This window comes from Spinacia oleracea, chromosome 2 (assembly GCF_020520425.1).
Source record: "Spinacia oleracea cultivar Varoflay chromosome 2, BTI_SOV_V1, whole genome shotgun sequence".
NCBI classification, from domain to species: Eukaryota; Viridiplantae; Streptophyta; class Magnoliopsida; order Caryophyllales; family Amaranthaceae; genus Spinacia; species Spinacia oleracea.
Genome location: NC_079488.1, coordinates 104,516,423 through 104,578,037, shown reverse-complemented (window position 1 = coordinate 104,578,037; position 61,615 = coordinate 104,516,423). Strand labels below are relative to the sequence as shown.

The 61,615-nt window shown below is 38.3% G+C and overlaps 4 protein-coding genes and 1 long non-coding RNA gene across 6 annotated transcripts; 3 read left to right on the top strand and 2 right to left on the bottom strand.

Annotated features, from left to right (window-relative positions):
• The first annotated feature begins 5,146 nt into the window (after positions 1 to 5,146).
• On the top strand, positions 5,147 to 11,867 carry LOC130467149 (uncharacterized). 2 transcript variants are annotated; one of them, XR_008927307.1, is made up of 2 exons: positions 5,147 to 6,437; positions 11,621 to 11,867. It is a non-coding gene; the product is annotated as an uncharacterized lncRNA (long non-coding RNA). The 2 variants fall into 2 exon arrangements; XR_008927308.1 differs by having other exon boundaries at positions 5,147 to 6,442.
• A 4,907-nt stretch (positions 11,868 to 16,774) lies between these two features.
• LOC110788979 (phosphatidylinositol 4-phosphate 5-kinase 10) lies at positions 16,775 to 22,184 on the bottom strand. Its single transcript, XM_021993622.2, has 8 exons — positions 21,826 to 22,184; positions 19,846 to 19,998; positions 19,575 to 19,737; positions 19,383 to 19,496; positions 18,898 to 19,085; positions 18,690 to 18,781; positions 18,525 to 18,594; positions 16,775 to 17,296 (listed from the first exon to the last, which is right to left on the bottom strand). The coding sequence occupies exons 2-8, from the start codon at positions 19,992 to 19,994 to the stop codon at positions 16,990 to 16,992; spliced, it is 1,083 nt and encodes a 360-aa protein (XP_021849314.1). The 5' UTR covers positions 19,995 to 19,998; positions 21,826 to 22,184; the 3' UTR covers positions 16,775 to 16,989.
• Positions 22,185 to 27,740: 5,556 nt separating this feature from the next.
• LOC110790226 (F-box/kelch-repeat protein At3g61590) lies at positions 27,741 to 30,698 on the bottom strand. Its single transcript, XM_021995016.2, has 2 exons — positions 30,348 to 30,698; positions 27,741 to 29,427 (listed from the first exon to the last, which is right to left on the bottom strand). The coding sequence occupies exon 2, from the start codon at positions 29,407 to 29,409 to the stop codon at positions 28,189 to 28,191; it is 1,221 nt and encodes a 406-aa protein (XP_021850708.1). The 5' UTR covers positions 29,410 to 29,427; positions 30,348 to 30,698; the 3' UTR covers positions 27,741 to 28,188.
• A 2,598-nt stretch (positions 30,699 to 33,296) lies between these two features.
• Positions 33,297 to 38,324, top strand: LOC130468068 (uncharacterized). Its single transcript, XM_056837610.1, has 5 exons — positions 33,297 to 35,197; positions 35,294 to 35,547; positions 35,794 to 35,877; positions 35,955 to 36,629; positions 36,716 to 38,324. The coding sequence occupies exons 1-5, from the start codon at positions 34,123 to 34,125 to the stop codon at positions 37,514 to 37,516; spliced, it is 2,889 nt and encodes a 962-aa protein (XP_056693588.1). The 5' UTR covers positions 33,297 to 34,122; the 3' UTR covers positions 37,517 to 38,324.
• A 10,588-nt stretch (positions 38,325 to 48,912) lies between these two features.
• Positions 48,913 to 50,994, top strand: LOC110788972 (uncharacterized). Its single transcript, XM_021993615.2, has one exon. It carries the CDS (start codon positions 48,913 to 48,915, stop codon positions 50,992 to 50,994), a length of 2,082 nt encoding a protein of 693 aa, XP_021849307.2.
• Positions 50,995 to 61,615: the final 10,621 nt, after the last annotated feature.

The following is a 61,615-nucleotide window of genomic DNA, read 5'->3' as shown; positions in this document are numbered from 1 at the left end:
CAATTGATTTCCGATTGATATGGATTCAAGTCTAGGTCATAAAAATTTAAAATTTATCGTAAATTTACAATTTTTATGGTGGTTTTTAATCATAGGTTTCTAATTAAATTACAATTAATTATGAAAATCAAATTAATTCTAAATTATTCTAATTTTCAACAAATTAATCATAATTACAAATTAGATTGCATAATTAACAAGACTAGGCATTCAAACTTGTTAAACATATGCAGTAGGTCAATCAAAAATTCAAGATTTATCAACAAGAATCGCAAATATTTAATTTAACATCTTAAATTTACGAAATTTTGCATTCGAAAAACTAAAACCTTCGAAAAGTCATAGTTAGGCTTCGAATTTGAGAATTCTGGGTTCGGCAGAAAAATATTATTTTTGTCAAAATTTTAGAATGCCTTTTACATGCGGAATTGACACAAAAATCACTCAATTCGGATGAGTAATGAAGAAACTGCCGAAAAACTGCGTACGTATAATTAAATAAACGCAATTTGCAATTAATTAACAATTACGAAAATTAATCACCCCTTTTAATTCTTGCAAATTTGTAATATTTAACCATGTTCATGCAATTTAGATTATGAAAATAATAAGGGGCTCGTGATACCACTGTAAGGTTATGATACATATGACACTACATAGATCATGCGGAAACAACCATTAACCCAGGACAACATATTATTTACACATAATCATATAGCATAATTTAGATGCATACTCTTTGTTGCGTGCCCTCCCTAGCTGCGCCCGAACCGAACAAGAACAAGTCTTTTAGGACTCCAAGTGTCGTCCCTCCGTAGATAGTCCACAGCACGTCCGGATCCGCCTTAAGATTGACCAACTAGAATCGCCCTTAAGGTACTAGAAAATTTCGGCACTTTTGAGCAAGATGTGTGTTTTAATTTTCTCTCAAAAAACTCACTTTTGAATACTTTGAAACTTGTGTATAAATTATGACCCCTAGGCCTTTATTTATAGAGTTATGGAAAAGGAATCGTAATCCTAGTAGGATGCGAATTAATTGGAATTAGAATCCTACATGAATTCTATTTAATTAATTTATCCAATTAGGAATAGAAACTTAATCATACACTGACTCTTGCATATTCAGGAATCACGCATGAGCACAAACTCACACACACACGGCAGCCACAAGGGCTGCCCATGCGCGTGCGAGCAGCAGCCCACGCAGCACGGCCCACGCATCCTTGGCGCGCGCTGGGCTTGTGGCGTGCGTGCTTGCTGGGCGATGGCCCGGCTTCGTGCTGGGCCTTCGTCCGGCAGGCCTCGTCCGATGCTAATTCGTACGATACGCTTCCGATTAAATTTCCATTTCCGGAATCTATTTCCGACACGAACAATATTTAACATTTCCGATTCCGGAATTAATTTCCGTTTCGAACAAATATTTAATATTTCCGTTTCCGGAATTATTTTCCGATTCCGGTAATATTTCCGATTCTGACAATATTTCCGTTTCCGGCAATATTTCCGATTCTGGTAATATTTCCATTTCCAATAATATTTTCCGATACGTACCATGTTTCCGTTTCCGGCAACATCTACGACTTGGATAATATTCATATTTCCGATACGATCCATATTTCCGTTTCCGGCAATATCATCGTTTCCGGAGTATTCATTTCTTGCCTGTGACGATCTTAGCTCCCACTGAAACCAAGATCCGTCGGTTCCGAATATTCATAGATGGAGTATTTAATGCCATTAAATACTTGATCCGTTTACGTACTATTTGTGTGACCCTACGGGTTCAGTCAAGAGTAAGCTGTGGATTAATATCATTAATTCCACTTGAACTGAAGCGGCCTCTAGCTAGGCATTCAGCTCACTTGATCTCACTGAATTATTAACTTGTTAATTAATACTGAACCGCATTTATTAGACTTAACATAGAATGCATACTTGGACCAAGGGCATTATTTCCTTCATAATGTTCATAATTAAACTCTTCATTAATCTTTTATTCTTTCTTTTTGTATTGTTTGTTCTTTCTTGTTGTACTGTTTGTTCTTTCTTGTATTCATCAAACTTATTGTTGTATTGTTTGTTCTTTCATGTTGGCTTTAAAATTCATCATAAAATTGTTCATAATTGTTGTATTGTTTGTTCTTTTTTCTGGAATTTTATGTTCTTTTTTATATTGTTTGTTCTTTTTTGTTGAATTATTTGTTCTTTCTTGTTTATTTGTTTGTTCATAATAATTATCTGCTTTATTGTTTGTTCTTTCTTGTTGTATTGTTTGTTCTTTCATGTTGGCTTTAAAATTCATAATGAAATTGTTCACTTCATTGGTCTTTTATGTTTTTACAAGCGCCTATATTGTTTATTTCCAAATAAATAAATAAATGTTCATTTCCAAAATAGTAAATGTTCATTCCAAATAAATAAATAAATGTTCATTTCCAAAATAGTAAATGTTAATTCCAAATAAATAAATAAATGTTCATTTCCGAAATAGTAAATGTTCATTTTTGTAGTTTATTTCCAAATAAATAAATAAATGTTCATTTCCAAAATAGTAAATGTTCATTCCAAATAAATAAATAAATGTTCATTTCCGTAATAGTAAATGTTCATTTTTGTACCAGTATTTGTTATTTCTTGTTGTATTGTTTGTTCTTTCATGTTGGCTTTAAAATTCATCATAAAATTGTTCATAATTGTTGTATTGGTTGTTCTTTTTTCTGGAATTTTATGTTCTTTTTTATATTGTTTGTTCTTTTTTGTTGAATTATTTGTTCTTTCTTGTTTATTTGTTTGTTCACAATAAATATATGGTTAATGTTCATAATGAAATTGTTCACTTCATTGGTCTTTTATGTTTTTACAAGAGCCTATATTGTTTATTTCCAAATAAATAAAAAAATGTTCATTTTCGAAATAGTAAATGTTCATTTTTGTAGTTTATTTCCAAATAAATAAATAAATGTTCATTTCCAAAATAGTAAATGTTCATTCCAAATAAATAAATAAATGTTCATTTCCGAAATAGTAAATGTTCATTTTTGTACCAGTATATTAATGTTCATTTTAACAACACAAACGACATCATTTTGGATGGGGGTACAGCCAGCTTTGGCTGTACCCGGGTATAGCCAAAAATTTGCGGGTCCATCCCATTTAACGCCACGACCTATGGGCTTGCCTCGAAGCCAGACCCGGCCCGACCCACAACCATCTTTAGAAGGGAGTTGTATCTTATATTTTTTGGGATAGGGCATGAATTTTGTTCTTAAAGCATGTATTTTAGGTAGCCGAAACCTGCATATTTGTAGGGAGGGTAGAATCAAACTCATTTTGTAGACTCACGAACGATGAGCTCTAATTGTGACATACAAGTTGTTGGTGAATGATTTTGATCTCAGTCGTCTACATCATGATGAGAGAATTTAGTTATCAACTAATAATATGAATGATAATTACAATCATGATGGTATAGATTAAACCTCCGAGTGATAGGTATAATTACAAATATGAATGATAATTACAATTATGACGGTATAGTCCTAATCCTTGGTGATAGAGTTATAGATAATGGTGTCAATTGAGGGATTTTATTGGATTTCCCTATAAGTTTGAGGGACACTAGCTATCAAGTTGGCGGATTTAGAAATTGTAGTAAGTGGGGTCACTATTACAAAATTACTGAGAAATTAACTAAATTAGGTACTTTTTAATACAAATTAGTCGAAAATTAACTAAAAATATGCAAAAAAATTTGGCCAAGTGGGGTCAAGTGACTCCACTCCCTATACACTAGATCCGCCAATGTCAAGTTCGAATTTGGAAAATTGTTTGGTAATTAAATGATTAATGTGCTAGATTATTGTAGTAGTGCGTACTTTGTTTTCCATGGAATAGGGATTAACATGCATATTGTCGTGAAATGCATCTAGCCATGATCATATTCAAAATTTCAAATGGTGGTGGGACAAACTTACAAACAATTTAACTCGTATTATTATACAAGTCACATGTCAATTCTTGCCCTTTCTTTGAAAAGGAAGGGGAGTAAAGATAGAAATATGCAAAGAAATGTGACAAGTCATGGAATGATAGTAACAAAACTTTCCCAATTAATTATTGCGTAGTAATAAGAATTATCTTCAACCTTTTATTCGATTATTTAATATTCAAGATCTGATATTTCTCCAGAACACTAGATATTTACCATTAATTGATACTCCGTAATACTTTTATTAAACGTTGAATGTTCAAACAAAGTTTTAGACGACGGACAGTCGCATATAAGATTCAATACTAAAACAAAATGATATCGTCGTTACGATGATACGAAAAGAAGTTCCAATGAACTCTCTGCCTTTTCTTTCCCTTAGAGAAAAATAATTCTACATAAGTTTGTTACTCCCTTCGTCCCTTAATACTCGCACCGTTTTGACTGGACATGCATATCGATGCACAACTTTGACCACCAATATGTTTAACTACATATTATAAAAACTTATGAAAAAATTAATATTTTGAAAATATATATTAAGATGAAGGCAACACTATATTATATACTAACATTTTTTTTACACTAGTAGAAAAAACCCCTGTTGCAGCCCCCTTGTTGCAGCGTACAAGTATAAATACGCTTCAACAACCAGTCGGTCAACGCGGGTCAAACCCTTTAAAGGGTTATCGCAGCGTACATTTTAGTTGTTCGCAACAAATGCGTTTGTTGCAGCGTACAAAATAAAAGCCCGCAGCAACAACCCGTAGTTATTGCAGCGTACATGTTAATGCCCGCTGCAACAAGTCCGCGTTTCAAATTAAAATTTTTACTTTCCTAGTTGCAACGTACAAACCGCGCTCAATCTCTGTTCCTTCTCTGCTATAGCTCCAAGCCTTTTCCCTTAAACAAATATCCAAGGTCGCCGTCGAACTCAGCTCGCGTCGCCGTCGAACCCAAGAGTTGCTCAGCCCTGCGTCGCTGTCTTGGTTCCGTTGGTTGCTCATCTCCCCGTCGCGTCGTGGTTCAGCCCTGCGTCGCTGTCTTGGTTCCGTGGTTCCGTGGTTCAGCCCTGCGTCGCTGTCTTGGTTCCGTGGTTCAGCATCTCCCCGTCGCGTCGTGGTTCCGGTGGTTGCTCGGCGTCGTGGTTCCGGTGGTATGGTGTGTTCAATTTTTATTTTCGTTTTTTATTTTCGTTTTCAGATTAGGGTTCAATTTTAGTTTTTGATTTTCGTTTTGATTATTGTTTTTGATTTTCGTTTTTGATTTTCGTTTTGATTTTCGTTTTGATTTTCGTTTTTGATTTTCGTTTGTTCAACTTTTATTTTTATTTTGATTTTGTTGATTTTGTTGGCTGTTGGCTGTTCCGGTGTGTTCCTGTAGTTACTGGAAAAGACAATGGTTTGCTATCCAGGCAATTAGAAACTAAGCTAAAGTTCATGATATAGTTTCAACTAGCCCTTGTTGGGAAATTATGTATTGTACTTTGGTGTTTATCGCTGCGGTGGTGGGGATTCAGGGACAAGCGATATGGCGAGGAACCTTAAAACTGTTTCGTGTTGTCTTTTCTGTGACATTTATACGTAATGGTGCATATTGTAATGAACGAACATCCCTTTATCCCCAACTGGTATTTAGAAACTGATGCTTGAAGGTTTACTTTGATGGAAGAGTTGCTACTAGTGTGCACTGTGCAGGATGATTTTGCTAGAAACAAAGCACAAGCCAGTATGTCCTTTATTCATAGAGTATACATAATGTAGAAATTGTGTTAATAGTGTCTTTTGTCTTATGATAGCTGTTATGAGATTTACGCTTCCCGTTTTCCTTATTTTTGCTTGTCCTATGAATTGTGATTGTCACCTTGGTATCTAGCATCTGTCTGTAAGCTGCTTTAAGCATGGGTCTGTTTTTTCATTAGTGAATCATATGTTTCGATTGTTTATTGTTTCTTGCTGAGTGTATACTGTAGGTCTGTAGCAGAAGCAGCATTATACTGCTTGCACTTGCAACACTATATTCTCTTTAACTTCTTGGTTTGTATTTTTTTTCCTATAATCTTTTTGTTAATTGCTGGTAGCCTGGTACCATGAAATTCACTTTTTCTCAAGTTCTTGCATCTTTTCTCAACAACCTCTTTTAATTCTGTGTATTTTATTCTCAATTGTCAACTGTAATTGAAGCTTATGCTGCATACAACAGTGTTTAATGGTCAGCATCTTGATACTTTCCTTTTTCTATCTTGCCCGTTTTAAGCTGGCTATATTCTTTTGAAACCAACTTGATCTTCTGATCGCTTTCTAACCATTTCAGGTATCTGTCATCCAACCTGTTTCTGGATGTGGACTTGCTATACTTTCCATTTTCTCCCATTTTTACTTGAAGGAGCTTATGAATGTTGTAGATTGGCTGGGAATCGCATTGGCTGGCATTGGTACAATAGGTAATGTAAGTCTTTAGAAGCTGTCTTTTCTGAACATTATTTATTTCCTAATTGGAATTTTCATTAAAAAACGAACAGGTTATGTGGAGTTGCGACTGTCTTTTTGGAGGAGTAATGATCCTATATGAAGGTTTTAAGTAGTACACAATGCATATTGATCTCTGTTAAGTATAATGATGTACTCTTATTGTACAAAATAAAGAACCTCTTACTTAGTTGAAAGTTGTAGCTAGGGGAAGGTGAAATAATTAAACCTTTTGCCTAGGCATATCAATCTGCTATCAGCTTCCAATTAAGATTGGACACATTTAGATTGCATCGAATAGTTGACATAAGAATGCTAAGGCCCCATTTGGTATCACTGTATTGGTTTAATTAATTGGTAGTTGTTTGATAGGTTTTAATTAATTGGTAGTTGTTTGATAGGTTTCTAAAATCTTAGAGACAAAAGAAAAAAACAAACTGCTCATTTCCTGCCAGAACTTTCATTCGTGCTTCAATCATTGCAAAAATACACATATTTGTTTTGCTTGATACTTTGATGTAATACACAAATTCGTTATAGGTCATATTAAGGCTAAAATGAAGCATTTTCCCTCCAAACTTTAAACTTATTACATGTTTAATATGCTTAGTTTTAAGTTTCTAAGACTTATTCTAACTACTTATACACATTTAAGGCTTGTTTGGTCGTTATAGGATATATTTAGGCTAAAATGACATTTTCGCTCCAAACTATGAACTAAAGAACCTAAGGACTCATTTTAAACTTACTAATTGTTTTATATGCTTAGTTTTGACTTTCTAGAACTCATTCCAATCCATTTATGCATATTTAAGGCTCATTGTGTCGTTATAGGTCATATTTAGGCTAAAGTGCCATTTTCGCTCCCAACTTTGAACTTAAGAACCTAAGGACTCATTTTTAAATTATTATATGATAAATATGCTTAGTTTTAAGTTTCTAAGACTTATTCCAATCTATTTATGCACATTTAATGCTTGTTTTATCGTTATAGGTCATATTTAGGATAAAATAAGGCATTTTCGATCCCAACTTTAAAATAAAGAACCTAAGGACTTATTTTAAACTTATTACATGTTTAATATGCTTAGTTTTAAGTTTCTAAGACTTATTCTAACTACTTATACACATTTAAGGCTTGTTTGGTCGTTATAGGACATATTTAGGCTAAAATGACATTTTCGCTCCCAACTATGAACCAAAGAACCTAAGGATTCATTTTAAACTTACTAAATGTTTTATATGCTTATTTTTAACTTTCTAGGACTCATTCCAATCCATTTATGCACATTTAAGGCTCATTGTGTCGTTTTAGGTCATATTTAGGCTAAAATGACATTTTCGCTCCCAACTTTGAACTTAAGAACCTAAGGACTCATTTTTAAATTATTATATGATAAATATGCTTAGTTTTAAGTTTCTAAGACTTATTCCAATCTATTTATGCACATTTAATGCTTGTTTTATCGTTATAGGTCATATTTAGGATAAAATAAGGCATTTTCGATCCCAACTTTAAAATAAAGAACTTAAGGACTTATTTTAAACTTATTACATGTTTAATATGCTTAGTTTTAAGTTTCTAAGACTTATTCTAACTACTTATACACATTTAAGGCTTGTTTGGTCGTTATAGGACATATTTAGGCTAAAATGACATTTTCGCTCCCAACTATGAACCAAAGAACCTAAGGATTCATTTTAAACTTACTAAATGTTTTATATGCTTATTTTTAACTTTCTAGGACTCATTCCAATCCATTTATGCACATTTAAGGCTCATTGTGTCGTTTTAGGTCATATTTAGGCTAAAATGACATTTTCGCTCCCAACTTTGAACTTAAGAACCTAAGGACTCATTTTTAAATTATTATATGATAAATATGCTTAGTTTTAAGTTTCTAAGACTTATTCCAATCTATTTATGCACATTTAATGCTTGTTTTATCGTTATAGGTCATATTTAGGATAAAATAAGGCATTTTCGATCCCAACTTTAAAATAAAGAACCTAAGGACTTATTTTAAACTTATTACATGTTTAATATGCTTAGTTTTAAGTTTCTAAGACTTATTCTAACTACTTATACACATTTAAGGCTTGTTTGGTCGTTATAGGACATATTTAGGCTAAAATGACATTTTCGCTCCCAACTATGAACCAAAGAACCTAAGGATTCATTTTAAACTTACTAAATGTTTTATATGCTTATTTTTAACTTTCTAGGACTCATTCCAATCCATTTATGCACATTTAAGGCTCATTGTGTCGTTTTAGGTCATATTTAGGCTAAAATGACATTTTCGCTCCCAACTTTGAACTTAAGAACCTAAGGACTCATTTTTAAATTATTATATGATAAATATGCTTAGTTTTAAGTTTCTAAGACTTATTCCAATCTATTTATGCACATTTAATGCTTGTTTTATCGTTATAGGTCATATTTAGGATAAAATAAGGCATTTTCGATCCCAACTTTAAAATAAAGAACTTAAGGACTTATTTTAAACTTATTACATGTTTAATATGCTTAGTTTTAAGTTTCTAAGACTTATTCTAACTACTTATACACATTTAAGGCTTGTTTGGTCGTTATAGGACATATTTAGGCTAAAATGACATTTTCGCTCCCAACTATGAACCAAAGAACCTAAGGATTCATTTTAAACTTACTAAATGTTTTATATGCTTATTTTTAACTTTCTAGGACTCATTCCAATCCATTTATGCACATTTAAGGCTCATTGTGTCGTTTTAGGTCATATTTAGGCTAAAATGACATTTTCGCTCCCAACTTTGAACTTAAGAACCTAAGGACTCATTTTTAAATTATTATATGATAAATATGCTTAGTTTTAAGTTTCTAAGACTTATTCCAATCTATTTATGCACATTTAATGCTTGTTTTATCGTTATAGGTCATATTTAGGATAAAATAAGGCATTTTCGATCCCAACTTTAAAATAAAGAACCTAAGGACTTATTTTAAACTTATTACATGTTTAATATGCTTAGTTTTAAGTTTCTAAGACTTATTCTAACTACTTATACACATTTAAGGCTTGTTTGGTCGTTATAGGACATATTTAGGCTAAAATGACATTTTCGCTCCCAACTATGAACCAAAGAACCTAAGGATTCATTTTAAACTTACTAAATGTTTTATATGCTTATTTTTAACTTTCTAGGACTCATTCCAATCCATTTATGCACATTTAAGGCTCATTGTGTCGTTTTAGGTCATATTTAGGCTAAAATGACATTTTCGCTCCCAACTTTGAACTTAAGAACCTAAGGACTCATTTTTAAATTATTATATGATAAATATGCTTAGTTTTAAGTTTCTAAGACTTATTCCAATCTATTTATGCACATTTAATGCTTGTTTTATCGTTATAGGTCATATTTAGGATAAAATAAGGCATTTTCGATCCCAACTTTAAAATAAAGAACTTAAGGACTTATTTTAAACTTATTACATGTTTAATATGCTTAGTTTTAAGTTTCTAAGACTTATTCTAACTACTTATACACATTTAAGGCTTGTTTGGTCGTTATAGGACATATTTAGGCTAAAATGACATTTTCGCTCCCAACTATGAACCAAAGAACCTAAGGATTCATTTTAAACTTACTAAATGTTTTATATGCTTATTTTTAACTTTCTAGGACTCATTCCAATCCATTTATGCACATTTAAGGCTCATTGTGTCGTTTTAGGTCATATTTAGGCTAAAATGACATTTTCGCTCCCAACTTTGAACTTAAGAACCTAAGGACTCATTTTTAAATTATTATATGATAAATATGCTTAGTTTTAAGTTTCTAAGACTTATTCCAATCTATTTATGCACATTTAATGCTTGTTTTATCGTTATAGGTCATATTTAGGATAAAATAAGGCATTTTCGATCCCAACTTTAAAATAAAGAACCTAAGGACTTATTTTAAACTTATTACATGTTTAATATGCTTAGTTTTAAGTTTCTAAGACTTATTCTAACTACTTATACACATTTAAGGCTTGTTTGGTCGTTATAGGACATATTTAGGCTAAAATGACATTTTCGCTCCCAACTATGAACCAAAGAACCTAAGGATTCATTTTAAACTTACTAAATGTTTTATATGCTTATTTTTAACTTTCTAGGACTCATTCCAATCCATTTATGCACATTTAAGGCTCATTGTGTCGTTTTAGGTCATATTTAGGCTAAAATGACATTTTCGCTCCCAACTTTGAACTTAAGAACCTAAGGACTCATTTTTAAATTATTATATGATAAATATGCTTAGTTTTAAGTTTCTAAGACTTATTCCAATCTATTTATGCACATTTAATGCTTGTTTTATCGTTATAGGTCATATTTAGGATAAAATAAGACATTTTCGATCCCAACTTTAAAATAAAGAACCTAAGGACTTATTTTAAACTTATTACATGTTTAATATGCTTAGTTTTAAGTTTCTAAGACTTATTCTAACTACTTATACACATTTGGTCGTTATAGGACATATTTAGGCTAAAATGACATTTTCGCTCCCAACTATGAACCAAAGAACCTAAGGATTCATTTTAAACTTACTAAATGTTTTATATGCTTATTTTTAACTTTCTAGGACTCATTCCAATCCATTTATGCACATTTAAGGCTCATTGTGTCGTTTTAGGTCATATTTAGGCTAAAATGACATTTTCGCTCCCAACTTTGAACTTAAGAACCTAAGGACTCATTTTTAAATTATTATATGATAAATATGCTTAGTTTTAAGTTTCTAAGACTTATTCCAATCTATTTATGCACATTTAATGCTTGTTTTATCGTTATAGGTCATATTTAGGATAAAATAAGGCATTTTCGATCCCAACTTTAAAATAAAGAACCTAAGGACTTATTTTAAACTTATTACATGTTTAATATGCTTAGTTTTAAGTTTCTAAGACTTATTCTAACTACTTATACACATTTAAGGCTTGTTTGGTCGTTATAGGACATATTTAGGCTAAAATGACATTTTCGCTCCCAACTTTGAACTAAAGAACCTAAGGACTCATTTTAGACTATTAGGACATTGTCATTAGTTTCTTGAATGTTAAAATGTGATATTTAATTTGTATTTAATCTAATGTTTAATTTAAATTTCTGTTTTTGTAAAGGTCTACACTCCGAGGATTGCGCCTTATGCGAGGAATTTGATGTGGTTCGTGAGCAATGGGCTAAGTTTTTTACCAACAAGTATTTATTATTGGCTTTAGCGCGCTTGATCGAGTTGGTTTAGTTGTTATAGAATAAATTTTATATTAAAATGTATGTTTATGTTGAAATTGGAACATATATTTAAATGTAATATGTGCACTTTGGTTTTGGGATATATAGTATACAAAACTCCAGTTGTTGTTTTTATATTTGTTATACAGGTTGCGTTATTCTATTATTGTTTTGACAGGTTTCTATATTTGGTGCAAGGCACTCTAGGTATCCCTAAACAAAATTAGAATTTTCCCGCCAAAAGTGCTTTTTTGCAGCGTACATATATGTTGTACGCTGCAACAAGGGAAAATTTTTTCGCAAAAATTCAGACTTGTTGCAGCGTACAAATAAATGTACGCTGCAAAAAGTTGAGTCTGTTGCAGCGGGCTTTTATATGTACGCTGCAACAAGTCCAAAATTTTGCCAATTTTTTGGCACTTGTTGCAGCGTACATCTAAAAGCCCGCTGCAACAAATCACTTTTTGCAGCGAACTTGTACGCTGCAACAAGTTCAGACTTGTTGCAGCCCCCCCAGTTGCAGCATACGATGTACGCTGCAACAGGGGTCTAAAAGCCCGCTGCAATAAGGGTTTTTTCTACTAGTGTTATATACTAGAAATAAAATAAGGTCAAAGTGAATTATGTGAATAGTGCAAAAAGTCAAAACAGTGCAAATATTAAGGGACATAGGGAGTATTATATGCGCCTTTTCCACTTTAGGGTCCTTGATTATACAACACCGTTGAAAATTTTGTGCGGACGCTGGATCTTGTATATTACTCCTCTGTATTTATTTAAGGGATACATTTGTCTTTTTCGACCGTATTTATTTAAGAGATACACTTGACATTTTTAGTAACTTATCAACCCCACCATCTAATTAAATAATCTATCTACACCCACTTTCACCCCCCACCCCCTAAAATCACATGGTCCCCACTTGTTTTACTTATAAAAATATCTACCCAACCTCACTTGTTTTATTACTTAATTTCATTCAATTCTTCTTCTTAATACACGTGCCCAGCCAAGTGTATCTCTTAAATAAATACGGAGGGAGTATTTCGTAGTCCGTGTTCTCTTAGTTGAAGATGCGGATAACTCACATATAAGAGCAATTTCATCTTAGAGGGCTGAGTGATGACTGATGAGTGAAGGATGGTGATTGTACATATGTGGGCGCAGTGATGAGCTAGCTGGTATGGGGATTGGGCAGGTGCAGGGGAAGTTATTTTTTATGTTAGGTATAGACAACACGTTAATACTTACGTAGTAATAGAGACTACCACTTAGATACTCTTAGATTTTTGTGGTCCAATTTATATTTTTCATCTTTTGCACTTTCCTATAAACAAGTACTTATTGTCTAACACAAGCATGGAAATTGACATGGTATTACGAATTTTACGGTCACTTAATAAATACATACTCCCAAGTGACCCAGCTCTACTATACTACTAGTAGCTTCCTCAAGAATCTAATTGTGCTCATTACTCATTAGTCATTACTAGACCTGGTTATCGGGCGGGGTGGGTCAGGGTCGGTGCGGGTCAAAAGAGGGTCGGGTATTGAAAGGGTCATTTTTAGAGGGTCGATAATAGGCGGGTCAAAAGCGGGTTGCGGGTCAATAGCGGGTCATTAGTGGGCGGGTCAATAAACGAGCAATGAAAAATGAAAAACAAAAGAGCCATGTGCAAGTACAATTAAATACGAAGTTATGCACGTAATTTTTTGTATCATTACTATTTTTATTTTCAAAATAATTGTAGTATAAGTTTGACCCTATAATGACCCTGTCCAATAAAGGTCTTGTCCAATAAGAGCCCTACCCAATAAAAGCCCTATTAACTTGACCCTAACCCTATATCCATTGGACTACCCTGTCCAATAACCAGGTCTAGTCATTACTTATACACGTGCACTTCATTCTTCATGCATGCTTAAGATCATTAGTGTTATATTTACATTTATTTTTTAATTTATGTTAACCATGCATGTCTTTAATCTTTATGTATTGTGTTCGCAATAGTGTACGGAGTATTATTTTACAATTTCTTGCATTCTTATATTTTTTTTGGTTTTTATAAAAAGGAAAAGGAAGGAGATAGTATCATCCATATAATAGTTAAAGAGATCGGTTGAACAAGGCAATACATATCAAATCCGTCTAAGAGTGGCTAAGTAGTCTGCATAGACCACTCAATAAGTAACCACAAAAACAGAGGGGATATGTATCTGGAAAATTTAAACAAAATGTTCAACATACTCACATGAGAGTTTTTGTAGCCTCATGAAGTATTGTTTATAGGCTCTAACATAGACCAAGTTTTTTGAAACCTTTTTGATTCGTTAAGTTCGATTATATGATACGAGTAGTCACAGTTTATTGGAAAGCTAACAATGCAATTTATTGGATTGTTCAAAATTTATCTATCAATCATAAGAAATTTAAATTACAATTTTTTATGATTCTCCACTCGTAACAAGGAAAATACGTACCAACATAACTAGACACATACATGCATAATGCTAAGTATAATATATTTGGTTCTTCTACCTAAAAATATAAATCAAATAAGTTGAATAGAATGAAATTAAGTTATACTATGGGTCCACGAAATGAAAACCCATGAGTTTGGATATTGCTGAAGAGTTACAGTTAGGGTGGCATGATAGCATGAACCGTTGGTATCATTAACCAACTGACAGACTGACGGCACATACCGTTGAGAGAGAAGTATGGCCCACGAGGCCACGATAAAATTATGGCCCATATTCCAATGCTTATTGCATTATACTTCCTCCGTTCCTAAATAGTTGCACCGTTTTGACTTTTAGGTTTCCCAACGCATAACTTTGATCATTAATACTTATAATTATGTATTAGTAAAAATTATAAAAAGTTGATATATTTAAAATATATATGAAGACTTTTCAATGGCTACCGTAAAATGATAACCACCATAATAAAATGAATCTCAGCCTTTCATCTTTGTTGACTTTTTATAACCGTTGATTTTATTGAATTTTTATTAATAAATAAATATTTTTTAAAACAGAAAAATAGGATTCCTCCCCCATTATCTTAACACGTTCTTATTTTAATTTTTTGTATTTTCTTTTTCCTGGATAAAATCCTTCTTGATAATCGTCTACTTTCTCTGCTCATCCTTCACATATCTTTCTTCTCTTGGATTTCAGAATCTTTATAAAAGATGTATACGGAGTACTTCGTATTATTTTTGATCGATTAATCAGGTACCCAATTGATAACCGTTTTTTTTCTTTCTAAACGTTCAATTCCAATATGTAAGTTCTTCCTTGTTAATAAAAATGATACGGAGTACTGTACAAAAGGCAATAAAAATCATACCCACGTTCATTGTTAATAAGAAAGGAAATGATGGAATTAATTGAGTTTCTTAACCAAACTGTTACTACTTAGAGATCGATTGAATTAAAGTTTTAGAAATTTTACCAACCCCCAATTATGAATATTAACAAGAACATCAATTTTGAATTGAAGTTTTAGAAAAAAAATTCATTTTTTTTGTCATAGAGAGAAACTGTTTCTTCGGAAGACCGGGACGTGGATGATTGGAGTATGAAAGTGGGGTATTTTTAATACTTTTACTTTTATTGAAAAACTAATTTTAATTAAAAAATAAAAACTAAAATGTCAGCACAATCAACGGTTCTAAGGAGTCAACAAAAATAAAAGGTTGAGATTCATTTTATTATGGTGGCTACCATTTTATTGTAGTTATTGCAAAATCTTCCAAATATATATTAAGACAAACCTAATAATACTTTGTATAATAAATTTTAATTTTATTTATTAGTAGAAAAGTAACGTCAAAGCAAGACAAATGAATAGTGTCAAAAGTCAAAATGGTGTAACTACTTCGTACTCCCTCCGTCCCGGAATACTTGACCTGTTTTCCTTATCGGGTCGTCCCTTAATACTTGACCTGTTTCTAAAAATGGAAATATTCTAATAATATTATATTATTTCTCACTCCACCCCTATTAACCTACCTACCCCCTACTCCATACTAGGGATGGCAGTGGGTAATGGACCCGACCCGGATCCGTGGATCCAGATCCGTTTTCAACGGATCTGGATCCTCAATTTTTGGACCCGACGGATCCGGGTAGGATCTGGATCCTTGGTTTTAAAAACGGATCCGGATCGGGTCCTAAGTCATTACCCGGATCCGGATCCGTTTACCCGTTTTTATAAATAAAAAAATTAAGATATAAAAATAAAGACTTAAGAATTGTAGCATTATTGAACTTTGTTGAACTTTTAATATTATTTATGTTGGATTTGTAAAATTTAATTTTAGTGAATGCTTGTATGGACAAATAGCGTTGTTATTGAAGTTATTAAACTATGTTTTAAGGTTAAAATGAAAATTAGGGTCGTTTGATGAAAAAATAAGTTAGGATCCGTTTTGGATCCGTTTTGGACCCGGATCCGTAGGATCCATCGGATCTGGATCTGGATCCTCAATTTAATTACCCAGCGGATCCGGGTAGAATTTGGATCCTCGCCTAAAAAACGGATCTGGATCTGGATCCTAGAGGATCCGGTCCAGATCCTACCCGTTGCCATCCCTACTCCATACACAAAATAATTAAAAATTCAACCCCTACTCTCTCCCAACCCCACCTCTTAACCCAACTCCCACTAATTACATTAAAATAATATCCCACTATCAACTACTACCTATTAAATTAAATAAGTCAATTCAAGTCCCTTAAACTCTGTGCCGGTCAAACCGGGTCGAGTATTCCGGGACGGAGGGAGTATTTAGTAACTGAAAAAGTATATGCAGAAGAGCACAACGTACATATGAATATATGATGGTTGGTACATCCTCATTTTTTGTTACAAGCACGTGGTCAAAAAAATAACCTTCATCAAGTATAAATATACTTACATTCATGTCCAAACCTATCCCTATTCGTTAAACTAGGAAGAATATTCATTTGATCGTGAATCTCTTAACCAAAAGATTCATCATATGAATCAGTAATCTAGAAGAAAAAAAATAGATGCATGAATGGTTCTAGCATATAGTGGTACAATAATCTGGTGTTTGTTTAACGAAGTTTCTTAATTATCTAGGAATTACATGTCAAAAATCAAATGATTAATTTTATACATTATTATATCCATCCAGTAAGTAAAATACGTGTTTGTTGAGACTGCTAGGCCGTCCCTGGGTTTGTAGAGAACGAACTAGTGTCGTTGAGATTGAGGGCTAAGCTACCCGGCCGACTCATCGGCAATGAATACTTTACGAAGGAAATCCTGAAAGCGAGTTGCATAAAAATTAGGATTAACAGATGAGATAGTCTTGGAATCATACTGCAACGACTTGTAAGCATGTTCGAGTCTTTTGATGACGTTGTAGCTTTGTAAGAAATCAATAATTCCAAGAAATAAGTAGACATTTATGGGCTCTTGTATTCTCCTGGATTTGCTACCGTCAGATGGGCTTGCTTTCGGTTCACTTTGAGGTATTTTCATCGCCCGTGCTTCAACTTTTGCTCCAAATCTTGTGTTGTTACCCCTGTTTGTTTTAATCACCAAAAAGTTCAATTTAATTTAATGTATGTTGAGTTATCAAACACAATCAAGTGTGATAATAGTCTTCACTTTGCATATGTAAAAGTATTCTCCCACATTTAAGAAATACTTTTGCCTATCCTTAAATATGCCCATGTGTTTCCTATATTGAATATGTGGCAGTGGCGGACCTTGAACAATTTTACGAGGGGGCCGGTAGAAAAAAAAATCAAGCAATATACTATGTAATAATACAATTTTACACAATTTTTAGGGGGGACCGTTGTAGGAACTATGACTAATAAGAACAATAATTAGAACAAGCTTATCTGTAACAATGTCGTGGCGTGACACCAATCACTGCCCTAAAGTCGAATTTGCAGAGTGGGGTTAATGGAGCAGTTTCCAGAGTTAGTGGGTTGATTAAGTCTCCTGACTTAATCAAACCGCCCTTGACCAAAAAGAATAACCCGGTCCACAAAACCCACCCCACGCCCGCGAACCGCCAAGTACCAAGGCCCTCGCCCGAGCCCGCCCCGGCGCGCGCGTGTGTGTGTTGTGACCACCCATGCCACTCTCAAGCACTCTTAAACAAATGATTAAAGGGTAGTGCAATATATAAAGAAGGTAGTATGTGGGTTTTTTATCAATGTGGGACAATTGGTTTTTTCATTCTTTTGAAGCATTCCCTTTTGGAGGAACAAACTCCAACAACCGTAACTAAAAATACACTATAAAATTTTTCGGCCGAGGGTCCAGGCCCACCCCAGCACAAATAAAGATCTGCCCCTAATATGTGGTGACTTGAGTTATTGGGCCAAGAGGGGCATTGAGCTTTGTTTGCTAGTATTGGGTTGGTAATATGACTATATATTATTAATCTAGACGTTATTAACATCTTTTGCGGTTATTTATTTGATAACTGCCTATTATTTTCCTATTTAACCTAAGGCAGAAGATTAACGCTTAATTAGGATTTTCCATATTTCTCACAAAGTCAATTTTCTTCCAATAGACATGTTCATGGAAATAGTTGAGTTTGTTGTATTCCATTCGTGATTATGGAATCCTGGGGGTAGATTAGCTTTAAATCCATCAACAATATATTGAGGCTAATATTAGCCTAAGAACAGAGATTAACTCATCCTAATTAATCTAGTTTCAGTATTTACTTTTTTTTTTTTTTTCATACTTCAAAGTATATTTTATAACAAAGAGTAATTAAAATCAACCTGTTAGGGTCTCGGCTATAATAAGCTTCCGGATCCTCATTTTCCATTCCCTTCCGCCCTTTAGCTGAATCTACATGCATCAACATTCAACCGGCAAATTTTTTGGATAAATAATAATACTACAAAGTACTTCCTTTGTTTCAAAATAAGTAGATAAGCACGCACCTCGCTTTGGATTATCTATATGTAACCCAAGCAAAAGACTGTAATCCATGATTCCTTGCTCCTCCAAATATTTGCAGTCTAGTTTTATTTGTCTGTTCAAATTCAGCAGGAAAAGAAGAATGTTGTACTGTAGTGTAATAAAACTTAGATAATTAAGAGCTCAATCATCTTTGGTGTGTTATGTAAAGAATGTAATGAAGAAACTCACTCTAGGATCTGAGTCCGAATTAAAGGATTGAGATAGAAGCGGAGATCGAATTCTAAATCTTTTAATGTTAATCTTGGTTGAGTTCCATTTTTAGTAGCACTTCTTCCTTGTGAAGACCCTTTCAGATCATACCGTTTGTGCATTTGCAAATCTGTTCGTAACAAGTTCTCCATTACCACAAAATACACCTGCATTAACATACCATATATTCTGGTCATATATCATACCAAATGTGCACAACATATCGAATTAGCTAATCTGATTTAGGCTCCGTTCTATTGGACTTATTTTGATTAAACTTACTCCGTATATGATATGAATTTAACTGAACTTATTTTATCTGAAATAAACTTATTTGTGCGTAAAAATGTCTGGAAAAACTTATTTTTGTGAAACTTATATTAATTGAACTTATTTTGTCTGAAATAAGTCAAAATAAGTCGAACAGAACATATTCTTCGCGCATATAAATATATATAGTTTACCTTAGAACCTCCAGAACCAGGTCTTGCTGCATGAAGGCCATAGTACTTAGCTAAGAGGGAATTTTCATACATCTGAATATGACCATAGTAACTCGGAAGCATTTCCATCAGAACCTACAAGATAACCGATTTTCAAAATGAAAAAACATATATTGATACATGGTTTTACCATTGAATAATAATTATGATTACCTTAGCCTCAGATTTGCGCAAGGTTTTAATGACAAAGCGGTCATCATGAGGTACATAGAATGGCTTACCACAGCCACGTACTATCAATTCCATGAGAACTTCGTGGTTACACACTGATAACCTGTAATCATCGTTGCTGACATTTGCGAGCTCTTGTATATTTCTGTAACAAAAATATCCATGTCAGAGAATTAATTTGATACAGAGGAATCAGTAAAAGTGGGAAGAAGAAGAAGAAGAAGAAGAAGAAGAAGAAGAAGAAGAAAAGAACCTGAAAAGGGTGGGGCTGTAATCTTTCCAGACGAATTCAGTGATAGTACCAGGTGGTAGACTTGAATTTAAAGGGTAGTGTATGTTAGTAGTTCTTGAGGATTTAAAGCTCGTGGATGAAAACGAAAGCTGCTTCCTAAGCAAGGCCATGCATCTGCATTTTGTCCCTTTTTTGTGATTAATACAAAAACATACAAGTATTTGATATTGATTAAACAAACATGATTTTTTTTATTAATATTTAGCTTCTTACAAGTCCTGCCACCAGTTTGAGCCAATAAACAAAAACGTTTAGCCCATATATAATGTATAGATTTGTTTGATTCTCGTTTTGCTAGAGAAATAAGTCAAGAGCCTATACTAATCGCTTGAGTAGATCTGATAGCTTAATTAGGAAGTGTGTGTTCTTTTTATTATTAAATTAGGTAAGAAAAAGGGAACATACTGAACCATCATCTATCACACGTTAACCAACCTAGCTACGTTTGAACTATTCCCAAGTACTTTGCAGTTGATAGGACTCGACCCTGTAATCTTCAAGTCAGGCCTAGCCATAACCATGTCCAACATGGGACACAACACATGGACCAATATTTGAAAGGGCCTCAAAATGTGAAAAATTAGGCAATTGTGTATAAAAAAAAACCTTTGTGAATGGATTGCAATGCCCACATGAATTATATGGGCACTTCTAATCTCACATTTACTTCTTTTTTTTTTTTGGTAAGCAAGTAAGAATTTTATTGCAAACCAAACACCCATTCACTACCAAGAGTTAAACTGGCGGCACCACAAACCATTTAGGATGGACCATAGAAAAAGCCAAAGAACAAAAAAACCGCAAGGCTGAAAAGCCACATTTATTTTTCCATCTCTATTAGTCAATAGGAAAAAATAGATGAGGCCTTTAAAGGGAGGGCCTAACTTTGATATTTAACATAGGGCCTCATCTTACATTGGACCGGATCTGCTCCAAGTCATACGGTTTGTTCCCTACCAACTCCACTAACTTATGTTGATTTTAGGAAGAGTGTGTTCTTGTGGCGGAACCAGGACTAGGTTTTTATACTGTTCTCTTTTCTTAATTCGGTTTACCCGGAGCTTGTATACATGTTTTAGACTTCTCGTGTAGGCACTATCTAATACTTCCTCCGTTCCACAAAAGATGCATCATTTCTATTTCCACGTATGCCAATACGCTTCTTTGAACATTAATATCTCTAAATGTGTATAAGTAAAAATTATAAAAAGTTGATATTTGGATCCTTGCATTAATACGAATTTAACAAGATCTCATTGACAATGTTTTTTCTTACACAACAGTGAAAAAATGATTGTCAAAGTTAATTGATAAATAGTGCGCAAAATGAGAAACGATGTATCCATTGTGGAACGGAGGAAGTATATCGGAGATTCGGAGGTACATAAAATGGAAACTTTAAAGGCAGTATGATCAAGCCCCAATATAATTCAAAGTAATAATGTCAAATAATCAAACTAACCATAACTTGGGTATTACAGATTGGCATTGAACGGGCTTTTTTTACAAACTTCAGATAACATTTCATAAGACTATATACATTTGGGCCCCAAAAACCAAGCCTACTACTCCACCATATGTATCCCAATATGGGTAAAAATGGGTTAAAGCCAACTTATTACACGCACAATAAATTGGGATTATTGACTTGAGCATCGGCAGGGGCCAACTCATGGAGCTTAAGTCATATTTCATTTTTATCATAGAGCCAAGATCAAAATCCCAATTAGCATAAAACGAAAAAGAATGTGTAATGCTAATACAAAAACATAATACCAACAGAATTCATGAATATTAGTTGGATGAGAATGACATCAAAATATTAAAATCCAAAAGGAGCACAAAAATTAAATTGTTACATACCAAATTGTCAATCCAAGCATATCATTATAGATCTTGAACATTACCAAATACGTAATTAATAACAAAAAGATCTCTTACCTAATTTGGCCAGATACCCAATCAAAATTGCAAAGAAATCTACCAAATTTTCGACAAAATCCAACAACAGGGTTTTACACCCTCTATCAATTTTGATGATCTACCCAGAATCATTCTATCAAAATTTGATGATCACACATAATTCATTTTTCATTTTTCATCTTTCTCTCAAATCGAGGAAATTTTACTATTGAAGGAAATAAATAAAATTATACACAGAAAGAAAAAATAGAATTAATATTTTTCTGGTTCATAAGAATGTAATATGTTGTCTACAATTACATTGCATTGTTTGGTAGTGAACCTAACACCGAACGTTGTGTCTAGCAAATTTTTAGGGGATGTTGTGAAAAATAACTTTTTAGGGGAGAAACGAGGAAAGATACATTAATCTATTTGTCCGGAAGTATATAAGAGAAAAATCAGGAGATAGATATTGGAGGATTCTCGCTCTCGTATTTTTTGGCATTAAAGGATACTAACCTCGACTTAGCCGGTCACCTTTCTTAAACTTGATAACATAAAAAGTTGTCAACATTAAATGTTAGTTCTTTCACTTTTGAACTCTTACAAGAATATGTTACATGGGCTTACAAAGTTGTCAACTTTAAAAAGATTATGAAGTACGGAGTACTTTATACTCCCTCCGTTTCTTTTTGTTTGTTACGTTTGAACTTTTGCACGTTTATTAACGTATAATAAAAATTCTTTTTCTTTTTTATTAAAAAAATAAACTCAAGTAAAACCTTAATCCATTAATCATTGCAACAACCAATAAGATTGTTTTATTTATCAAAATGAACCAATAATGGAAAAGCACAAAGATTGCTAACTTAACATACTTGGAAAATTACAAAGATATTTAATGAGTTGAAAAATTTGACCAATTAAAACTAAAAGATGGCATAAAAAATAATAGTATAATAAGTTTATAAAAGGAAATATTCTCCCACGTAATAAACATTATGAAACACCTTAAAAAGAATCCGTAACAAACAAAAAGAAACGGAGGGAGTAGTTTATACTCCCTCTGTCCTAAAATTATAATCATGTTTGATTAAAAAGACAGATTTTAAGAAAAGTAGAATACAATGTGTGGAAAATTGAAATATATTACTCCATACATTGATTATTAATTTGTACATGTAAAAAAGAATAAAATGCATGGGGAAGGTGAATATAGTACTCCGTACATGAGGATGTTTTCAATGCATTTTTTTTTGGGTCACAAATGTGAATAATATGAGAAGTATTTTATGTTCAAATAAGGAAACAAGACTATAATTATAGGACGCCCAATTTGAAATACATGACTATAATTTTGGAACGGAGAGAGTAACTTCATATCCATGTTTTAAAATTTCTGAATCTGCCATTACTCCCGCTAACAGTACTGGAACCGGTACCGGTACAGCTGAGCAAGACATTGGCAATGGGTAAAAACGAACGATAGTTGCCAAAGCGAGCTAAGGTACAACAGTAGTTTAAACGGTTTTTTCATGAAATGCCCCCGAGGTTTCACGAAATTCACCAAATACCCCTGCGCGTTTCAAAATACATAATATACCCCTATGTAAACATAAAGTGCATCAAATACCCTTGGATTTAACGGCCGTTAGTGCTCCGTTAGTATTTATTTACGTTTATACCCTTATTTACCTATATTCTACATTTTAACTTTAAAAAAAAAAACTCTTTTCTTCTCTCTCCTCTCATCTCCTCTGTTCTTTCTTACCCATCTTCAATCTCACCCCCAATTCATCAATAGCCATTGATTCACCTCAAATTACCCAGAAATACAAGTCTCTTCTTCCGGTGATTTGGTAGTGCAGGTGGTAGGGAGTCCGAAGAATCCACCATTGCCGCCGACGAAGGTTGAAGGCTGGCGGCGAGAGGAGATCGAGGAAGGAAGGAGAAGACGGCGCGGCGGCAGCTAAGGAAGGAGAAGACGACGGCGCCTTCTCAATTCTCTCTCCTCGAACCACCTCCTTCTCCCTACCAAACTCCAGACGCTAAAACTTCTTCAATTATCACAAAAATGGCGGCTTCATCCAATTCTTCTCTAATGTGGTTCCGAAAGGGATTCTGAATCCACGGTAACCCGACTCTTGAACAAGCTGCTACAGAATCGAATTTTGTGTACCCAATTTTTGTGATTGACCCGTAATATATGGACCCTGACCCGAATGCTTTCAGCGAGGAAGCTTGTTTAATGGACGATTGGCAAGCTTGCGAAGATTGGGTTGACGATCACGGAAAACCTAATCTCGTGTTCAACTCTAATCAATTTGGAAAATCACAAGTCCAGGTTACCTACAACCCCCCTCCTGTTTATTATGTAAAATTTGTGGAATTTGTGAAATTTAATTTTTGGAATTTGATGGCATCTGGCATGATAGATTTTGATTGTGGTGCATTATGATTGTAGTCTTGGTTAATTTGGAAAAAAGTTTCACTTGAACAAAGCGGGCCTTTGTGAAATTAGAGAGATAATCATTGTTGTGAAACAGGTGAATGGTGTAAATGTGTATGATTGTATATGCTTCATGACTTCATGAGTATTGAAGGTCTTAAACTTTTGATAAACCTTTGATAAATGATGACTACGGTGAGCATTACCATTAAGGGTCCTACTTTAAAGTTAAACACACCTGAGAATGATGATAAGATATCATGGTTTGTGATAAAAACATTTAGTTATGGCCCAAACAGAATTCTGCTCAACCTCGAATTTTCACCTATTGTGTATTTTGCTTTCAAGTATATCTAAGGAGAATCTTGTCTGTTTGATTAAGTGTTGGGGTTGGTACCTCCAAAATCATGTCTCAAAAGCTTCTTGCCTATTCTCTTTAATAGTCATTGGTTTGCCATTGTATCTGAGTTCCAAGATATTGTTTGCAGTTGGCAGGGCAGCACCCAATCTGATGATCTCTGGTTTTGTCATTTTATTATGGCCATCTGATCTTGGTGCTGCTAATGAACTTCTTGGTGCCAACCAACTGCTGTCTCCACAAGCTCATGTCACACCAGTTCAATTTGCTGCTCTTTGTCTCTTGGGCCTAAGGCAAGCTAAGAAACTGACATTTTTCATGCATTTTTAGATTTTGATGTAAAGTGTAAACACAAAATTACTGATAGCATACACAGTTGGTTCAACGAGAACACTAAATTTGTAAGAATGATTATTTTTATTGTGATGAAGCCCACGAAGGTCATATCTTATGTAAGCAGGGCAATGCCTTGTAGACTTGTAGTACAAGAGTGATTGTAAATGTTCATTGCAAGGGTATTATTATTCAGAGTATTTGTAAAGCTACTATGCAAATTAATCAGCTTTTTATGGAATATAATCCCTGTTTATTGCTGGAAATTTGTTACAAACTGCTCTACTTCATTGCTAGGAAATTTAGAACTGCAAATTAGCCGTTAGATTTAAATTATGCAGTTTAAAAGCAGTTTGGGTATTTGGTGCAAACAAGTTTACAAATAGGTGTATATTGTGCAAAAAGTTTATAAACATGTGCATTTGGTGAATTATAAACATGACTTAACGGAGGACTAACGGAAAGTCAAAATAGGGGTATTTGGTGAACAATACGAAAAAAATAGGGGTATATTATGTATTTTGAAACGCGCAGGGGTATTTGGTGAATTTCGTGAAACCTCGGGGGCATTTCATGAAAAAACCGTAGTTTAAAAGACAGACATTCACAATTGACATGATTAAAAGGACCACAATGAATATGAAAAGTAAGGTTAGATGATTAACCCAAAATAGCAACTAAACATTGCATAAAATGGCAGAACATTAAAGGAAGGGAACATGCCTTATTGCCTTAAGCTGACATCAATTTGTTAATACAAACTGGAAAAAGAATGCATTCTCCCACTATCGTATAGAGCTGGCAATGGGTTGGGTTGGGTCGAAATCAGGTCGACCCATTTATAAACGGGTTGAGATTTTCCCAATCCAACCCGACCTGTTTAATTAAACGGGTTGAAATTTTCAACCCAACCCAACCCAATTATAAACGGGTTGACCTGAAGTTGAACCGTTTAATTTTTTTTTTTTCACTTTTAAGTGTAAATTGACTTAACTATAGAGTCGCGAGGTGATATTTTTGTGGCATATCTCATAGAAAAAAGTAATACTTAAATATGTATTTGACATGTATCAAAATGTCAAATAATTATTCATTTTTGAAGGAAAAATGAGAAATAAAATATTTTAAATAAAATTCTACAGATTTATATTACATACTTGCTTGAACTTAAACGGGTTAGGCGGGTTGTTTTCGGGTTGAACATTTCAACCTAACCCAACCCATTTAATTAAACGGGTTGGATTGGGTTGACCCATTTAATTAAACGGGTTGAAAATCTTGACCCAACCCTTTATTATTGGGTTGGGTTCGGGTTGGGTTGGTGGGTTGGGTCAATTTTTGCCAGCTCTACTACCGTAGCTTGTGCCTTGTGGTCCTAGTCCTAGTTACACTAATCAAACCCATTACTTGCAATTTTATAAAATTAAAATAAATAAATAAAATGTATTTCCAATTTCCAACAAAGTGAGGATTCGATTGCAAGTACACTTCTATTGAGGTGATGATACACTATTACACTGTAGTTTTATCCCTTTATAGGTTGAAGACTTAAAGTTGTAAGATCTCTGAAATGGCGAAAGACTTTATGTATTTTTTTATACGAGTATTCGGTGCACGCGATGTGTGTATATCTCGGAAATCAATTTTTTATATGTAACTAATGTCGTAAGTTATAACACCACTAATATATTAACATTTTAATTGATTTTTAAGTAAGGGTATTATTGATATTTTACATACATTATAATGTTCAAGAGTTTGCTTATATACGGAGTAAAAAGTTAGATCCTGCAATTTCATTAGTAATTTAGTGAGAGTGTTTTAGTCATTTTACTTGAACGTCAAGTTGACAAGTTCGATTCCCTTATGGAATAGAGATTTATCTTTATAAAATTAAAGAGAAAAGAGTTATCGGGTTGAAAATACTCTTACATAGATAAATTATATTTCAAAAAATAAATAATTATATATTCGAATTGGCCATCCAATAATTTTCTAGTAAACCTCGTAAAAAATAGCATATATTCACACCATCTACTAAATTCCCGACCTCTAATTTTGAGTTATTTGTGTCATCGATTGACATTAGGGTACAATATATTTACCCGACTTTCACTTATCCAAGACTTACTAAGCTTCGCCCATTTAAACTTATTAATCTGTATTCTATACTTTGTACTTCATTAATATCCGGGTTTAATAATCACATAATTATTATGGAGTACTACTTGAAAATAATTCAGGCAACAACTATGATAGTTGTAAAAGAACTTTATTCAAAGACATAATAATTGATGTTAAGAAATGGAAGTTAAAATAAGATAGGGCATTGCAATATTTGCATGGATGATGGATAGCCATCCCATTCATTTGACTTTAGAGTCCTTTTCCCCGTCCTAAGAAAGACAAATACAAAAACTAAAACATAAAAATAAAAGAACATAAAAAAATTAAAAAAAAAACATAAAAAATTATAATAATATAAAAAAAAATTAAAAAAAAAAAAAACATAAAAAAGATCCAAATCCCCAAAAAACCCATCTCAAGGCAACCTCTTTTCAAAATCTTGGCATGAGAATTCAAAAGTTCAAAACATTGCTGAAAACAGCTTAAAGCATTTTAGCTACTACTCCGTACAAATTTTACCCAAGCTTTTTCCTTGGAAACAAACAGTTATTTCACAGATTTCCGGCTTAAAAAATGCTAGAGTATGTCAAAATACACCTCTATTTATCAAAATTCATCTAGCGTGCACGGCAGATTACCACCAAATCAACAAAATTATTTACTCAGAACCTACCAAAACATAACTAGGACAACCAACATATAATTATAAAAATGTTTTAGTACAAATTTGTCTGCTGCACTGTATAAAAACAACCAATTTGTTGTTATACTTATGGCACAAACATAATGAGACACAATAAATAAAGGAAAAGGAGAATGATTTCAACAATAATGAAGTAATTTTTTTTTTGGTTTTGGTTTTGGTTTTGGAATTTTCAATCCCAAGGTGATCAGAACTTGTACTTGAGTTTCTGCTGTTGATTGCAAAAGATTTTAAAGTAAAAATTGGCTCTCTTTTTTCTGTTTTTGTTTTGTTTGTTGAGATGCAGCTATATTTCCAGCTGGTATGTTCTCTTCTGCACTGTTCTGAAAGGTGGTAGATGTTGTTATCATACCCAAATGACAAACCCAGTGAAAAACAGATAAATGTTTTTTTTTGGTGGGGTTGGGAGATTGTACTGTACTACAACTGTTAAGGAGAAACTTCAAGCCTAGGTTCAAAGCAAAAACCAGTGAAAAGATGAAGAGGGAACCTCTTTGTAACAGGACATTTCTGTGACCATCTCCATTGCTTTTGCTTCATATCAAACAAAAGCAATGCTGGTGCACCATAGCTTTGGATGTATATCAGATCTTCAGTTCCGCTACTTGCGAAAACATCATCAAACTCTCCGAACCCTTGAAAGTACTTATGAGGCATCCGAGCTACTTCTAGCCATTCGTTTCCGTTCAACACCCATATACCGATCCCTTTGATTATATCGGAGCGATCTTGCTTCCCGATCCCTCCAACCATTACCAACTTCTCCTTTAGGTTCATCAACCGACCACACGTTAATGAGCAAGGGGCTGGAATGAAATTTCTCATTAGTATACCAATGCCGTTGGATGAGCGGCTTGAGAGATTGTATTTGATCAGTCCATGGCGATTATCAGGCGTTCCACCTCCCGTAGAGTAAAGCAAGAAGTAGAGAACACCGTCACAAATCACACTCTCATCACCCGCTCTCCAGCCGTTTAAGATTTCCGTGAGTGGCGAAACCCACTTCTTCGTTTCCGAGCTGTAGATATGAATGGAGAGGTCCCATTCGTAGAAGTTGTCCGGTACTTGTTTTGATTTCACAATACAGACATTGTAGTTGTAAGAGGTCTTATCCACAGATATTGTGAGTGCACTATAATCAGAGAATTTAACCCCTGAAGGCTCAATGAGCTTCTTGCTGCATTTGGTGATGGGGTTGTAAACATGAAGCTCACTTCTGCTATCATTGTTCATGAAACAAACAAGGCCGAAAGACGAAGCAACGAACCAATTGGAAGTAACAAAGTAAGGAAGGTCAATTCCATACCACTTCTTATGGCCAGGATCATAGGAATACCCAAAAGATTCATCAGTGTTGGTAAACATGAAATACCAGGGTTTATGCGATATAACATGGACAGAGAAATTCCATAAAAAACGTTTGGATGTCACTATGTCGTTCCATCTCTTGCAAACACAACCTGCCCTGAAAATGCTCGCGACAGGGAGATAGGCCAGAATCCTCTCCAATACATCATCTGGAAGAATTGAGTCTACAGACACTACGTCTTTGTTAACTTCGTCGTTAACATCAGAAAACGGATCGAATTTGACAGGGTTAAATACAGAGCCATACTGATAATGGCTAACCCATGTATCTCTTCTATCCATTGTTGGAATAAAACAGACCTGCACAGAAAAAACCAGTCTTAACAATGAAACCATTTCACTAATATACCCCAAAAAAACACTAAAGTACACACACATCATCAACAAATTATAAACTTTGAACAGGAGGCACCTTAAAATGGCTAACCAAGAACACAAAATGCCTAAACACATGAATTTCAAAAGATCTCCCTACATTCCACATAAAATGCTTTAAAATGTAACCAAGTAGAAACCAACAACCCCAGAAGCCGAGCTTTCGCTTTTTTTTTATGAGCTACCTTAATGCTCAATTCTCAGCCAACATCAGCAACAACAAATCAACAATCACTGTGTGCTAACAAATTAAGCAAGTTATATAGCATTTACTTAAATAAATACATTTAGTGGGATAACAAATTAGGCCGAACTATTTGCCAAAAAAAAAAAAAAAAAAAAAAATAGAAATTAAACCATACCAAGTATATGTGGAAGAAATAGATTGTTAATCTCAGAATAAAACAAATCAACTCACCAGATTTAAATCTTCAATTAGCTCCCATTAAATTCAAAACCACAGTTAATACCTTGGGGGTGGGGGGAATTAACTTTGAACTATACTACAACAATGAAGCACAAAATTGAACCTCTACCAAAATAATAATTGCATAATACAGAATAACATTAAAATGTTAGGTATAACTAACAAATAATTAGATTATTCGGCTAATAACAACAACAATTTAACCAGATAATTATCCCAATGAAACAACTAATCAACATGTAGAATCAGACACATACGGAATTTAACAGACCAAATTCCAGAATAATAATTAAAAATTTAATAATTCAATACCACCCAAAAAATGGAAGAAGAAGAAAAATCAGAAATTACACTAACAAACAAATCCCAGAAGAACATACTGAATCAGAATTTAAATTGCAAGGGAAAAAGACAATACCTTGATGGGAAAATAGAACTATATTTTTATTTTTGAAAAAAAAATTCACGAACCCCAAGAACACAAACAACAATTATAATGTAATGGGTACAGGTAAATGGGTTTTGTTTACCAGAAATTTCCAGATTTAAGAGAGGAAACAGGTAAATGAGTGTTGTGTTAGAAAAAAAATTGGGGTTTTTGATGAAGAAAAATGAGAAAAGCGTAATACAGAATGCAGTGGAAAGGTTGTATTGTTTGGTCACAGACCAAAAACAAGAACAACACCCAACAAAAGAGAGAGAAAGGAGAAGAGAGAGAGAAAGGATGGGTGTTGTGGTGTTGGATGGGTGTGTTTCAAGTTACAAGTTTTATTCTTGAATTTTGAGCTTTATATGGGTTTTTATTGGGATAGCAACATTTCTCATCCCTTTTTGCCCTTTCTTTTTCTATTTTTTTTTCATTACCTTGCTTTCTTTGGAATTTTATTAGACTTGGTCACAAACTCATAACTTTAGACAAAAATAAGCATACTGAATACCCAAATTCGAATTAGCGTTAAGGATGATTCGGGTGGTAACACAAATAAAAAGTAAAAACGAAATAAAAAATTACCATGAATCACTTAACCCGACACATACACAATGTGAGTCTAAAACGGGTCGAATAATTTGTTATAATAAACATATTGACAACAAAAGTGAATATGACTCAAACTGAACGAAACCAATCTGACCCGAACACCTACTCACAAACTCAAGCATGTCTTGCGTGGTGTAGAGATAAGTACGAGTAAGCCTAGGCAAATCAAATATTCGGCCTGTTTTGAAAAATCGGATATTCAATATAATTCGAATCGATAAAGTTCGATCAGATGATAAGGTCAAATTAGTCTTATAGTTGACTTATCATGTTGACTTTCAATTTTGGAGGGAAATTTTGTTATAACTGATTTCTTTCTCGTTATTTCCTGTCATTGTTTAAGCTGTTTTGTAAGAGTAGTTTCTCTTTTTCTCATTAGCTTATAAATAGATTACAAGTTTTTGTAATCATTTCATTCAGAAAATTAATAAATATCTTCTTCCTTCTCTCATCTCTATCTCTTTCTCAGTTGCTATTTTAAGCTTCTGTTATGGTTCTCAGTTGCTATTTTAAGCTTCTGTTATGGTTTGAGTTCTTCAAACTCAAACTGATTGTTCTTTACAGTTTAAGGGTTGCCCTGACTGTAACATCCGAATATCATATATTTCGTACTTACACAAGCACCGAATTCAACCATACAGTCAAATCAATTAATAATGCAAACGTCTAACCGTTAACATCTAATCAAATCAGCTAGGGAGTAATAATTGCCAAATACGGTTGTGATATTTTTATTCATTTTTACAAGTTAAAATCTAACAAGGTGACGAGGACTTAAATGGAAATAGTTTATTGAAACAGCTAATGAAACCTCCAACCTTACTTTAAAAGCATAAACGTTACACGCCGTAACATATACGAAGCATGATAGAAATTTGAGGACACACGCGGAAGTTTTGATGGACCTCAATTATATAACAAAATTGTATTTTTATCATTGATTACATTGATAAGAATTGTACAACAATATTTGCGAGAGCTCATGTCTCTCACTTATCTCTTTGGTAGAACCTTTGTTTCTACCCCTCATATTTTGTGGGAGCTCTCTTGATTGGCTCACTCTCTCAACTTATGCATACAACTTATTTATAGTTGGTGTATCCTACTTTCTAGATTTTTCTACACTTATCTAATATTACATTATTCCACATCACATGTCCTATATGCTTCTAGTACTCCATCACTTGATTTTTCATTACTCATGTAGATTTTTCTAGAGTAACCTCTAACAAAGCAGTACTTTAATTTCTGTTGTTTGATTTAATTAGTGTTTTGCCTTTTCCTTTTGGTTTTGTGTGTTATAAGTTTATAACTATTTGGGGGCTGGAGAATGGAGATGTGTCCATATAAAGCGAAAGAGCCAAAGAGGGAAGGAATAGAACATATATATATGCGATTAGCATATACTAAAACTAACACTAATCCTTTGCCAAACCATTTATTCATTTTCTAACAATATTTCTACTAAAAGACACAAGTTGATCACAATTTGTGTTTATGTGGATCATCTAAAATCTGCCACTTCAAATGACTTATATATGTACGGATTTTAAAATACTTTGTACGTCAAACTATTCAAAAGTTTCATGCGGATAAAAAAGGGTTATATAAATAAAGATTATGATCTACAACAACAAATTAAGATCCCAAGATAAGCACGTTTTTCGATCACATAACTTTTGAGAACTAATAAATTTGGACTATATTATACCCTGTGATTCATTTTATTATTCTATATAATCAAGAATGGTTATGAATAATTCTACCGGCTTGCTAAACTTGATCAATTATCATCTGACCTGCCGAATTTCAATTTTACTATGCGCTGAACAAGCTAACTTGTGACTTGTGAGCACACCAAAGTCGTCATTATGAACCGTAACCCGTGCACGTCCACACAAACAAAATAGGGTGAGGCCGGTATAAGTGAGTACGTAACTAATGTCCGACGAGGCCGGGATCCAAAATCAAAAGGGTGGTAGAAGTGAGTTATATATTTTGGTGCACGCCACAACTCACAAGCAATAACCTAAACCATGTCATAAAGTAAACAACTAACACAATAACTAACAATAATATAAAGATATGACAATACTTAAACCACTCAATCAATAGTTTTGACATTTACATTTCACACTCTTAAAGTTGCAATTACAGATTTGAGATTTCCCTTTGCAATGGCTATCAATGATCAGCTACTTTTCAGTAACAAAACCTAATTTAATACTCACCGCACTTTTTGCTATACCATTCATTTTGTTTATTGACATTTTTTAAATATTACTCCTGTTCCGGTGTTGTAAAGATGGAAACAATGGGCTTCGAATGAAGGCCCTTTTGTATGTGTTGAAGATCTTGCTTGTTTGAATGAGTGGAGTCCGAATTCACCTGCACAAGAGCAAAGTCACTAGCCTCGGGGGTGTTTCCGAGGAAAGCCCCTCCGATGCCTAAGTAAGAATGATGCTCGGATTCTAGAGAGAAGTTCTCTAGAAGAGTAGTCTTAAGGCGATAAATTGGACGTACCTTGAGGTGTGAGCCTTGGCGGCCTATTTATAGTGTTTGCACAATAAATGCCCATAGGTCATTTATTGCTATTGGGCCTTGGGCCTTGATGGATGGCTGACTAACCATTGGTGGGTTTGATGCTGTTTGTTTAGAGCCATTGGGCTTTGGACTTAGTGGCCCAATAGAGAATCAATTGGGAGCCCAAACAACATGCCCCCCAGACCCGGTCCATTTAGAATTAAATGGGTGGGTTTCCAGCTGTCAGAAGTCCGAAAGTTCCCTCTCTTTTTCTGAAAAGGGATGATTTGCATTGATGACAAGTGTTGGGAGTTGTATTGCGCCGTGTAGATCGTGGGTTGAGGAAGTTGATGCGCCCCTTTTCTTTTCTATAAATACGGGGTGCATTGCTCTTTTCGAACTTTTTACTCCTTCTTTCAAACCCTTTCTCTCTCTAAATTCCGGCGATCGCAGTGCGATTTGTTTCTTCAGATCTACGAAATTCGGCCAACTTTGGACTTCGGGAACTTGTGCTGTTCGTTTTATCGGCGAATTCCGCTTCGGAAGAAGGTAATTTGTTTCTGAATTCTCCTTTTTTCTTCGTTTTTCCTTCTACCCCTCAATCTCAACCCTAGACCGAGAATTCGCGGCCATGGCAAAGAATAGGGGCAAGAGCAAGTTCGTCGTTGGTTCCTCTAGTGAGAGGGAGAACGTGCCTTCGGGAAGGTTACCGAAAACTTCGAGGGGTCGGCCTTCGGAGAGGCCAGTGGAGAGGCGTTCGACTGGTTGGGATGCTTCGAAAGATGATGTTGTTGGCGGGTCTAGCGTGTCTGAACGCGCAACTTCTGGTAAAAAGGCTGGCTCTTCGGGTGTGCGCCGCTCCTACCCTGAGTTTCCAGTTCATTGGACTGAAGCTGATCCGCAGGGTAAGTATGCCCCGATTCTGCATGAGACCACTAAGATCGATGGTCCCTTGGAAAAATCGGTCAGTGGTGACTGGTTGGTGGAGGCGAAGCTGGGGCATTACCATCGGAGGGCCGAAGAGTTATACGGAATCCAGCACGCCTTGGGGTACTGGTGCGAGCTTCCCGACCAGGAGCGTCCTCGGGTGACTCATCCGCCGAGGGGGTTCATCTCTGTGTATACTCATCATTTGGAGAACGGCCTCCGCTTTCCTTTGGATCCCTTCATATCCGAGCTCCTGGTGTCGTATAACATCAGTTTGGCCCAGCTTACCCCCAAATCTATGAGGCACATCATCGGATTTAGATGGGTGTGCGATTTTATTAACTTTCCATGCTCTGTTGCCGTGTTTCGGGATCTGCACGATCTGTCTTTCAACCACGCTTCCAAGGGGGATGGGTATGGTTGGTGGACCATTATCAACAAAAGATCCCGAAGAAAGGGGGAGCCGAACTATATTACGGCCTACCCTTACCTCAGCTCTGATCATAACTGGAAGACGGAGTGGTTGTTCGTTCGTGTGCCGACAGATCCGAAGCATCCACATTTTTACCGCCCTCCGAAGTGGTTTGTGACTCCTGATCCTGATATGCGAAGCGTGGCTGCTCCGGATCGGAACCATCACCACTACGTGGATCTCCTCCAGTGGTTTTTGGCTCGGGAGGACAACTACAAATTGCCGTCCAACTGGCTCCCGAACCTCAACTATATCTTGCGGGAGGACATTCTTGCTGTTGCCGGTCTCAGCAGGATTTTTGACAGGGGTAGGTGTCTTTCGGCTGGGACCGTGCTTTAGTAAGTTTGCCCTCTTCCTTTTTGGTCTCGTTTTACTGATTTCGTTTTGTGCTTTGTTTCTGCAGAGTACGGCTTCAGCTGCGTTGATCCTGTGGTCTTGGGTATTTCTTTGGATCTGAAGACCATTCACGACTCGGCCCCTGATTATAAGTTCGGGAAGGAGAATCCTCGTAATCCTCGCTTGAAGGATTACGTGCTGTCTCCGTCGGGTGTCGCTCGGATATCTGAAGTTCGAGCTGATCCGTGGGATTCTGCCTCTTCTCCCGAAGCTGTTCCAGTGAAAGTCGTGCTCCCTGATTTGAGGACAACCTCGGATCCGGTGAGTGTTTCTAATCTCAATATCTTTTGTTTGTCTTTCTTTTTGGTTGGCCGTCGGCTAACGTCTTGGTCCTGGACCATCTTTTTAGGGTCCTGGGACTGACGCCGTGCCGCGTGCCGTTCCTTCGGTTTCATCTCCGGCTCGGATAGATATCTCTTTATCTAGGAACCGGGTACTTCGCGATTTTTCTTTATTCCTTCCTTTGTCTTGTTTTACCTTTATTGACCCTTGGTTTCTTCTGTTTAGGATCAGCGCAAAAGGAAGAGCAGCACTCTTTTGAGGCCTTCTGCGCATCCGAAGAAGGCGAAAGCTGATCAGTCTTCGGAGAAGGTATTTGTTCTGACTTAGAGCTTTTGTGGTCTGTTCTCTCTTTTTCTGAAACTGACCTTTGAGCGTTTGCCCTGTAGGAAGTGGTTTCGGAAGTCATGCCTCCTCCCAAAAACCTCCTTCACTTCATGCCCTTGCCCGGGCAGAAGTTGAAGAGTGTGGTGGTTGTGGAACCGCCTCCCGTGGACCAACCGCTGGCTGAGGAAGATACCATCCCTTCTCCGCTGAAGCCGTCTGCTGCTTTAGGGATCGAGATCCAGGATATAACCAAGGTGATGGAGGCAATTGAAGCCGACCTTGTTCCTGGCTCGGATGTCCCTATTGTGGCCGAGCAGAAGGAAGAAGCTGCTGACGTTTCTCTCGAAAGGGAGAAAAGTCCGGATAAGGAGATGGTGGATCTCACCGAAGCTCACGTAGAGGTTCCCGAAGCTGAGAAGGAGGAACCCGAGCAGGGTCTGACGAGGAAGAGGCGTCATTCGACCTTGGGCTCCACTTCGACCTCGGCCCTGGATAGACTGATCCACGCTGACCCTTGCTCGGATGTTCCGCTGAAACGGATCCCCGAGGAGGTAAGGGAAGCGATGGCTCGCTATGCCAGAGCTCCGGTTTTGGGGGAGAACCCCATGGCTCACGTGGGATCTTTGGTGGGTCCCGAAGCTGCACGGGAGAATCTTCTTCGGGCCAACCCGCAGTGGAGGGTTCCTGGAGCTGAGGAGAGGAACCCAGCTATGATGGCCCAATATTATCTGAATGAGGTAAGTCTTGGAAATTTTGTTTTGAGTTCCGTTTTTGGTTTGTTGTCTTCTTTCCTCATCTTTTCTTGTCTTTTCTTCTTTCCCAGGCTGTTTTCTGGTCCTCGTTCGCTTCCGAGTGTAGCTCGGTTGAGGAAAGGCAGCTGAGGAGGTATCAGGAGGCTTATGCTCGTGATATCCCTGTCTTGGACCAGAAGGCTGGGCAGCTCATGGCCGAGATGGTGGACCTCAAGCAACTGTACCTTCAGTACAGTCGTGAGGCTAGGGAAGCGGCGGAACAGATCGGGGCCGAAGTTGGGAGGCTCACTTTCCAAGTTGAAGAGGATGCTGAAAAGATAGCTTCCTTCGACAGGGAGAGGAAAGAAATGGCCGCCAAGTTTGCGAGCGAACTTGAAGAAAAAGACAGTCTTCTCAAGGAGATGACGTCTAAATTTGAGGCGGCCATTAAGCAGAGCCAGGAAGCGGAGGCGAGGCTTCAGCAGTTTATCAAGCACCGGGAGATTGTTCAGAATCAAGCTGACAAGGTGCCCGTTCTCCAGCTGAAGATCCGAGAGAAAGATGCTGCCATTCGGAAGTTGGAGCAAGAGAGAGTTGACCTCTACACTGCTGATCAGTGTAGAGAGCAATACTGGAATGGCATCCTGGGTGCTCGGCGGATGTTCGCGAAGCACATGCCTCATTTCCCTTGGAATGAGAAGGTTCCGCTCTGGATGAGGGCCCAGGATCACTTGGTGGAGTGCCAGGCCGATCGAGACGAAGCTGAAGCTGAACGCCAAGCTGCTCTTGCAGAGGCTCGGGCCCAGAAGGCGGCTTCCGAAGGTGATACTACTGCTGGGGGTTCTTCGAAGGATGCTCCTCTGGGGGATGCTCCTGAGACTCCCAAGAGCTAGGGATTCGGGCAGTCGTCTTCTTCAGAGTCGGTCGGTTCCAGTTGAGGACTTCCGAACATGTGCTTGCCTTTCCCCCCTTTTGCCTCGGCGCTGCGTTGTACTTATTTCTTTTTTGTTTTCTTTAGTACTTCGGTAGGCCGGTATTGTCTGTTGATGGCTGCCGATTTTAACTTGTTTCATTTTGTTTTCAATTTTTGAGGTTTTTCGATGTATTTGTACTTCCCCCAAATATTGAATAAAAAATGAATGTTTGTTACTTGGCTGCTTCTTTTCAACTTGTTCTTTCGCAATTTTTAGGTCTTTAAATCCGTAGATTTCTCGAGCTCCTCTTTCTGTAGACTTGCTAAAAACCTTTTGACCTTGCGAGCTCTTTAGATCCGTAGATCTGTTAAGAGACTTTTTAACCTTTGCGAGTTCTTCAAATCCGTAGATCTGCTAAGAGGCTCTTTGACTTTGCGAGTTCTTCAAATCCGTAGATCTGCTAAGAGACTCTTTAGTTTTGCGAGTTCTTCAAATCCGTAGATCTGCTAAGAGACTCTTTAGTTTTGCGAGTTCTTCAAATCCGAAGATCTGCTAAGAGACTCTTTAGTTTTGCGAGTTCTTCAAATCCGTAGATCTGCTAAGAGACTCTTTAGTTTCCAGACTCTTCAAATCCGTCGATCTGCTCAGAGGTCTGGATTGTTCTTCCGATCTCTTGTGGTTCGGAAACCTGGGCAAGAGATCGCTAGTCTGCCTCTTTAGTTATGCCTTCGGCGATCCGTGGATCTGAGCCGGAGTTTTATAACTTGATTCGAGCGACTGTTTGTTGCGAACAAATTTTATTAGGGTACCGCGAATCCGAGGATTTTGGACGGTTCCCTGAAGTGTATGATTTGGTCATTTCTTGCATTTTATCAAGGAATGGACAAAGTCAACCTGTTTTTAGTCTCGGATTGATCAGATCCGAGGCTGCATATATATATAAGGGGACAATAAATATAGAGATAAGTTTAATGAAACACATGGTGCCAATGGCTTTCCTCTTCTCATTAAACAACTTACTTGGTCTACAGACAGAGGTCATACAAAATATTTTTTGAGAACATCGGTATTCCAATGGTTCTTCAAAATTGTTCCATCTAACTGTCTCAGCATAAACGTGCCTGGCCTCTTTTCGGAATGGATGATGTATGGTCCTTCCCAAGTGGCTGAGAGTTTGCCATGGATCCGTCCTTTCTGAACCGAGGCGGCGTTTCTGAGCACTAGATCACCGACTTTTAGGGGTCTGGCGTTGACTCTTCGGTTGTAATGCTTGTTGACCCTCTGCAAATAGGCTGCGTTGAGTGTCCTTGCATCGTTCCGAGCTTCGTCCAGTAGATCGAGAGCTTCGGATAGAAGTTGATTGTTGCTTTCTCCTTGGAGCCCATCATACCTGTTGTATGCCTGGATCCTCAGGCTTTCTGTTCCGATTTCCACAGGGATTACAGCTTCGGATCCGTATACAAGGTGGAACGGTGTTTGTCCGGTAGCTTCTTTTTCAGTGGTCCGAAGGGACCATAGCGTTCCGGGTAGCTCTTCTAACCATTTGTTTTTGTCATCCTCGACTCTTTTCTTGAGTGCGTTGAGGATGAGTTTGTTAGCAGCTTCGGCTTGCCCGTTGCTTTGTGGGTGACAGACTGCCGAGTATGCTAGGTGTATGCCGAACTGTTTGCACCACTTTTGCAACGGGGTGTTGTCGAACTGTTTCCCGTGGTCGAAGACCATCAGTCTTGGTATGCCGAACCTTGTGATGATGTTCTGCCATATGAACTTGCGGACCTGAGGTTCGGTGATGGAGGAGACAGCTTCGGCTTCGATCCATTTGCTAAAATAGTCGACTCCTACAATCAACCACTTCTTCTGGTTCGTTGCTGAGGGGAAGGGACCAATGATGTCTAACCCCCACTGTGCGAATGGTAAGGGATACAGTGTTGATTGTAGGGTTTGAGCTGGTTGATGGATGGCTGGTGCGAACTTTTGGCATTTCTCGCATTTCCTTGCCATCTGCTTTGCCTCGGAAACCATAGTGGGCCACCAGTACCCAGCCCGAAGGGCTTTATGTGCTAACGTCCTACCTCCAATGTGGTTTCCGCATATCCCGAGGTGGATTTCCCTTAGGATGTAGTCAGCGTCTGTTGGACCCACACATTTTAACAGCGGAGCAGAGAATGATTTCCTCATGAGCTCTCCTTCGGCGCTGATGATGAACCATCTGTTGAATCTTTTCAGTTTTCTCGCTTGCAGCTTATCTTCGGGGAGTTCTCCCCTTTCTTTGTATGCAACTACTGCGTCCATCCAGCTAGGTTCGGTACGTAAGCTGCATACTGTGGTGGGTAGCAAGTCGATGCTTCTCTCTTGGTGAACTTCCACGTGGACCGACCTGTTTAGGTCGATGAGTGTTGAGCTTGCGAGTTTTGACAGTGCGTCTGCTTGCGTGTTCTGTCCTCGGGGAATGAGGGTGACTTCAAAGGATCTTAACTTTGACGTTAAGGATTTAATTTTTGCTAAATAGGCTGTCATGCTGGGCCATTTGGCCTCATACTCCCCTCGGATCTGGTTGGCTACAAGCTGGGAATCAGTTTTGAGGCGAACATGTTCGGCCTCCAGGGATAAACAAAGCTCTATCCCTGCGATTGCGGCCTCGTATTCGGCCTCGTTGTTGGTTGCTTTGAAGCCGAACTTCAATGCATACTCTATGCTTTTCCCCGTCGGGGGGATCAATACAACTCCTGCCCCTGAGCCGTTTATTGTGGAAGATCCGTCAGTGAAGACCTCCCAAGTGCTTTTCGTATCATCCAACATTTCCTGGTATGAGCACTCGGCCAAGAAGTCTGCCAATGCTTGTGCTTTGATTGCTGTCCTCGGCTGATATTTGATGCCGAACTCTGATAGTTCGAAGGCCCAGGCAGCCAATCTTCCTGACCTCTCTATTTTGTCGAGTACTTTTTCGAGCGGTTGGTCAGTTAGCACTGTGATCTGGTGGGAGTCGAAGTATGGCCTCAGTTTTCGGGCAGCTACCACTACTGCATATGCGACTTTCTCGATGAGTGGGTACCGGGTTTCGGCCCCTGTGAGTGTTCGGCTGGTGAAGTAGATTGGCTGTTGCTTCTTTTCTTCTTCCCGAAGAAGCACTGCGCTGACGGTTCCAGGGCTAACTGCGACATATAGGTACAGGGTTTCCCCCTCCTTTGGTCTGGCCAGTGTCGGCAGTTGAGCTAGGTGGGCTCTGAGTTGCTGGAAAGCTTCTTTTTGCTCCTGTTCCCATATCAGTTCGGGATCCACTTTCCTCGGGACCCCCTTTTTCTTGACTGGTTCTGCTTCTCCTCCGGGGAGGTTCTTTGGTTTCAGTGCCTTGAAGAAGGGAGCTCCCTTGTCCGAGGCTTTTGATATGAACCTTGTTAGTGCGGCTAACCTGCCGGTTAGCCTCTGCACATCTCTCTTGGTCTTCGGCTCGGGTAAATCCAATGCCGCTTGGACTTTGTCTGGGTTCGCATCAATTCCTCTTTCGCTCACCATGAATCCGAGGAACTTCCCTGACTTCACCCCGAAGACGCATTTTTTTGGGTTCAGCTTCATGCTGTATTTTCTCAGATTTCCGAAGGTCTCTGCCAGGTCTTTGACATGGTCTTCCTCCTTGATGCTTTTTACGATGGAGTCATCCACGTAGACCTCCACATTCCTCCCTTTCTGGTCGGCGAAGACGTGGTCAACTAACCTCTGGTAGGTGGCTCCGGCATTTTTTAAGCCGAAAGGCATCATTTTGTAGTTGAACACTCCTGCGCTTGTGATGAACGCTGTCTTTGCCCTGTCATCGGGGTGCATGAATACTTGGTGGTAGCCTGAAAAGGCATCCATGAAGCTGAGCAGTGCATGGCCGCTGGTGGAGTCAACCAGTTGATCTATCCTTGGCAGGGGATAGCAGTCTTTGGGGCAGGCTCGGTTCAGATCTGTGAAATCTACGCACATTCGCCATGAGCCGTTCGCTTTCTTGACCATCACCACGTTGGCCAGCCACTTCGGATACATGCATGGTTCGATGAATCCGGCCTCTTGCAATTTTTTAACCTCCTCGGCGATGGCTTTGTTTTTCTCCGAGGAGTAATTTCTCTTTTTTTGCTTGATTGGCCGAGCTTCAGCGTTGACATCCAGCTTGTGACAAATCAGCTTCGGATTTATCCCTGGCATATCTGCTGCTGACCATGCAAAGATGTCTTTATGATCCCTGAGTAATCGGATCAAATCGATTCGGAGCCCCGAGCTTAGGCCCTTGCCTATTCGGACGCTCCTGTCTGAATCATCTTCGAGGAAGATATCCTCCATTTCTTGATCCGGTTCGGGGGATAGGGTTTCGGGGCGAGCATCAACTTCCGCGGGAGACAAGCTGCTCGTGCTTGCTCTTCTCCTTTTTGCCTCGCTTTCCTCTCCCGTAGCTCCTTTTTCCTCCTCGGGGCCGTCCCCTAGTTTGGGCTTTCGGACAGCAGTGTGGCAGGTTCTTCTCGCCACTTCTTGATCACCTCTGATTCGTTCGGCGAATCCTGCATCCGAGACGTATATCATCAGCTGGTGGTATGTGGAGGGGACTGCTTGCATCTTGTGAATCATGGTTCTCCCCATGATTACGTTGTATACGGAGTCGCAGTCTATCACCAAGAATTCGTCCCGAAGGGTTTTTGCTGCCTGGCCTTCGCCCACTGTGACTGGCAGGGTGATCTTTCCTCGAGGGATAGCTGCGGATCCGTTGAATCCGATCAGAGGATAACTGACTTTCGTCAGTGCTTCCTCTGGTTCTTCGAGGATCAGCTGCTCGAAGCAGTTTCTGAAGATGATGTTGACGGCACTTCCTCCGTCGACTAACACTCGATGTACGTTGTGATTGTTGAGGTCCATGGAAATGACCAAAGGATCGTCATGTTTGTACTGGACTCCGAAGCAATCATCAGCAGTGAAGGTCATGTTCGGGGGGTGTGGTTGGTTGTCTCCAACCGCGCTGAAGTTGACCCGATGGGAGAGGGCTCTTAGGTGTTTTTTGCTGGCCTGGCCAGACTTCTGTCCCCCGAACACCACTAGGATGTCATTTTTCTTGTGCCCTGTTGCTTCGTAGACCCTTTTCTGGGGTTGCTCGTGTTGTTTGCCGCTTGCGGCCTTTTCTTTTTCCTCCCTTCGGTCTAACAAGTACTGTTTCAGGTAGCCTCGGCGAACGAGGTCTTCAATGTTATCTTTCAGCGAGTTGCACTCTTCGGTATGGTGACCGAAGTCATCATGGAACTCGCACCACTTGTTCTTGTTTCTCCGAGCTGGGTTGGACTTGAGCTTCCCCGGTAGTTTCCACTTTTCATCATTTCTGTTGAGGCTAAATATCTCTTTTCGGGGCAGAGTTAGTGGAGTGTAGTTGGTGTATTTGGGTTGAAGTTCACCCCTTCTCCCGTCTTTCTTCGGGCTCATCTCTCTAGCTCCTACTTTCTCTTTCCCTTTCCTTGAGCCGCCCTCGGGCCTGCTCTGGTTATTCTTTGTGTCTCTCGGATCTGACGATCCCTTCAATTTTGCAGCGGCCTTGTTGAACTCTTCGGTTCTGATGAACGCATCGGCCATTTGGAGCACGTCAGCTATTTTGGAGGGGTTCTTCATTGAGAGTTCGTCACGGAACTTCCCTTCCTGGAGCGCGTGCTTCAAGGCGAAGATGGCCACGTCTGGCTGCAAGTTTGGTATGTTTGTTGATTCTTTCATGAATCTGGCCATGAATTCTCTCAGACTTTCGTCTCTTTCTTGTTGGATTGAGGTCAGTTCTGCTGTGGTTCGCTCGGGGCGATTGTTGCTCACGAACTGTGTGCAGAATCTCTTTTTCAGCTTTTTCCAGCTCTTGATCGATCCCTTCGGCAGCGATCTAAACCACTCTCCCGCCACTCCGGTTAGCGTGGTTGGGAAGTATTTACACCAACATGCTTCGGAGTAGGGACTCAAGAACATTTGCTGTTCGTATGAGATGACATGATCCCTCGGATCTGTGATTCCGCTGTAGGTTAGGTGCGCTGGCAGTCTTACTTTCGGTATTTCTTCCATGATCAGCTCGTCCGAGAAAGGGGATGACGTAGGAGTCATGATTCTTTTCCCGAGTCTAGCCCTGATGCCTTCGTTTGCCGAGGTTCTGTGATTAGAACGCTCGGGCGTACGATGGGGGCTAGGGGTTCGATCATGCCTCCTGTCTCTTCTTCTTTCTCGGCTACTGATCTCGGGTCGTTCGCCAGACCTGCTCGACTCACCTACCCCGAGTCTCGTATGGATCGAAGGTCTTAACCTTGAATGGACCGAGGGTCTCAACCTGCTGAGCACCGAGCTTCGGATCCGAGTGTTACGGGTAGTTGATTCGCTTTGGAGAGCTGTTGGAGTAGGCGATGGTCTCGCAAACCAATCTGGTTGCTGTTGTGCCCTTTTTTGGGTGTCCCACGTGCTTTCCATCCACCTCGACGTCAAGTGTGTACCTGTCAAGGGAAGGAGTTCTCGTTCGGGTCTGGACACTTCCACACTGGGTGGCTCGTTCAGCCTTCGCCTGGTCCTCCTCTCTTCTCTGCGGTCATTTGCCAGCCCTTGCTGCTTCTCATTGAAGAGGAAGTTTTGCATGATGGTCATGGCCGCAGTGAGCTCTTCCCTAGTTGGAATCGGAGGTCCTGCATTTGTGGCGGTCGTAGCTCTGCTTGGCTGTGACCTCGCCATCGATTGAGGGTGCCCCTCTTGGTCAGATTCTGAATCTGACCGCACCATCATATCGTCGTCTTTGTTGTTAACAACATCGTTCACCATTTTCGCGGAAAGAGGTGATTGATGTCTTTCAAAGGCTTTGAAGTGTTCTTCCCCACAGACGGCGCCAAATTGTTCCGGTGTTGTAAAGATGGAAACAATGGGCTTCGAATGAAGGCCCTTTTGTATGTGTTGAAGATCTTGCTTGTTTGAATGAGTGGAGTCCGAATTCACCTGCACAAGAGCAAAGTCACTAGCCTCGGGGGTGTTTCCGAGGAAAGCCCCTCCGATGCCTAAGTAAGAATGATGCTCGGATTCTAGAGAGAAGTTCTCTAGAAGAGTAGTCTTAAGGCGATAAATTGGACGTACCTTGAGGTGTGAGCCTTGGCGGCCTATTTATAGTGTTTGCACAATAAATGCCCATAGGTCATTTATTGCTATTGGGCCTTGGGCCTTGATGGATGGCTGACTAACCATTGGTGGGTTTGATGCTGTTTGTTTAGAGCCATTGGGCTTTGGACTTAGTGGCCCAATAGAGAATCAATTGGGAGCCCAAACAACTCCTACTTGCCATTTTTTATATTTAATACTCGTTTTAAAATCTACTCCACACTACCCCGTTCCTTTTTATTTATCGCTTTTGCAAATACATTAATTTAGGAAATGAATATCCTCTTCATCCAAACTAAATACTCCGTATTTAGGTCCTGTCTGTTCACCTTATTTCCACTTATTTCAGGAAAAATAAGTTCAGTTAAGTTCAGATAAAGTATTTAACTAAAACCATTAATTAAGATTCTCGATCTTGGAAACACTATTTCTCACAAATTTCACTTGAAAATACTCTAACTTCACATTTTTCTGTGTATATTTCTATAATGTGCACACAATTTAATAACAACAATGTATAATTAAATGTGGAAGTTGTATCGATAATCCAAGAGGAACTGAAAAAGTAAGTTAAAGCGACAATTAAAAAAGAACGCAAGGAGTAATATTTTTTTCAAAAAAAAAAACATTCATAATAAAGTATACATGTTACATGAAACGCTTCTTATTCATGAGCAGAACATGTCATGCAATGACATTATGGCATCTCCTTAGCAAGAGATATACTTGTACAAAGTTGATGTTTTACGAATTTACTCCCAATCTTAGCCAGCTATTGGACTCTTTATTGAATATAAATATATACGGAGTATACATTGGGAGATCGAAGTGCTTATTTTATAGAGTACTAACTTTTTTCTCAGTACACAACACAATATGATATTTAAAGTATTAACGCAAGGTTATAAATTAATTTATTAGTGGTTTCATGGCTGTCTTTAATTTCCTTCTAGGATCCTACCTCCATCAACTTGTGCTACGCAAAAAAGTTTAGGGGTACATATTTAATTTAATTAGTAAAGCCGCCTAGGCACCCGCCGACCCTTCACGATCGAACGTACACTTATTTGAATTTGGACGCAAAATAAGTAAATGTGAGATTATTTGTCCATATTAAGAGATCATGCATCGTCATTTCGCCACTAGCAATGAAACTCATGAGGGATTACATATTGCTTAACTATCATACTTTCATTTAATGCATGCTTATTCCAATTATAATTTGGAATTAATAATAATGATGTATGTTGCTCTTACGACGTCTCTATTCACAATCACAAAATCGGTGTGTAGTGCTTCATATCATTATGTATGATACTGTACGGTCATTTAAAAAAAATATATAACTTGTTATGTCAACACCAAAATAACCTCAATATTCATACTACCTCTATTTCGCATCATGCATCATTTATCATTTGTGCATTATTCATCAATTAAGTTTGACAATCTTTTTTCACCATTACGTATGGAAAAAATTAGTCAAGTGAGATTTTTGTTAAATTAATATATTATGCGAGGATTTCAAATATCAACTTTTTATAATTTTTTACTTATATGCATTCATAAATATTAATGTCCAAAGAAGTATGTTAGAATACTTGCAAAAAGAAATGTTGCATGTATGATGTATCGTTGAACAGAAGTAGATCGATCAAGGGTGGTAGTATTGTACATCACCATTCACCAAGGTGGCCATTCGGTTCCAGTGTAGATCTTATATGTAGGCTGTTTGCAGCTCTTCTTGCTCCAAGACAAAGGTTACCGAAAGAGATCCCACCTTTGTTTGAGAAGAGAGCCTATAGGCTAGGAAATGATATTTATTTTAATATTTTATTATTTATTAAAAACGGAAAGTCAGTTAGTTATAATTCTCTATTTGTTGAGTTATTGAAAAAACTCTGTTAATGCTGGGAAAAGGATCCATAGACAATACATTTGTTACAGTACCATCAAAACCTCCATTTAATCCAAGCAAGAACTTCATCATTTTATCCTCTTCTTCAAACTCAACTATCTTTTTTAGAAAATGACAACTACAGTGAATCAAAGCACCACAAGTGCAAGTAGGAAATGCTCTCAGATTCTGCATTTCATCCCATAACTTCTTCAATTTGCCATAATATGTAACAATGGTCATGTTTTGTTGAGTGAGATTCTCAATCTCTTTCTTTAGTTGATAAATCAAAGGACCATTGGACTGACCAAATCTCTCAGTCAATTCACACCATAGTTCAACAACATTATCAATATAACCAAAATCATCAGCTAATTCATGATTCATTGAACTCAAAATCCACCTTACAATCAACCATAAAATCAGCTCGTTTCCACTTTGGATAATCTTTGTGATTAACTGCTTGTTTTGTTATTCCACAATTAATGAAACATTCTTTGTTTTTAGCAATCAAAGCTCGTTTGACATTTCTACTCCATCGAACAAAATTTACACCAGTAAAAACAACAACAACTAATGAAGATGTTGGATTATCCGAATTAGCAATGGAATAAGGATCAGAATTGTCACCATTACCTCCATTATGTAAGTTGTTGTGTGAATTATCACTTTCAGAATCTTCAATTGCCATTGCAGTCAAGAGATGAGCTCAATCAAATAAAAAATTCCCGAGTTTACGCAAGAAACTTCGCAATTACAATTGTAATCAGCAAGAAATTTCGCAACAAACACTCAGAAATCACTCGCAATTCTTGATGTAAGAACTGATCAAATCAATCTCAAAATGAGATAACCTCAATTTCAGATCAGAGATTATTGCTCTGATACCATGAAGAAACCCAAAATGTTTGCAGAGAGAGTTTAGAGAGGAAGAAATTCAGTTGGATTAATTTCTCACACTAACGAAATGAAAGCAGAATAAACTGCTTATATACAAAGCTAAAAGCCAGCTCATCCATAACAGAATTATAACTAACTGACTTTCTGTTTTTAATAAATAATAAAATATTAAAATAAATATCATTTCCTATAGAGCCCCTGCGAGCTTTAGGTTGTTTACATGCTTAAGCTTCGCTTTAGCGCGCTGGGTAGAGACACCCCTACAGATTTTGATACCGAGTAAAGGATGGGATGCGATTGACAAAAACTAGTTTCAATAATAAACCTTAGTTTGTTGTATGTAGGAGTGGTAACGTTTGGAATGCAACTTGATTCTTATTCTCTCTTTACGAATTATGAAGTACTCCATATTACGCTTGTTAAGATTCCAAAAAAAAAATACATGACTTCCCTTTGTGGATAATTATCAATAACATATATAATTAATAATACGAACGCATATAATAAGATCGATTTAGGATCCCAGAATACATAAGTACATAACTCATATCGATCTTCCACGTTATTTAAATTGGTTGTAGGGGTACTTAAACAATTCACAAAGCTGTCTTGGTTAAGAAGAAAGAAACTATGCGTTGGCTATATTCAAAGCTCCCTGATTTTTCTTTGCTTTTTTTTTTTCTTTTGCTTCGTACAGGGGCAAGCATGGGTTGGGTATTTTTTATTTTAAAAAATATAAAGAAATAAAGAAAAAGAGTTAAAAATGAAGTAGCCATTGGTGGATGCACGTTTAAGCGTGGGCTAGCTTAAGAAAAGCGTACACTTGTACGAGTGAGAAGTCTAAAACCTACTTTTAATTATTTGGGATTTAAAAAATAAATAAATAAAAGGATTGGTGGATGTTGGGTCACTTTGAGTTGTAGGCAAAATCGGGGTTTTTGACCTACTCGATCTGTACGGGGTGTCCTATCGGCACCACCTGGTACCGGCAGAACTCCCCGTATGTAAACTTAACCTGCAGGTAATCTGGTCATCTTAGGTAAATATCCTCTATCGGCATTATTTGCAAGACAACCTACCGGCATTATCATGAAGACAACCAACCAAGGGTCACTATCAACAGGTCGCTATCTAACCACAAGGGACCTACCAGATCGTACCCTTGGATTGGTCTATATAAGGAGCACCTCATTTATTGCTATGAGGTACAAAAACACTTAAACACACTTCTTTCTTACTCCCTAATCATCTCTTAATCTCTCAGTAATCTTACTTAAGCATCGGAGGGGGGATCCTCGAACCACCCCCGAGGCTAGTTAATCCATTATGTTGTGCAGATATCAACCGGCAATCTCGACAGGAATCCAGTATCCCACAGTCAGCTGTTCTCATTCCACACCCGGAACAATTGGCGCTAGAAGGAGGGGACCTTATCCCTTGAAACGGTAGAACAGTCAGCATGGATTTCTCACAGAAAGACGGTAAAAAATCAAAGAAAAGTCAAGAAAAAGCAACAACCCCACAACCGGCGACAACCTCCAAGTTTCAACCCTCACTTCTAAACCCCGTCCATCCGTCACAAGCACAATCAGTTATCAGCCCAATAACAAAAAACACCTCGATACCGGCACAAAGGGAATTCGCAGTGGAGGATGATGATGAGTTAGAAATAGAAAGCCCTGCCAGAGAGCAACCGAAAATTCCGCTGGAGCAGACGCTGCAGGAGCGCCTGTCTCCCCTGTCGGAAGTATTCACGGGAGAGCAATTGAAAACACTGTCAGCGGTGATGGCCGCTTTGTCAGAGCTACCAGCTTCGCAGCAGCCAGGGTCAGTCGGCAGTCTAAGAAAGACCAGGTCGGCGGTCCCCCAGTTACCTGTTAGGGATCTCCTAACGGCCCTGAATCAAGAGAACACCCCAGAAAAAAGAAAGCGCTCGGATCCGGCGGAAACAGAATGGCCTGAAACAGAGCAAGTCCCCACCGCGGAATATGAACGAAGAGCGCCGGTTCTACAGATAGCTAGACGGCAGACAATCCAGCCAAAGGATTCTCCCCTGTGCCGAGAAATCCTAGAAGAAAGGATGGAAAGGATAAAAATCCCGACAGGAAGATACGATGGGACGACAGATCCGGAGGATCACTGCACCACATTCGAACAGCACATGATGCTGTACACTGATTCTGATGCCATGTGGTGCAAAGTATTCCCATCCACACTCCTAGGAGTGGCAGCGAGCTGGTATAAGGGCATAGAGGCACACTCCATATACAGTTTCCGACAGCTGCAGGCGTCGTTTTTGTCACGATTTGTGAGCAAACAGAAGAGAAAGAAATCATCGGGAGAGTTGATGTCGTTCTCTCAAAGAGATAGAGAGCCGTTAAGGGATTATCTCACCCGCTTTAACAACGAGTCAATCACTATTCCCAATTTGCAGCAGGAGGTTGCTGTTCTGGCTCTTATGAGGGGAATGCAAGAGTGCGAATTCAAGAAATACCTCAGCCGGAAGTCATACACCAATCTGGGTGACGTCCTGCACAAGGCCAACGAGTACATCAGGGGGGATGAAATGATGAAGATCTCCAATGTGGTAGTGGCAACCGGCGGAAATGTCGGGTACAATCCAGGCTATAACCCACAGACGGGAAAAGGAGGAAAAAATTTTCATCAGAGCAATAATCAGCAAGGGGCAGGCCAGAGAAACCAGAATAACAGAAATGCCAATCCACAAGGGCAGAGAAGCCGGCAAGACAGAAGGGAGTCCAGAGGACTCTTTGATAACTACACTCCGCTGAACACACCGCGGACGGCAATTTATAACATAAACAACAAGATGGATGGCTGGAGAAGGCCGCCACCAATGCAGAGTAGGGAAAGGAATGTCAAGAAATTATGTGACTTCCATAATGAGCACGGCCACCTAACAGAGGACTGCAGAGACCTCAAAGACAACATTGAGGATATGGTCAGAAAGGGGTATTTCTCACAGTATAGGGCAAGGCAGGGAAATGGTAACAACAACTCCATGGGAGGAAACCCTACCAATTCATACCGGCCACAACAGCAAAATCAACAACAATACCCTAGAATCGAGCAACCATATCAGCCGCCTAGAATCGAGCAAAAACAGCCGGAAACCAGTGCCAGAGCAGAACATAGGGATGGGGGGAAAAAACCACCCGTGTATGTAATTTCTGGCGGCCCAGTCCACGGAGGGACAATAAGCGGCGCCAGTAGAAGCTTGGAGGAACACAGGCACATGGTAAACTTTCATAACACAAGAGTGTGGCCTAACCCACCCAGCATACCAGTGATGACATTCTCGAAATCGGATTGCAGAGGCATCATTTTCCCGCATGATGACCCACTAGTTCTTACAATTGATATAGCAAATGCCGATGTGAACAGAGTACTGGTAGACGGCGGCAGCTCAGCAAACATCATCTTCTGGGAAGCTTTCAAACAATTGCACATACCAGAGGACGAACTTCAAAGGGTAAACTACCCAGTAATCGGTTTCTCAGGATCTACAGTGTACCCATAGGGTAGTATAAGGCTGCCGGTGAAAATCGGAGAAGGATCCGAAATGCGAGATCTCATGGTGGATTTCCTAATCATTAAAGTGCCAGCGGCCTACAATGTGATCATCGGTCGCCCATTCATACATGACGTGCAGGCGGTAGTCTCCACCTATCACTTGACAATGATATATATGTCGAACCTGGAAAGGCCGGCAAAGATAAGGGGAAGTCAGTTGGCGGCAAGGTCCTGTTACTTGACTGGCGGCAAAGAACCTTCGATGGTCAAATACCTGGAGAAGTTGAGGTCGGTGTCGGCTCAGCTAGAGAAATTCAGCATTAATCTGGTACCCCGAGCAGAGAACACACTGGCAGACGCCCTATCAAAGTTAGCAAGTTCAAATGTCGCCGACTTGAAAAGAACAGTCATGATGGAAGTCATGAATAAGCGAAGTACGGAGTCGAAGATAATACGGGTCATGGCCATCACAACTACCTCAGAATGGTACGATAATATCCAAACATACATACAGACTGGAGCGCTACCAGCAGATTTTGCATAGGCCAAAAAGACAAGAAGGGACTCGGTTTGGTACATCATCCTGTGGGGACGGTTGTACAAAAAGTCATTTAGCCTGCCATTCTTAAGGTGCCTAACAGCATTCGAGTCAGCAAGGCTAATCGAAGAGATGCACGAAGGAACATGTGGGAACCATGCCGGTGGAAAACCCCTTGCCATCATCTGTCAAAGGCAAGGCTTGTTAGGTTATGATACATATGACATTACATAAATCATGCGGAAACAACCATTAACCCAGGACAACATATTATTTACACATAATCATATAGCATAATTTAGATGCATACTCTTTGTTGCGTGCCCTCCCTAGCTGCGCCCGAACCGAACAAGAACAAGTCTTTTAGGACTCCAAGTGTCGTCCCTCCGTAGATAGTCCACAGCACGTCCGGATCCGCCTTAAGATTGACCAACTAGAATCGCCCTTAAGGTACTAGAAAATTTCGGCACTTTTGAGCAAGATGTGTTTTAATTTTCTCTCAAAAAACTCACTTTTGAATACTTTGAAACTTATGTATAAATTATGACCCCTAGGCCTTTATTTATAGAGTTATGGAAAAGGAATCGTAATCCTAGTAGGATGCGAATTAATTGGAATTAGAATCCTACATGAATTCTATTTAATTAATTTATCCAATTAGGAATAGAAATTTAATCATACACTGACTCTTGTAGATTCAGGAATCACGCATGAGCACAAACTCACACACACACGGCAGCCACAAGGGCTGCCCATGCGCGTGCGAGCAGCAGCCCGCGTAGCACGGCCCACGCAGCCGTGGCCCTTGGCGCGCGCTGGGCCTGCCTTGCGGTAGGCCTGGGCGCTGCCTTGGCTGGGCTTGTGGCGCGCATGCTTGCTGGGCGATGGCCCCGGCTTCGTGCTGGGCCTTCGTCCGGCAAGCCTCGTCCGATGCTAATTCGTACGATACGCTTCCGATTAAATTTCCATTTCCGGAATCTATTTCCGATACGAACAATATTTAATATTTCCGATTCCGGAATTAATTTCCGTTTCGAACAAATATTTAATATTTCCATTTCCGGAATTATTTTCCGATTCCGGCAATATTTCCGATTCTGACAATATTTCCGTTTCCGGCAATATTTCCGATTCTGGTAATATTTCCATTTCCAATAATATTTTCCGATACGTACCATGTTTCCGTTTCCGGCAACATCTACGACTTGGATAATATTCATATTTCCGATACGATCCATATTTCCGTTTCCGGCAATATCATCGTTTCCGGAGTATTCATTTCTTGCCTGTGACGATCTTAGCTCCCACTGAAACCAAGATCCGTCGGTTCCGAATATTCATAGATGGAGTATTTAATGCCATTAAATACTTGATCCGTTTACGTACTATTTGTGTGACCCTACGGGTTCAGTCAAGAGTAAGCTGTGGATTAATATCATTAATTCCACTTGAACTGAAGCGGCCTCTAGCTAGGCATTCAGCTCACTTGATCTCACTGAATTATTAACTTGTTAATTAATACTGAACCGCATTTATTAGACTTAACATAGAATGCATACTTGGACCAAGGGCATTATTTCCTTCAAGGCTATTACTGGCCAACAATGTAAGAAGATTGTCGAGCTTATGTAAAAAAGTGCGAGAAATGTCAAAAGTTTTCAGCTGTGATAAACTTGCCGGCCAATGATTTGATGCCCATTCTGAACCCAATCCCATTCGCACAATGGAGAATGGATATTGTTGGACCATTCCCAATGGCGGCTGGAGGGCGCAAGTTCTTAATAGTAGCAGTGGACTACTTCACCAAGTGGATAGAAGCAGAGCCGGTAGCAAAAATAACGGCAAACCAGGTGAAAAAATTCATATGGAAAAATATAATAACAAGATTCGGGCTGCCGCAGGCAATAGTTTTTTACCATGGAGCACAGTTTGATTGTGCACCCATACAATGCTTCCTGGGATTATACAGAGTAAAGTTAGCTCACTCGTCAGTATGTCACCCACAGAGCAATGGGCAAGCAGAGGCGGCGAATAAGCAAATCCTGGCTGCACTGAAAAAGAAGCTAGAAGACTGTAAAGGCAAATGGGCAGATCTTATGCCAGAGATTCTGTGGTGCAACAGAACTGCTATCAAGGAGGCTACCGGCGAGAGTCCGTTCAAATTAAGCTTCGGGTCTGAGGCTGTTATACCGGCAGAAATGGCTCTGCCAACCATGCGAATCCAGCATTACGATGAGGAGAGAAACGATCAGCTGCTGCGACATCAGTTGGATTTCATGCCAGAAATCCGCATGAAAGCAGAAGTAAGTTCGGCAGCATACAAAAGCAGAATGAGCAGAGCATACAACAAGAAAGTGAAGCATCGGCCTCTAGGAGTAGGAGACCTGGTACTGCGGAGAACGGCGGCAACAGGAAAAGGAAATGCTCAAGGAAAGCTGACAGCCAATTGGGAAGGACCATACCAGATATGGGAGGAAATAGTTCCTGGATCATACCGGTTAATGCAAATGGATGGTACCACGCTCAAAAACTCCTGGAACGCCAGTACTCTGAGAAAGTACTATGTTTGAAAAAAAACTGTAATGATGATGTATGAGCAGGCTGATTGCAATAGCAGTCTGCATTTTGCTGTTATGTATAATTAGGGCGGTCCTCAAATACGACCAGTCCATAAATGAAGGAAGAAAAAAGCAAAAAACAAACGCTGCATAAATCAACACGCAAAGGTAATGTATGGATGTGATCAGTAACAGTAAAGAAAATAAATGCCGTTTGGGCACTTTACTGCGAAGCGTAGCAGTCCATAATAAAGTTGTTGTGATTAGTAGCTTTGGAGAAAATAAATGCCGTTAAGGGGCACTCCATTGTGAAGCGTAGCATTCAACGAAGTGTATGGATGTGATCAGTAACAGTAAAGAAAATAAATGCCGTTTGAGCACTTTACTGCGAAGCGTAGCAGTCCATAATAAAGTTGTTGTGATTAGTAGCTTTGGAGAAAATAAATGCCGTTAAGGGGCACTCCATTGTGAAGCGTAGCATTCAACGAAGTGTATGGATGTGATCAGTAACAGTAAAGAAAATAAATGCCGTTTGGGCACTTTACTGCGAAGCGTAGCAGTCCATAATAAAGTTGTTGTGATTAGTAGCTTTGGAGAAAATAAATGCCGTTAAGGGGCACTCCATTGTGAAGCGTAGCATTCAACGAAGTGTATGGATGTGATCAGTAACAGTAAAGAAAATAAATGCCGTTTGAGCACTTTACTGCGAAGCGTAGCAGTCCATAATAAAGTTGTTGTGATTAGTAGCTTTGGAGAAAATAAATGCCGTTAAGGGGCACTCCATTGTGAAGCGTAGCATTCAACGAAGTGTATGGATGTGATCAGTAACAGTAAAGAAAATAAATGCCGTTTGGGCACTTTACTGCGAAGCGTAGCAGTCCATAATAAAGTTGTTGTGATTAGTAGCTTTGGAGAAAATAAATGTCGTTAAGGTGCACTCCATTGTGAAGCGTAGCATTCAACGAAGTGTATGGATGTGATCAGTAACAGTAAAGAAAATAAATGCCGTTTGGGCACTTTACTGCGAAGCGTAGCAGTCCATAATAAAGTTGTTGTGATTAGTAGCTTTGGAGAAAATAAATGCCGTTAAGGGGCACTCCATTGTGAAGCGTAGCATTCAACGAAGTGTATGGATGTGATCAGTAACAGTAAAGTAAATAAATGCCGTTTGGGCACTTTACTGCGAAGCGTAGCAGTCCATAATAAAGTTGTTGTGATTAGTAGCTTTGGAGAAAATAAATGCCGTTAAGGGGCACTCCATTGTGAAGCGTAGCATTCAACGGAGTGTATGGATGTGATCAGTAACAGTAAAGAAAATAAATGTCGTTAGGGCACTTTACTGCGAAGCGTAGCAGTCCATAATAAAGTTGTTGTGATTAGTAGCTTTGGAGAAAATAAATGCCGTTAAGGGGCACTCCATTGTGAAGCGTAGCATTCAACGAAGTGTATGGATGTGATCAGTAACAGTAAAGAAAATAAATGCCGTTTGGGCACTTTACTGCGAAGCGTAGCAGTCCATAATAAAGTTGTTGTGATTAGTAGCTTTGGAGAAAATAAATGCCGTTAAGGCGCACTCCATTGTGAAGCGTAGCATTCAACGAATTGTATGGTGTGACTAGTAGCCGTACAGAAAATAAATGCCGTTTGGGCACTTGTACTGCGAAGCGTAGCAACCCATAATAATTTGTTGTAATTAAAAGTGTTAGAGAAAATAAACGATGTTAAGATGCACTCCATTTCGAAACATAACAATCATTTCGAAGTGTATCATTTCAACAAGATAGAAATATAGAAAGGCCGTCAACAAATAAGAGTTCATGCTAATAAAATGGAAGTATCATACACAAAACGAAGTAAACATACAATCAAAAAACTACTTGTTATAAATGCATGATTACAGCAGAAAAAACACTAAAAACCGACAGCCATCACCAAAAAATCTTGCGAAGTGATTAGCTGATCACAAGGCACAAAAGATGTCGATTAAAACCGACACCCCTACAATAAAACGATGTTCTAAGATATGTTACATCAACAATAAGTGCCCTAACAGCATCTGGCAAAAAGTCAAAAGCCAACCGCCTAAGCTAAAAAAACCTAACATGTACGAGGCCGGCTGGGAAAAGTAGAGGATCCGCAAGAAGAGGAGGGTGATGACTGCCAAGACCGTCAAACGGCACGCTCATCACCAGACCAGTAGGCATCTTCTGGAACTTGCAAGGGGGGCAAGGTTCTTTGATTGGCATTGCAAATCACAGCCTCGGGTAGCTCCTGAGGCTCAAAGCCGGTAGCAACCTTGTACAGCTCCTTCTCCTCATACCCAGCCTCAAATTCTTGCCACCCATCCTCATCCAGCTTCTTCACATGGCAAACGACCCAGATTAAGCGCACCAAATAACGCTCGGGATGAAGGCCACGTGGGAGAACGTGGGTAACAATCTCCCGCCACTTGCACGACGAAAATTCAAAATAATGCCTAGTCACCCACAGCATCTTCAAGGGGGCTAGTCATCAAAACCTTTTACAAGGGGGCTAGTCGTCCAAACCTTTTTCAAGGGGGCTAGTCGTCCAAATCTTTTTTCAAGGGGGCTAGTCGTCCAAACCTTTTTCAAGGGGGCTAGTCGTCCAAATCTTTTTTCAAGGGGGCTAGTCGTCCAAACCTTTTTCAAGGGGGCTAGTCGTCCAAATCTTTTTTCAAGGGGGCTAGTCATCAAAACCTTTTTCAAGGGGGCTAGTCGTCCAAATCTTTTTTCAAGGGGGCTAGTCGTCCAAACCTTTTTCAAGGGGGCTAGTCGTCCAAATCTTTTTTCAAGGGGGCTAGTCGTCCAAACCTTTTTCAAGGGGGCTAGTCGTCCAAATCTTTTGTCAAGGGGGCTAGTCGTCCAAACCTTTTTCAAGGGGGCTAGTCGTCCAAATCTTTTTTCAAGGGAGCTAGTCGTCCAAACCTTTTTCAAGGGGGCTAGTCGTCCAAATCTTTTTTCAAGGGGGCTAGTCATCAAAACCTTTTTCAAGGGGGCTAGTCGTCCAAATCTTTTTTCAAGGGAGCTAGTCGTCCAAACCTTTTTCAAGGGGGCTAGTCGTCCAAACCTTTTTCAAGGGGGCTAGTCATCCAAACCTTTTACAAGGGGACTAGTCATCAATTTTTTTTTTCAAAGGGGCTAGTTGTCAAAATCTTTTTTCCAAAGGACCTAGCAACGGATCTCTTCATTCAGAGAGAAGGCAGTCGCCAAACTGATTCGCGGTCTTTTCTCAGAAATACTCGCAACACAGTCAGCGCCCGCGCTTCACTCTGAGGGGGCTAGTTGTACCACCAGGTATCAAAATAATACTTATTTTTTCCCATTAAACTCAGAGCAAGCGCAACAATTGTCATAAATGCGCTTACTCTGAGGGGGCTAGTTGTACGGGGTGTCCTACCGGCACCACCTGGTACCGGCAGAACTCCCCGTATGTAAACTTAACCTGCAGGTAATCTGGTCATCTTAGGTAAATATCCTCTACCGACATTATTTGCAAGACAACCTACCGGCATTATCATGAAGACAACCAACCAAGGGTCACTATCAACAGGTCGCTATCTAACCACAAGGGACCTACCAGATCGTACCCTTGGATTGGTCTATATAAGGAGCACCTCATTTATTGCTATGAGGTACAAAAAAACTTAAACACACTTCTTTCTTACTCCCTAATCATCTCTTAATCTCTCAGTAATCTTACTTAAGCATCGGAGGGGGGATCCTCGAACCACCCCCGAGGCTAGTTAATCCATTCTGTTGTGCAGATATCAACCGGCAATCTCGACAGGAATCCAGTATCCCACAGTCAGCTGTTCTCATTCCACACCCGGAACACGATCGATCTCATATCTCCATCTTTCTAGCCAATAACATAGTGGTTTTCCAGCTTTATCATCACAACTTTACAAACTGCCACGAGTAATTATGTTTTGCACGCGCCCTTTTTTATGAGGGTTACTCCCTCCGTTTCGAAACAATGGGAAATCTAAAAAAAAATATATATATATATATATATATATTTTTAAAAAAAATTCATTAACTTTCTTTAAAGGAAAATTTGGTAATATTAATTCACCTTTGACCGATTTTCTTTTATTAATCCCACCTACGACATATTTTTTAATAATCCCACCTTTACTACCCAACGACTTTTATTAGGCTTAAATGACCGGTAAACGGTGAAAAAGTCAACGAGATGATGATGACGACTATATATATTGGGGGAGAAAAGGGAGAAGATTACTTCCACGTGGGGAATATTACTGCCTACAATAGGTTTATGACCTGTTCGGCCCAATAAAAGTTGTTGGGTAGTAAATGTGGGATTATTAAAAAATATGTCATAGGTGGGCTTAATAAAAGAAAATCGGCCAAAGGTTGGATTAATATTACCAAATTTTCATTTTTTAAAATGTTTTTTCATAATCAACCATGGATCACACTTTAATCTTTTAATATTTTTAAAATAATTAAAGTATGATTAAAGGTGGATTATGATATGATTAGTGACTAATTGGCTGGAATATGAGCGAAAGTAGTAATTGACAACAATAATTAACTACCTAGTTAGAAATTGACATTTTTATAACAAGGTAGGTAATACTCCGTAATTTGCAAAGTCACTAAAAACCTAGGCAGTAATTAATTTGTAAATTTTCCAAAATATAAATATAGAATGACAGTGTATAATTTAAGACCAAAAAACAACAAAGTCCGAACTATAAAGTAGGGTTTTTTTCCCAATAAATTAACAATCTTTTTTTTTTAAAAAAAATGACAAGGTAGCTAGTTCTCATTTCCAGGAACCTATTGCAATAGGTTCCGGTTCCTAAAATTTGAACAAAGTACCATGTTTTGCTCACCCCTAGTTCCTTCTACGGAGTACTTTGTATTATAATTTATAAGTACCTTTATGCTCATTTTGGACGTTTACACTTATATAATAACTTTCATAATTCACTATATTAATTATCTAATCTTATTAGTCGATTAATTAAATTTTAATGGGAGGATCGGATAAAGTTACAATTTAGAAGTTTTTTTTTCTAATTTTTAATATATATACTCACTACAAAATAATCATTTTATAGGGATGAGTAATTTCGTCTCTCACTACAAAATTTGTATCTTTAATGACAACCTAGCTAATAACGACGGGTCAAAAATCCCGTCGCAAAAGGCTTTTGCGACGGAGATAACAACCAAACAAAGACGGAAACAACCGTCGCAAATGTCTTTTACGGGTTAACGACGAGATTTTCCATTAACGACGGCCCCCTTTTATGTCGGGTTCGCAACAGAAAATCCCGTCGTTAATCAGCGATTATTGGCCTTTCGCGACGGGATTTCCTGTCGTTAATGGTACAATTTCTTGTAGTGTCTATATAGTCCAAATCCGTCTCAAAATGATGTTTATAGACGGATTTGAGACGGAAATAGGGGATCTCAAAAAAAAAATTGAGACGGAATTCTTGCAAATCCATTACAATTTGAGACGGAATTTTTGAAACTGCATGTACAATTCCATCTCAATTTCATTTATAGATGAAATTTTAGTAATCCTTCTCAAATTTGAGATGTTTATTGTATCCGTCTCAAAATCCATCTTTAATTGATGCATAATTTTTCCTACAAAAAATTATACCATTAATGACGGGAGATTTCGTCGCTAAAGGCCGGCCAATAATCATTAATTATTGACGGGATTTCATGTCGTGAACCCGTCATAAAAAAGGGTCGTCATTAATGGAAAATTCCGTCGTTAACCCATCATAAAAGACATTTGCGACGGTTGTTCCCGTCTTTGTTTGGTTGTTAGCTCCGTCGTAAAAGGCTTTTGCGACGGGAATTTTGACCCGTTGTAATTAGGTTGTCGTTAAAGATTCAAATTCTTGTAGTGTTTATAGTGACTCCGTATTTCGTGATTTACAAAAATAAATCATTCAATATTTTCTCTTTACAAAGGTATCCTCAGTATTATCTTACTAATTGTATGAATTAGATCTAATTTAGATTGTTACATCGATCTATCTATTGTTTTGTAACTTGAATACCTAAAATGAAAATTACTACTCCGTACGTACTCTGCAGTCTGTATGTGGTTGCAATACTTGCAAATACACACCATTAATTCATCAAAGAGTCAACTGTATGATCAAATAATAATGTCCACCATCCCCAAGAAAGGAGAAATGTTACTAGTTACTCCCTCCGTTTCTTTTTGTTGTATCCGTTTCCTTTTTAGTCGTTTCATAATGTTGTATCCACTTAGAATCTTTCCATTTTTGGACATACTTTTTTTCCTAAAATACCCTTATATTTCAATCTAATAACCAAAAAACCTAAAGAATCTACCCATATTCCCACCTAATTTTCCCCACCCATAATATTTTATTCATTTAACCCACCCACCTCCCTTATTAAATTAATAAAACCCTAACGTCACTCTCACCTCTCTCTCCTTATAACCCGTCCCTCTCACCCTCTCTCTCCTCATTCTCTTCGGATCCCTCTCTCCTCCTGTCTCCCTCTCTCTCCTCAAGAAATCTCTCTGTTTCTCTAAAAACCCTAACCTTCTCCGCCCCTGTTCTTCGTTTTTTTTTGGTGAGATCTCTCAGATCTTTGGGGTTTTCGCTCAAAATTGTTCTCAAACTTTAACCGGAACGACATTCCGGTGAGATCCCCTCTAGTTTTGTCCCCTTTGTCGTCCCAAATCCCGGTTGGTAATCGATTCTCTGGTGAAATTTTTTTGGGGATAAAATCGGAGTTTTATTAGGGTTTTATTAATTTCTTAATGGGATCCTCTTCCTCCAAATATCTTCCGACTTATTCGGTTGGTACTTCTGGGCAACGAATTCCTGACTCAAACTGTGATTGGGGCTCGAAATGCATTTGTCCCAACAACGAGCACTCGTATTCTGGCGAGTATCTGAATAATTTGAGGTTGGCCCAGAAGGAGAACACGAGTACCCGAAATTATCTCAAAGCTTGGTTTGAGAAAATGGAAGTGGAGCCTGGTGAAGAGGTGGAGTCCAAATACGACGATCGAGTCCCCACACCAGCAGATCTGAGATTCTTTGGAGGAGACGAATCTGATGAGGTATATTTCCTTATTTTTGGGTTTTTTTTCCTGATTTTTCGAGTTAATTAGGGTTTACTCTGTTTTTGGGATTTTTTGTGTTTCTTGGAGAAAATCTGTGATTTTTGGTTGAAACGTAGGTTTTCTAATAAAATTAGGGTTACTCTGCATGTTCTGATTTTTTGAGATTTTTTGTGAATTTTAATGATTTTTTTTCATTTGTTGATGATTTTTGTGAATTGTTTTAGATTTAACATTGGTTCATTTTTTGTGATCATGCATGTCCCATAAATGTTTGATTTTTGTGTTAAATGATGAAGTTTTCGAATCGCATGTCAGAGATTCGTTGATAATTTTTGTTAAATGATGAAGTTTTCTAATTGCATGTAAGAGATCCCTTGATTTATTTTGTTAAATGATAAATTTTCGAATTG

Excerpts from the sequence above, each read along its gene's own strand:
- LOC110788979 (XM_021993622.2), bottom strand. The coding sequence starts at position 19,994 with ATGGCCTTGCTTAGGAAGCAGCTTTCGTTTTCATCCACGAGCTTTAAA. Across the intron at positions 19,738-19,845 it reads TACAGCCCCACCCTTTTCAG|AAATATACAAGAGCTCGCAA; the intron begins GTTCTTTTCTTC and ends TTTTTGTTACAG. Across the intron at positions 18,782-18,897 it reads ATTCGGACTCAGATCCTAGA|ACAAATAAAACTAGACTGCA; the intron begins GTGAGTTTCTTC and ends GAATTTGAACAG.
- LOC110790226 (XM_021995016.2), bottom strand. The coding sequence starts at position 29,409 with ATGGATAGAAGAGATACATGGGTTAGCCATTATCAGTATGGCTCTGTA.
- LOC130468068 (XM_056837610.1), top strand. The coding sequence starts at position 34,123 with ATGGCAAAGAATAGGGGCAAGAGCAAGTTCGTCGTTGGTTCCTCTAGT. Across the intron at positions 35,548-35,793 it reads TGAGGACAACCTCGGATCCG|GATCAGCGCAAAAGGAAGAG; the intron begins GTGAGTGTTTCT and ends TCTTCTGTTTAG. Across the intron at positions 36,630-36,715 it reads CCCAATATTATCTGAATGAG|GCTGTTTTCTGGTCCTCGTT; the intron begins GTAAGTCTTGGA and ends CTTCTTTCCCAG.
- LOC110788972 (XM_021993615.2), top strand. The coding sequence starts at position 48,913 with ATGGATTTCTCACAGAAAGACGGTAAAAAATCAAAGAAAAGTCAAGAA.